Source organism: Bufo bufo, chromosome 11 (assembly GCF_905171765.1).
Source record: "Bufo bufo chromosome 11, aBufBuf1.1, whole genome shotgun sequence".
NCBI classification, from domain to species: Eukaryota; Metazoa; Chordata; class Amphibia; order Anura; family Bufonidae; genus Bufo; species Bufo bufo.
This window is the reverse complement of record NC_053399.1, coordinates 54543393-54615481: the sequence shown is the minus strand read 5'-3', so window position 1 is coordinate 54615481 and position 72089 is coordinate 54543393. Positions and strand designations below refer to the sequence as shown.

At 45.2% G+C, this 72089-nt stretch overlaps 1 long non-coding RNA gene across 1 annotated transcript; it reads left to right on the top strand.

Annotated features, from left to right (window-relative positions):
• The first annotated feature begins 43319 nt into the window (after positions 1-43319).
• On the top strand, positions 43320-51195 carry LOC120982379. The gene is made up of 4 exons (XR_005774885.1): positions 43320-43524; positions 45728-45733; positions 48216-48224; positions 51182-51195. It is a non-coding gene; the product is annotated as an uncharacterized LOC120982379 (long non-coding RNA).
• Positions 51196-72089: the final 20894 nt, after the last annotated feature.

Genomic DNA, 72089 nt, shown 5'->3' with positions numbered 1-72089 from the left:
TTAACTTTTTTAACTTTTTTACTTACCGGTAATTTTTTTTTGTTTAGTTTTTTTTACCTTTATAGAACAAACCTCTCCTTCCCCATGGGACAATGTGCAAAGCGCAAATCGCCCAAAGATGTGGCAAAGTACGTTATGCACTTTATCCCAGGTGAAAGGAGAGGTTTGCAGCAGCTGAGAGTAAAAGGGCCCTAATAGCCCTGTGTGCCTGTCCTGTGAGATGCAATCCCTATGCTAGGTGTACCTGTGTGTGGTACTTCCGGAAACACTCACCAAAGCATAGGGCAGGGTGGTCAGGACAGTCAGGACAGAAATAGCGGGTGTCACGCCTTATTCCACTCCTGCTACAGACACAACATTTTTTTCGGGGTGACGGTTGGGTTGAGGTACCAGGAACGACACTGGGGAAATGTCGCTCGTGTAGACGGCTAACTACACTGGTGGATGGGGCCACGGAACCTCCTGGATATAGGAGGTTCTCGATGATCTCTTCCTGGAATTTGAGGAAGGATCCTGTTCTCCCAGCCTTACTGTAGAGAACAAAACTATTGTAGAGCGCCAATTGAATTAAATATACAGACACCTTCTTATACCAGCGTCTGGTTCTGCGGGAAACTAAATACGGAGACAACATCTGGTCATTGAAGTCCACCCCTCCCATGAGCGCATTATAGTCGTGGACACAGAGGGGCTTTTCAATGACACGGGTTGCTCGCTCAATTTGGATTGTCGTGTCTGCGTGAATGGAGGAGAGCATGTAAACGTCACGCTTGTCTCTCCATTTCACAGCGAGCAGTTCTTCGTTACACAAGGCAGCCCTCTCCCCCCTTGCAAGACGGGTGGTTACAAGCCGTTGGGGGAAGCCCACGCGACTAGTTCGCGCGGTGCCACAGGCGCAAATCCGTTCTAGAAACAAATGCCTAAAGAGGGCCACACTTGTGTAAAAATTGTCCACATAAAGATGGTACCCCTTGCCGAATAAGGGTGACACCAAGTCCCAGACTGTCTTCCCACTGCTCCCCAGGTAATCAGGGCAACCGACCGGCTCCAGGGTCTGATCTTTTCCCTCATAGATCCGAAATTTGTGGGTATAGCCTGTGGCCCTTTCACAGAGCTTATACAATTTGACCCCATACCGGGCACGCTTGCTTGGGATGTATTGTTTGAAGCCAAGGCGCCCGGTAAAATGTATTAGGGACTCGTCTACGCAGATGTTTTGCTCGGGGGTATACAAATCTGCAAATTTCTGGTTGAAATGGTCTATGAGGGGCCGAATTTTGTGGAGCCGGTCAAAAGCTGGGTGGCCTCTGGGACGGGAGGTGGTGTTGTCGCTAAAATGCAGAAAACGCAGGATGGTCTCAAATCGTGCCCTGGACATAGCAGCAGAGAACATGGGCATGTGATGAATCGGGTTCGTGGACCAATATGACCGCAATTCATGCTTTTTTGTCAGGCCCATGTTGAGGAGAAGGCCCAAAAAAATTTTAAGTTCGGAAACTTGGACTGGTTTCCACCGGAAAGGCTGGGCATAAAAGCTTCCCGGGTTGGCGGATATAAATTGTGTGGCATACTGGTTGGTCTCTGCCACGACTAAGTCCAAGAGCTCCGCAGTCAAGAACAGCTCAAAAAATCCCAGGGCCGAACCGATTTGAGCCGTCTCAACCCGAACTCCAGACTGGGCGGTGAAAGGGGGAACTACAGGTGCGGCTGAAGTTGGTGACTGCCAATCAGGGTTTGCCAGCACCTCAGGGATTCTAGGGGCTCTACGGGCCTGTCTGTGCGGTGGCTGCGACGGGGTAACTAGTGCACGTGCCACCGTACCAGCTTCAACTGCCCTTCTGGTGCTCGCTTCTTCACCATGTTGTACGGCAGTGCTGGTACTAGGTCCAGGAAGGGCTGCGCTGCTGGTGTATGCCTCACCACGTGATCCGGCAGCGACAGCCCAACTCTGCTGCTCTTGAAGCGGATCCTGCATAACCTGTGGTCTAGCGACACGGGGCCGGGTACGCCTGGTGCTGCCAGAGACCTCAACCTCCTCGTCCGAACTTTGGGTCAGAGAGCAGGTTCATATTCTGACCCGCTAGATTCGTCAGATGAGGGTTCCCACTCCTCATCCGACTGGGTCAGAATCCTGTAGGCCTCTTCAGAAGAATACCCCCTGTTTGACATTTTGGACTACTAAATTTAGGGGTATTCCCTGAGACTACCCAAGAAAAAAAGCAAGCCTGTCTTACAAAGGGGAGGCTAGCGAAGTACTGGAGGCCGCTGCGGTTGATAAAAAATATCAAAACTGATTTTTTTATCGCCGCAGTGCGTGTAAAATGAATGTGCAGTGATCAAAAAAAAAATATATTTTTTGTCACTGCGGTGGGGCGGGCGTGGGTGAACGCACGTGTGGGCGACCGATCAGGCCTGATCGGGCAAACACTGCGTTTTGGGTGGAGGGCAAGCTAAGGTGACACTAATACAATTATAGATCTGACCGTGATCAGTTTTGATCACTTACAGATACTATAAAAGTACAAATGCTGATAAGCGATACGCTAAACAGCGAATAAGTGACTGCGGTGCGGTGGGCTGGGCGCTAACTCACGCTAAACTACCTAACCAAGGGGCCTAAACTATCCCTAAAACCTAACAGCCAATACTAGTGAAAAAAAAAAAGTGACAGTTTACACTGATCACTTTTTTTCCTTTCACTGGTGATTGACAGGGGCGATCAAAGGGGTGATCAAAGGGTTCATTGGGGTGCAGGTGGGTGATCTGGGGCTAAGGTGTAGTGTTTGGTGTACTTACAGTTCAGTCTGCTTCTCTGCTGGATCCAACCGACGAAAAGGACCAGCAGAGAAGCAGAGAAGCCATATAACAGATCATATTTACTAATATGATCTGTTATATGACTTGTGATTGGATTTTTTGAAAATCGCCAGCCTGCCAGCCAATGATCGTTGCTGGCAGGCTGGTGACGAAATTGTCCTTTAACTTTTGCCGGCCCGCGATGCGCATGCGCGGGCCGGCTTGGAGCGAAATCTCGCGTCTCGCGAGATGACGCGTATATGCGTGATTGTGCGCAGCGCTGCCACCTCCGGAACGCGAATCTGCGTTAGGCGGTCCGGAGGTGGTTAATATTTAAGAACACTTTATTTCCATATAAATACATTTAAAGAACAAGCATGTGATAATATCATTGGATAATATCATAACATCGTGATATGTAATACAGTGCTGTAATGTTAAATTACTTACAGTGATCAGGAGATCTAACTCGACGTTTGTAAAATTACTTCCGACCATTTTTTCCAGTCTACTTCTTAATCGAATGTTGGAAAACTAAAGACTAAGCCACGCCTATATATGCGCATGCAAACACAAATATTTTAATGACGACTTCTTGCGATAAAAAACCAATGCACGAATATAACATAGTCATGAATTAACGACTATTTGTCAAAATATTTGTGAAATATCTCGAATTCGAATATGGCACCTGCCGCTCATCACTAGTCTGTACTTTGAATACTAATAAAAATTTATATATCAATCATGAATTGCGTTTGATCATGTTAATTATTACACAATAAAACCATATATTCTTGTTGGTTCTATGTGTTGTCACGTATATGGGTTAAATATCATTATATGGGGAAGTATTTTTGGTGCTTTATAAATGAAAAGTCATTGGTTCGGTACACATATTATTAAACGGTATTATCAAAATTGGAGGAGCAATTAAATGCTAAGTTATGTAGAGGCCGGTACATCTACATAATTTGGCGCACCGTGTGCCAGCGAAAGTGGTATTAAGACAGGCGTCTAAAATAAATAACCCCATATGTTTTGCAGTAAAGCACATTCACTAACACGAGTACAGTAATGCAGTTTTTGAAGTAAAATGCTTTGCTGTAACTGAACAGTATTTTGAAATAATGCAGCACGTTCACTAATATGGGTATAATAATGCAGTTTTGGTAGTAAAACATGTTCACTAATATGAGTATAGTAATGCAGTTTTTGTAGTAAAATGCTTTTGCCATAACCGAATGGTATATTGAAGTAATATAACCTGTTCAGTAAAATGGGTATAATACAGTTTTGACAGTAAAATGTATTCAATAACACTATTTGTAGTAATGCAAGTAGTTTTTGCATTAAAAAGTTTACTAACACAGGTATAGTAATGCAGCTTTTGCAGTAAAATGGGTTTACTATAAGAGGTATAGTAGTTATAGTAAATTGCTTTTATTTTGTAGTAAAATGCACAAAATACAGTAAAATGTAATACAATGTTGTTGCTGTAACTGAAAAGCATCTTGAAGTAATAAAACACATTCACCAACAAAGGTATATTGATGCATGTCAGTGCACTGAAAATGCCTAATTACAAATGGTGAATTGAGGTTTTTAGAAAAAAAGAGACAACTATTCAGCATTTGCAGCACAGTGTATGCTATTTAGGGTGTTGGCAATAAGCTTATTAACTGTAGAAAAAGTGTAAAGTTCGGGTTCGAGTTTGGTGTTCAGCTATTTAATGGCACTTTTTGAAAGGCAGCCAATCAACAAGCGTTTAACTACTGTGCCCTTAGAAGCCATTACAGCCATGCCTACTAATGGCACGGCTGTGATTGACAAGTGCAGCATGTGACCCAGCCTTTATATAAGCTGGATCACGTAGCGCTGCACGTCACTCTGCTGTTACTAGTGTAGGGAGAGGATGCTGCTGCTGTGAGGGAGAGAATAGGAAAGAATCTGATATCAGAACTTTTTTGTGGGTGCAGTCCAACATTTTTGTACTCTGCCCTGAGCCTAGTGACACAGAAAAATAAGTTTTATCCGTCTGTTAGTTAGGTGGGCGTCGGCGGCCATTTTGTGCACCAGCACTGCATATGTGCCAGGGACATTAATTTTATCCTGTTCAGTGGGCAACATATACCCATTTTTTAAGTGCACCTGCACTGCATATGTGCCAGGGGAAGGGAAAATAATATAGGTAATCCGTCTGTGAGTTCAGGGACCCAGGGGGTGACATTTTCACATTTTTGTCTGTAAAGTACCCCTAAAGTACCCCATATGCAATTCAGTAAATTCATCTGTTAGATTCTGGGGGGACAAATTATAATTTTTTTTTTTGCTAAAAAGTAAAAACTGCGTTTGTGATAGTAAAATAAAATCAGTTAAATCCATCTGTTTCATTGCGGGTGAAAAAAATCATATTTTTTTCCCCATAAAGTACCTTTGCGGCCTGTGCTCCAAATCTGATAGTGAAATATAATCAGTAAAAACAACTGGGACGTTGTGGGTGAAAAAAAACTGGATCTGTGGATGGCACTGTTATGGGGGATCTGTGGATGGCACTGTTATGGGGGGGAATCTGTGGATGCCATCTGTGGCAAGGTCCACCTAACTACGGATACGTGGACCAGTAAGCACGGTCAGGGACATTATATCTCCCTAACAGCAGACTGGGTAAATGCAGTGGCGGCTGGGCCTGAGGCGGATAGCAGTTTGGCGCATGTCCTTCCACCACCGAGGATTGCAGGGCGTTTCTCTTTGCCTCCTGTTGCTTTCTCCTCCTACTCCACTTCCTCATCCTCTACCGCCTCCTCATCCGGTCAGCGTAACACCTTCACCACCAACTTTAGCACAGCCAGGGGTAAACGACAGCAGGCAGTTTTGAAACTTATCTGTTTGGGGGACAAACCCCACACCGCGCAGGAGCTGTGGACGGGCATGGAACAACAGACCAATAAGTGGTTGGTGCCAGTGAGCCTCAAAACCAGCCTGGTGGTGTGCGATAATGGGCGAAATCTCGTAGCATCTCTGCGCCTAGCCAGTTTGACGCACATCCCTTGCCTGTGCTGAATTTGGTAGTGCAGAGATTCATGAAAAATTACCCCAATAAGTCAGAGCTGCTGCAGAAAGTGCGGGCCGTCTGTGTGCGCTTTCGCCATTCTCACCCTGCTGCTGCTCGCCTGTCAGCGCTGCAGCGTAACTTCGGCCCTCCCGCTCACCGCCTCATATGCGATGTGCCCACGGAACTCCACCTTGCACATGCTGGCCAGACTGTGCGAGCAGCAGCAGGCGATAGTGGAGCAGCTGCAGCACGCACGGGTGAGTCGCTCTGCGGAACAGCACCACTTAACCACCAATGACTGGGCCTCCATGTGAGACCTGTGTGCCTTCTTGCGCTGTTTCGAGTACTCCACCAACATGGCCATTGCTGATGATGCCGTTCTCAGCGTTACTATCCCACTTCTATGTCTCCTTGAAAAAACGCATTGGGCGATGATGGAAGAGGATGTGGAACAGGAGGAGGGAAGAAGAGGGAATCATTTACAAGGGTTTCAGGCCAGTCATTCACAAGTGGTTCCGAGGTTGGGTTCCTGAACCAACATACGCCAGGTACACAATTGTCCACAGTTCTGCAGAATGACGAGGTGGAGGAGGAGGATGAACCGTGTTCACAGCAGGGTGGCACCCAAACCAGCTCATGGGCATCACTAGTGCGTGGCTGGGGGGATACAGAGGACACAGACGATACACCTCCCACAGAGGACAGCTTGTCCTTGCCTCTGGGCAGTCAGGCACACATGAGCGATTACATGCTGCAGTTTCTCCGCAACGACCGCCGAGTTGGCCACATTCTAACTTGTAGTTATTATTGGGTGGGCACGCTGCTGGATCCCCATTACAAGGACAACGTACTGTCCTTAATTCCGTCACTGGAGCGTGATCGGAAGATGCGCGAGTACAAGCGCGCCCTGGTAGACGCGCTGCTGATGGCATTCCCACCTGACAGCGGGGGCACAGTGGAAACACAAGGCGAAGGCAGAGGAGGAGGAGGAAGAGGTCGCCAACACAGCTGGGGCACCGCCAGCCCATCAGAAGGCAGGGTTAGCATGGCCGAAATGTGGAAAAGCTTTGTCAGCACGCCACAACAACCAGCACCCCCAGCTGATATGGAACGTCTTAGCAGGAGGCAGCATTTCAGCAACATGATGGAGCAGTATGTGTGCACACACCTTCATGTATTGACTGATGGGTCTGCCCCCTTCAACTTCTGGGTCTCCAAATTGGGCACATGACCTGAGCTTGCCCTTTACGCCTTGGAGGTGCTGGCCTGCCCTGCAGCCAGTGTATTGTCTGAATGTTTGTTTAGCAAGTCAGGAGGGGGTTAACACAGACAAGCGCAGCCGCCTTTCCACAGCCATTGTGGACAAGCTCATGTTCATTAAAATGAGCCAGGCAGGTATCCCACAGGACTTGTCCGTACCTTGTGCAGAATAGACATGTATACCAGTCTCATCCAGCCATTTTTGTACTCCAGCGCACTCTCTTTGTTTTATTTTTTTATATTTCCCAATGTTTTAGGGTCTACCCAAATTTAAACAAAAAATAAAGTAAAATACAAAACCAAAAACCAGTGTTGGCTACCTCCTCCTCCACCGCCGCTTCCACCTACACGCCACATCCACCGCCTCCTCAACCTCCTTCTCCATATGGACCTCCTCCTCCTAGATCAACATTATTATAATTTTTTTTACGTATTTTATGTTATTTTAAGTCATATTCCTATCCACATTGGTTTGCAGAGCACTTGCCACATTTTGCTGCCTTTTGCAGCCCTCTAGCCCTTTCCATTACTTTTTTAGAGCCATTTTAGTGCTCCAAAGTTCGGGCCTTCAATGGGGTTCGGTGTCAAGTTCGGGTCCCGAACTCAAACTTTTTTGCGAAGTTCGTCCGAACCCGGTGAACCCGAACATCCAGGTGTCCACTCAACTCTACTGTCAGGCTGTCCATATACAGAAAAATGAGTTCATTGCAGGTTAGAACTTGCCAGCAATCTGTATGAACTATGAAACAACACAACTCAGAGTTGCCAGTCTCTCACTCTCTATGCTATGCTTTCCCTCATAAAATCCTAGAATATACTGACTTATATCTCCCTATAGTGTCCCTAGTTCAGCTAGATTACTGGCTTGTGTCTGTAATAGCTTTTTGTCAGACATAGCCAAGACATATGCTTTCAGCCCAAGGGTTGAAAACAGAATGGCATTCTATGTTGTTCTCAGCAAGAGGACCTGCCTGAATCCTGCCCCTGATTGGCTGATCAGGCTCTCTGAGCCAGTCAAGGCAAGCCATCCCCCACCCTCACCCCTCAAAATGCCATGTGATCCTCCACCTTCATGTTTCTTGTCATTTTCGCTGCCAATTTTCACAGTAAAATGACTCAGCTGCAATTTTTGCTCTGTTAGTCCAAAATTAATTGCCAAAACTGCAGATTTGTTTAGCAGAAGAATTTATGTGACATTTATAACAAATCCAATTAGTTTGGAATCTCAATAGCAGTCCTTGCAAGACAGCAAAGTGTCCAAATATGCAAACAGCTGTAAAAGAATTTACCCTGCTAATGAATCTGGTACCCCTTGGTGCAGAGTCATCTGTGTAATTTGGAAATTTTAACAGACTTGTTCTATGGAGGTCATGTTAGGTGATCTTTCATTGACCCTACCTTCTGTTTCATCCTTCATAGCAGATATCCCCATCATCAGCTGATTGAAATGACAAGAAATAGCCTAGCAGGTTTCCTGACTGCTCACAGTTCTATCATATCCTAATTCCTTCACAGGATTGATTTAGGGCTAAACTTTATATAGTGCACAAGCCAGTCTAAAGCCTCAAGCTTTACTTTGATAAATCCAACTTCAAGTAGTCGTTTTTATAACGTTTCAATATAATGTAAAAGTCAGTTCAGTGGATGAGTGGATGGGATCTTTACGAATACTTAGGCTAGGGGTACACAGTGACATTAAGTCACGTGACAAAAAGGGAACAACTACACTTTTTGTAATGACAGTCAATGGTGTCGCACTGCAATTGCGACATGATAGTCGTACAAAAATTCAACTTGTAGCCCTAGCCTTAAGACAAGGGGACCCCCTATGACAGGTGGCTGCACAATTCATAATCCCAATTTGAAATTAAATACAAAAAACATTGAATGAGAGAGTTATCTGATCTTAACTCATCTGAATTTGTGTGACATTTCATTACAATATTATATAGGTCTTTCAAAACAAAAAACCTATGTTTATGAAGTGGTTCTAGTACTAGTCTGGAATCTGTCATTAATCAGATAAAAAAAACTGTGGGCGTGTCCAGGGGAACTGCACACAAGAGAGAGCACAAAATAGGGTAGTATGTTCTGTATTCAGTGAGAATCAGACAAAAAGTGAAGGCTTACCTTATAGGGTGTGCTATGAATAGGCACAACCCTATTGTAGGCATGTAGAGGATTTGTTATCCAGAGGCCAGATTTGCTGCCATAGGAATAGATCCTTGATGAAGAGAGTGCCCAATTGCAGCGTCCCACTCAGGACACGTGGGAACTGCAAAATTACTGTGAAACGGCATTATCCTACTGCATGTCATTTTGTATTGCAACACCTGTTGTATCCCTGTTCATAGGCTGGTCTGGTGTAATTTATACATCCCACCACTAGATGGAGATAGTACTTAAGTCATATAAATACTTAGGGCAGGTCTAGTGGGATGGTTCTAGAGTCATTAGGAGGTAAGTAAAGAGCAGAGCCAGTTGTAAAACTGAGGCTACACACCACGGAATAGTGGGTGAAGCCAGATACAGAAATGAGGTAGAGCCAAGGTATGAGGCGCAGGAGAGCGTTTTCCTCCTGAGACCTTCTTAGAGCCTAGATCCTATAACCAGAGGATAGCGTTTTCGTCCCTGGAAGAAGATAACCAAGCTAAAGAGAGACATCGGTGATAACAGCCACTACTAGAGGCTTAATGGGCACCTTTGCACATGGTGGAGGACAATCTAGCTACAGGCAGCCTCACCATACATTGAAGAATACAGACTAGCTACCTGTTCAAGGGCTTGGAAGATACAGAAACTAAAGGACTAAGCATACCAAATAAGCATTACAGGCAACCTCACCAAATTACTCTGGTTTACTAGGGACCTGAAGCAAAGTCACCTACCAGAAATACTTATACAGAACCACAAGCTAAGTCAAACCCAGCCAAACCTATTAACAGTGGATCAACAGAATTCCTCTAAATTGCAAAAGACTGTATTCTGTCTGGATGTATATGCCGCAACCGGAACCAACATCAGTAAAAGTTGTGAGTTGCATCCTACCACTGTCTACTTCATTATTCAACTTCACTACAATTGGTTGTACCACCATTAACGGTACTGGCGTCACGACAAATAACACCAAGGGACCCCACTGCCACAAGCACCCTAAACACCATTGCCATCAAGGGCACCTCGACCTCCATCTAGGCTGATGCTTCCCTACCACAGAGCGTGCCCCGGAGGATTTCGTGCTGTCTTCCTTAACACTGTGCTGCCGGCCCAGGGAGGCTTTCTGCTAACCGTGAGTAAACCAATGAACTGTGTTATTGTTTGGCCCCTCATCAGCCCACCGTGCACCTCACTTGCTGCCCTTGCGGTTCTGGCTGGCTGCATATCCCCTCAAGGAAACAAAATGGAAAAACAATAAATCCTATTTTAGGCGCAAGGAATCCGATGCCAATGGAACTTGGAATTAATAGATCTTCTTTATTGCAGGTATAATCGATGTAACAGGTAAATGACAAAACTTTTCATTGGTACTAGAGCCCCCTTCATCAGGTATATTCATCAGATTGAGGACAGAACAAATAAATGGTGAATTCTAATCATTATAATTAAGGAGAACAACTTAAAAAATGTTTTTATTCCTAGGGAACCCATAATAAGGACTGGTAAAGCATAAAAAAAAATATTTTCAGGTGCTGTAACATGGCACAGATACAGTATGTTTACTGCAAAGCATCTTTGAAGCCTGGTTGAGAAACACTAATACAGAGTTGGGAGACACTGGTACAGAGGTACAGTACTGTGCACAAAATGACATGCTCAGTGTCTGGAAGACTGAAGTGAAGCACCTCATATACAGTATAGAGAAGAGCAAATCCTTTTTTAAACGGATCAGATTTAATACGAATTTCACAAAAATGTGTCCAGCAAACTAATCCAAAGTTTTTGTGATTTATCTTAAATTACGTACAAATGGTGCCCAGTGCCATTTTACTGTGAATATTGGTGGGAAAATCCATGAGGGAAGTAGAAGGTGGAGGATCACATGACACTGGGAGGAAGCAGGGGGCCTGCCCTGATAGGCTCAGAGGCTAAAAGACAGTTTGATCAGCTAACCAGTAGACGAGCAGGTCCTTATGCAGATAATAAGCCAGATGCCATTCTGCACTCTGCTGCGAATATAATAGGATGTGTTGTGGCATTGTCTGCCAAAAAACAATTACGGAGACAAATGTAGTGTGATAGGGTCACTATAAGGATAGTATTGGACAGGGATCAGCAAAGGACTGGAGTTTCAGAGGGGAAGGAAGCAAAGTCCATGTGCTCCTTCTTCTTGGGCCTCAAGTTCAAGATCCAAGATGGCGGCGTGTGCACCACGCGAGGACCAGCGTCTCCTCAGATTTTGCAAGTTAGCAGTGTTATTCCTGCTCATTTGGGGTTTGTTCGTTCAGAGCAGCTTCGCTTTTACATCCTACACCTGACAAGAGCTTTTGGATATAGGATTACACAACTCTGACTGTTTTTTCAGCAACTTTCGACTCATCCCTGAATTAAGAAGAACACCCGACGCTTCGTAGGCTACTCGGCCGACCGGAAGTGCTCGAAGACGGTGCAGGGACTGCAAACAAAGGTGGGGGAAGCGTGGCGGGCTAACAGCTAAGCTAAGGCTAACACCGTATCGGCTTTCTTTACCAAGCATTATCCTTGCTAATGTGCGGTCCCTGGTGAACAAAATGGATGAGTTACGACTATGGATCACTGACAACAGGATACTTATGGATTGTAATGTTAGGATACTCGCGGAAATATGGCTACACAGAGGAATATCTGACAGTGCTGTCGAGCTGGTCGGATGCCATACTCTCCGGCGGACAGAATAGCTGATAATTCCGATAAGACAAGAGGCGGAGGACTGTGCATTTATGTTAACAAGGCTTGGTGTACGAACTCTGTCATTGTTGGAAAACATTGCTCATCTGACCTAGAGTATCTCTTGGTTAAGTGTAGACCGTTCTATCTGCCAAGGGAGTTCACCTCCACTATAACAGCTGCATATATCCCACCGGATGCTAATACCAAGCTTGCTATGTGCGAACTTCATGCAGTCATTAGCAAACAACAATCTGCACACCCTGAGGCTGCATTTATTGTAGCGGGTGACTTTAATCACTCTAACCTAAAGTCAGTGCTACCTAAATTTCCTTGAACCATGTCTATACAAACATTGTTGGAGCCTACAAGGCAACACCCCTCCCCCACATGGGACAGTCTAATCAACTTTCTTTGTTTCTCACCCCCAAGTACTTGCCGCTTATCATCCGTGTGAAACGATCAGTGAAGACAATCAAAGTGTGGCCAGCGGGGGTAGATTCTGTACTCCAGGACAGGTTTAAAGAAACGGACTGGAGCATGTTTGCCTTTCAGGCCACCTGTGGTTCTCACACTAACATCGACACTTACACGTACTCAGTACTGGACTACATCAACACCACAATTGACAATCTTACCACAGAAAAGCAGATAACAATGTACCCAAATCAGAAACCATGGATGAACAAGGAAGTGCGGCTTCTACTAAAGGCACGTAACATTGCCTTCGGATCAGGTGACGCTCAGGCCTACAGTACGTCCAGGGCAGACCTGAAGAAGGGCATCAAAAAGGCCAAGCACAGCTACAAGCTGAAGGTGAAGGAACATTTCAACTCTGACCCACGACGCATGTGGCTGGGCATTCAGGCCATCTCTGACTATAAGCTCAGCAATTCCACACAGACAGCCATGACTGTGTCCTCCTTCAATGAGCTAAATGATTTTTATGCTTGTTTTGACAAGGACAGTAAGGAAAAGTTTGCCAAAACCCTACCCTCTGATGACTGCCATACCTTTAATCTCACCATCACAGATGTCCATAATGCACTGAGCAGTATTAACGCTCACACGGCTGCTGGCCCTGACGGCATTCCTGGACATGTGCTTTGAGCATGTGCTGAGCAGCTTGTAGGTCTTTACTGACATCTTCATCCAGGCAGTAGTACCAGCGTGCTTCAAGACCACCTCCATTGTGTCAGTGCCGAAAGACTCATCACCAATGTGCCTGAATGACTATCATCCTGTAGCACTCATGCCTATAGTTATGAAGTGCTTTGAGCGACTGGTCCTGGCACACCTCAAGTTATGCTTGCTCCCCACACTAGATCCTCACCAATTTGCCTATCGAAGTAATAGAAGTACAGAGGATGCTGTATCTACAGCGCTTCACTGTGTACTCTCACACCTGGATAACAAGAATACTTATGCAAGAATGCTGCTTGTTGATTTCAGCTCAGCATTCAATGCAGTCATTTCCTCCGAAATAATCACTAAACTTGTGGATCTTGGGCTCAGCAACCCTGGATCATGGACTTCTTGACCAACAGACCCCAGCATGTTAGGTCAGGAAATAACTGTTCCACCACCATCACACTCAACACTAGCACTCCACAGGGTTGCGTGCTGAGCCCGTTCCTCTACTCCCTTTTCACCTATGACTGCAGGCCTAGGTATGGATCCAATTCCATTATTAAGTTTGCAGATGACACCACAGTGATTGGTCTCATCACTGACAACGATGAGTCTGACTATAGGGAAGAGGTAAAGCACCTAGCTGTGTGGTACGCTGACAATAACCTGCTCCTGAACACCAGCAAAACAAAAGAGCTCATTCTGTACTTTAGGAAGGAGAAGAGAGACACCCATGACCCCATCCACATAAACGGTACGGCTGTTGAACAGGTTTCCAGCTTTAAGTTCCTGGGGACCTACATCTCTGAGAATCTGTCCTGGTCAACCAACATCTCCAGCCTGGTGAAAAAGGCACATCAGCACCTATTTTTTGGAGGACACTGAAGAAAAACCACCTGTCTGCTAACATACTGGGTAACTTCTATCGCTGTGCGATAGAGAGCATCCTGACCAACTGTGTTACAGTCTGGTATGGGAATTGCTCTGTTGCTGACTGCAAGGCACTGCAGCGGGTGGTGAAAACTGCACAACGCATTATAGAGACTCCACTTCTTGCTATTGAGGATATTCACAAGAAGAGATGTCTACATCGGGCACGCATCATTCTTAGAGACTCCTCTCATCTTGCCAATAAACTCTTCCAGCTCCTTCCTTCCAGAAGGTGCTACAGGACCCTTCAGACTAAAACCAACAGGTTTAGGAACAGTTTCTTCTCCACAGCTGTTACCCTACTGAACTCAGTCCCCCGCTGATCTTTTTCATCCACACTCACTTAACCCTCTACACTCCTCCTCCCCTCCATTCTTCCCAATGACCATGATCATGACTGTCATTAATTCTCAACATTCATGGTATGTTCACATTGGTTACTGCTATAGTTGGGACACTGTCATAGCATAAGTCTCTTTTACAGTACGTACTTACACTTAAAGTACGTACACTTACACTGTTCACTATTCTGTTCATAGCGCTACTCTTCCACTTCTGGAGCTATATTCATAGCATTCTGCAGATCTGTTTACTATACATCTGTAAATTTGTATATAATAGCACATCTGTATACTTGTTCATAGTACATCTGTATATTTGCCGTCTGTATAGCAATATAGAAACAGTTCAACTGTATATATTGTAAGGGATCGTCTCTTATCCGGGGGTTATTCTCACAGACCTCGCTACGGACACCAGATTGAAGTCCAAACAATGCTTTATTTTCAAGCACATCAGCATAAAACTGCAACTAAACATAAATCCTCAGCCATCTAGCCACTGACTAAACAGTCTTTCCCTCTCTATCGGGATCTGGGTCTACCACCCAGCTCTCCAAAACACATCACCAGTGCTTACCCCACACACAGGGTTAGAAGGTCCTGGCTCTCACAGGCCTCGAAACAGCTTGCTCCTTTTCCCAGACTGGGAGCCACACCCAAGTCCAGCAACAGCATTAAGTGGTAGGCAATTGAGAGTGCCGGATTTGTGTGAGGAGGAGGCGGGGCGTGCACTATTTAAACCTGGCCCTTCTGCCCCCACTTGTCGGTTTGAACACTTTCAAATCGACTTGTGGGTTGGTGCCAGAGAAGTGCGTGCGTGCGTCACTGGAGGATCGGGTGATCGGTTGCGTCGGGCTCGTCACTACGGGACTAGGTAGGCAGGGTGGTCGCACACCCGTCTTACGATGTATTAACATGTGGGGCTGCCGAGCGTGCTTATAAAGTCCTGCCACGACTGCAGGCATCAGTCTGTCACGACTACAGACCCGCTCTAAAGCCCTGCCACGACTGCAGGCAAAAATCCGTTACGACTACAGACTCATTATCAAGGCCGGCCACTACGGCACGCAGTAACCTCACGACGGCATACCCGTCAGCTATACTACCACGGAAGTAGGAGGGATTCCGGTACCGCTACTACGATGCAGGGACCCCTCGGGGCTGCAGGTGCGAGGCGGTCACAACCACAGACTCGACCGCACTCCCGTTGACCACAGGCACGGGGGGGGGATAGCTGCGGGAGGTGGCGCCACGGCCACATACGCAGCCCAGACACTGCCTGGGTATGCAACTTCACGGTCACAGGCTAGGCCGGCCAGGCCTCAGTCTTCCAGCGGGTCCCAGTCACGCCACGAAAAAAAATAATAAAAAAAAATATACAGTCGGGCAGTTAACAGCGGAGTCGCGTATCCCGGCTACGGTCACAAATACTACGATACTCGGACCTGCTCATTGACTACGGACTTCAGAATCCCTGCCCGACCAGGCGGCAGACCTGGCAGCGCTTCTGGTCATGACCGTGGGCGCCGTCGGCCCTTGGCCACAGACACTAGGTCCCCCCCCCCCCCGGGGGCAGAGCCGGTCTAGCATTGATGTGGTTACTTGAGTTTGAATTTCTTTTAGTAGGGAGATGTCTCAGGAGTTTCTTCCGGAGGGTTCCTTATCTTCTCGGGACAGCGGGGAGCAGCAGTCCGTGAGATCGGCGGAGTTGCCGATAAGGTTGTGGACCGTCCCTAGGCTGACGGCAGAATTATCAAGAAGGGGGATACTGTTCCCGGCCGCCGCGAGGAAGGCGGAACTTCACCACCTTCTGACTTCACAACCCGCGGCTCCTAGCCGAGATGAGGGGTCCCTCAGTGCCATTCTGACTTCCCTAACGGAGCTGCATGCTGCGGTCAACACCATGGGTACAGCGGTGTCAGATATGCAGGCTAGGCTGGAGACTGTCGAGGGCCAGCCTGCAGCGTTCAACACAGTGTTGCAGACAGGGTCTGTCGCCAGCTCATCAGCATCCGCAGCGCCGGGTGGGTCCAGCCTTTCCGCAACCATAGCTCCTTCCCATTTTGTTCCTCCCAATATCCGGCAGGATATTCTGGAAGGGAAAGACATTAATTTAGCGTCCCTGCTCGTGCCGGCACACGAAGCCCCGGACAATAAGACCATTTCCTGCGGAGAGGTCTCTGTTGTGCTCAAGTCTAGGGACGCAAGGCTCAACAGGAAACTCATTGTTGCCGAATTTGTGTTGGCATTCAGCCTTTACCGAGACGTGGTGTGCTCTGCTAGCCCCCTTAGGAGGGAGGAGCTTGACCTATATTTATTCAAGGTCGTCGATCTAGGGTATAAATATGGAGGCACCGCCTTCTATGAGTACCACCGCTCCTTCTCGGCAAAGGCTGCGGCCACACTCGCTCAGTGCAAACATGTCGTAGACTGGTCTCGGATGGATACCGAGTTATTTTGCCGCCACTTTGCGGGCCTCAAAGCCCCGGCTTGCGCTGGTTGCGGTTCCTACGCCCACACGGCCGGATGGTGCTCGGAGAGCGGCAGCACAGCCGCGCCTCCCGTGTCAGGCGTTCTCCCCATCCAGCCGGCGGGCAGGGCTTCCGCGTCCAATGACAAGTTGGGGGCGCCAGGTGAAATACCTCGGTAAGTCACCTTTATGCAATAATTTCAATTATGCCATATGCCACTACAATCAATGCAGGTTGTTGCACTTATGTACCCAGTGTTTCAGGGCTCACCCCCGCGTCGCTTGCACGCAAAAAGGGGGGAATCACGCATGACTAAGCGTGGTTAATGTGGATCTCCTCGCCTGTTTCTTAGCCGGTCATCCAGATTCAGCTTGGGTACTATACGTGCTCAACGGTCTGCGGTACGGCTTCCACACAGGCTTGCTGGCTCTTCCGCAAGCCCCGCACGAGTGCGTGAACTTGGCGTCGGCTATCCGAGATCCCGAGACAGTCACCCAATTAATCCAAATCGAGCTGGATAAGGCTTATGTGATTGGCCCAGTGCGGCAGCCTCCGTTTGATTGCTGGAGGGTTAACCCGGTCGGGGTGGTGACAGGCAAATTTTCCAATAAAAAAAGATTGGTGTACGATTTGTCGGCCCCACATTCCTTATCAGTCCCCAGTCTGAATTCTCTGATCCCCTCGGAAGAATTCTCCATTTGGTACACCTCTATTGATGAGGCGATTGAGGTCATACTCAAGTTCGGGAGAGGGGCCTGGTTCTCCAAGGCGGATATCACAGACGCCTTTAAACTGCTCCCCATCCAACCGGAACTCTGGCAGTGGCATTGGATAAAGTGGCAAGGGCTGTACTACTTTGCCAGCAAACTGACCTTCGGGTCCAAGTCAAGTCCATGGCTCTTTGATCAGTTGGCTAGCGCGTTGCATTGGGTCTTATCAGACGTCTTCAGGGTCAGCCATGTCACGCATTACCTGGACGACTTCCTTCTGGTCGAGCCCTCGACACGGCAGCCTCAGGACCTACAGCGCTTGCAGACAGTATTTTCAGACCTAAATGTGCCAATAGCTTCTCACAAAGTAGAAGGCCCCGACACCACCATCACCTTTTTAGGGATACGTTTAGACACAGTACGCATGCAGGCGAGTCTCCCACCTGATAAATTAGATAGGATTAGGCAGGCCGTGCATAGGTGGGCTCAAGTGAGAGTAGCTTCCAGAGCGGACCTGCAATCCCTGTTAGGCATGCTCAATTTTGCCATGCGCATCATTCCCCAAGGCAGGTCCTTCATCTCTAGGCTTTTGGCGCTGCTCCCACAGGCCCGCGCACAGAACGAGATGGTACGGTTAGGTCCAGAGGCCATGGCCGACCTGATGATGTGGGACAGGTTTTTGACACACTGTAATGGCGTGTCACTATTCATTCCGGTAGTCTCGAACCAGTCTCCAGTGGTCCACACTGATGCCTCATCGTCAGTCGGCTTTGCCGCGCTGCACGGCAACCACTGGTTCGCTGGTCCTTGGCCGCCGGAGGTCGCATCCATTCCAGGTTTCTCTTCATGTTCCGCCTTGTTTGAGGTATATCCCTTAGTGGGGGCAGCAGTGGCATGGGGCGAGCAGTGGAGGAACTGCACGGTACTATTTCTCACGGACAATACGGCAGTTGTGGACATCGTCATGAAGGGCAGGTCTAGTTCCAAACTGGTCATGTCATTCGTGAGGAGGTTCGTCTGGTTGTCTCTGACGCATAATTTTCGTTTCGTATGCAGGCATATCAGTGGAGAAGGCAATGTCGCTGCAGACGCCTTATCTCGCCTTAATTTTCCACTTTTCTTTCAGGTTTGTCCAGGGGCAGATCTCTCGCCGACACCAATTCCACACCAGGCCCAGCTGCGCTTGGATTAGTCTCGCATCTCACCGTAGCTAAGACACTGATGGCTAAGTCCTTGTCCCACAATACCCTGAGGGTATATAAGACAGCGTGGCGCCTGTTCCAGAAATACGAAAATACCTACCCGGCCGCAGGCCTGGGGCCTATCACTCACCTACTGGGTTTTGTTGGGTTTTGCCACTCTCAATTACACTTATCCTATAGTACGGTCAAATTATATCTGGCAGGTATTCAGCACCACCGGTACAGCCTATATCCGGAATTACCATCACTTTTCTCTGCCCACCCTATCAAAGTGGCCTTGAAGGGTTTGCGCAAGACGTCTGTCGCAAAACGACAGGTGCGTCAGCCCTTTACTGGCCGCTTGTTCAGGTTGGTGATAGACAAACTACAGGGCGAACCATTTGGCCCACAAGTTAGCGCGCTGATAGTAACAGCATTGCATCTGGCCTTCTATGGGTTCCTCAGGCCAGGTGAGCTCATGGGCGCCAACACGCTGGCCGGGTGCTTGCAGAAGGCTCAGCTCGTCCGGCGCGGGTCCATCTATGTGCTCACCTTGGCCTCATCCAAGACGGCACGGCCCGGGGAGTCGGTGGAGGTCAGATACTTCCCCATGGCCAACAGGTGGTGTCCGGTACGTGCCTTCGATGCTTGGCTCCTCAGCATTGAATTCGAGCCGTCATCCTCTCCCTTACTCGCACTAGGCAATACCCGGCTAACCATCACGGTCTTTCTTAAATACGTTCGGGTGCTGCTGGCAGGGTCAGGGGTCGATCCCCTCTCAATCACAGGACATTCCTTACGCATTGGTGCGGCAGCCGCGGCGTCCCTGCATAAGGTGCCGGCACATATTATTAAACGGTTGGGTCGCTGGAGTTCCGCATGTTACATGCGGTATATCCCGGATCCGCATAACGAAATGTTACTGGCTTTTCAAGTGTTGGTGTTGTAATTTCTGTTATTAAAGCTTTTCAACACTCCTATGCATGGTTCTTTTGGCCCCTTTAGGCTACCCTTCTATAAGCAGTTCCGGCACAACCCTGCTGCTTCTAGTAGGCGGGGGAGGGTAGGCTTAGGTAGGGTATACTCTCAGCATGAGCCGATCCGAGCACAAGTGGTAGGCAATTGAGAGTGCCGGATTTGTGTGAGGAGGAGGCGGGGCGTGCACTATTTAAACCTGGCCCTCCTGCCCCCACTTGTCGGTTTGAACACTTTCAACCCACCCAGGAGCCCTCCCTTCTTTCAGGGCTCATCATTGGGGTAGCCCCCTTTAGGCTACCCTTCTATAAGCAGTTTTGGCACAACCCTGCTGCTTCTAGTCGGCGGGGGAGGGTAGGCTTAGGTAGGGTATACTCTCAGCATGAGCCGATCCGAGCACAAATAGCATCCCTGGACATGGGCATATTCCAAAATCCTGGACTGGAGCATGGGGAACAGGCACCCACCCAGCACATTGCCTGTTCCCAGTAAAAGCCTGCCCCAGACTAGCTGGAGCCAGCTAAGCTAACTATCTTGGTGTCCACCAACTAACTTAGTGGTCTCCTATATCTAGGACCTTTACACCACCAAGGCCCCTTGGTGACATGCTCCTGGTGCAAACAACACAGCTTTTTCATGCTTCCCCTGGACTTTACTGCACCCATCACTATTCACATTGCCACATATCCCCCCTCTGTTCAACCCTGTGGGGGTGAACACATGTACCAAACGGATGCTTGTGATAGGGTATCTGCATTAACCTGCCATCTTGCAGCTCAACATTCCCCCTGGAAAATGTGGCCAGCATCACAGGCTTCCTTTTATTCTGCCAGACCCAGGCCAGAAGAGCTCGGTTTGTCATAAACACTGCCTTCCTACCTAGTAGAAACTGTCTAAAGGCCTTCTGTGCCCAACTAATGGCCAGACTCTTTTTTTCTACTGTTTTCTGACAATAACATGTTCTCGCACTCTTTGATTCTTGCTCTCATGCTAAGGCCTTTTCTTGTACTGCTGCAGCTCTTGACTGGACTGTTTGCATAGTTGCTCCCATTCATGGTCGTGTTCAGACCCTTTCTCCTTGGCTTTGCGGCGCTCCTTCAGCAGAGCACGCTTGCCCCCGCTCGCTTCTTTTTCAGCAGTGGTTTCTTCAGATTTGGCCTCAGTTTCAGGGTCTTTTGCTTCTTCAGTGGCTCTCCCCACTTCGGCAGACCCCTCTTCAGCCTTATCCTTGGTCTCTGGAACATCCGAGGATTTCTCCCACTTCAAGACCTCGGCCTTAGCTTCTTCGGCCTCTGTTTCTTTGGAGTCCCCATTCACTTTATTAGCCTTCTCATCCTCCACGGACATGGCATCATATCCTTGCCTTCTTAACTCCTCCTCCTCTTTCTCATCAAGGTTGGAGGTCCTGGGGATATCGGGATCTTCAGAAGACTCGTCGTCTTCTGGCATTTTCTCCAGAGGCTCACTTAGGACACTGTTCTTCTTACGGGAAGAATTCAGGAGAGCCAACTCACAGTAGTAGACAGGATCCGCATACTGGTCGTCTAACTCCTCGTATTTCTTCCCCAGCAGGCTGCTGGCTACTTAGACTGCTTTTCAGGCGGAGCGGATGTCTTTCAGGACCAGGTCCTGACTACCCACTGCCGTGAGTCTCTTGGCCTCTGCATCCACATCAGCCCCATCCAAGGGTTCAGCAGAAAAATCTTCCGTCTTCTCTGCATCGGTCAGCACTGCAGCGCCACCATCTCCAGATCCCTTCTTCTCCCTCATTTCTTTCGGGGTATCCTCCCTTGACCCCTCTGCAGCCTTTTTCGGTGACTCTGTGAAGACAGCTAGTCTTTTCTTTATCAGATCTAGGGACTGTATAGAGAGGAATGAATCATCTTCCTGCTTGCAGCTGTACCGACATGTCAGGTCATTTACCACGACCTGGGTATGCGTCTCAGACATTAGACTGAAGTCTCCCCACTTAACTCTCATCATGTCAGATACAACTGTCTTCTGGTCGCTACTAGTAACCACCTCAACTTCACAAGACTTTGACCTGGTAGCTTCCCTCTCGGAGTTGCTAATGGTCACAGCGCACACGTCCCCTATGCCGCTCGTGTCATTGTTAATGCTGACCTCTAGGGGCACTGACGAGCCCATCTCCACATTGGACACCTCCTCAGCAACCATAAAATCCCGTGGAGACTGCATATCCACCTCTGGTACGTGTGGTACACCCTCTAGGACTGCCACATTGTATCCTTGCACATTTTTTACAGTGGGTTCCCTCAGCTGTGAGCTCTCAACATCAATCAGCATTTTTATACCGTATACATTTTTACCAAGAGGGGGAGCTTCCCCAACCGCAGCCTGCAAAGGAAGAGGGTTGGCATCCTCATCAGACCTTGTCCATAAACCCACATTACCATTATACATTTCAACAAATTCTGCACAATCACTTGGCACCTTGTCTGCACCATTGTTTCCAATGGTCATCTCACTTACACTACCGAGTTCAATATGTATCTCCGTCACGCTCTCATTTAAACGGACAGTTTCAGGTTTTGCAGGAGTTACGTCCCTTTCTGCATAAATGTCCTGCACATACACTCACCTAAAGAATTATTAGGAACACCATACTAATACAGTGTTGAACCCCCTTTTGCCTTCAGAACTGCCTTAATTCTACGTGGCATTGATTCAACAAGGTGCTGATAGCATTCTTTAGAAATGTTGGCCCATATTGATAGGATAGCATCTTGCAGTTGATGGAGATTTGAGGGATGCACATCCAGGGCACGAAGCTCCCGTTCCACCACATCCCAAAGATGCTCTATTGGGTTGAGATCTGGTGACTGTGGGGGCCATTTTAGTACAGTGAACTCATTGTCATGTTCAAGAAACCAATTTGAAATGATTCGAGCTTTGTGACATGGTGCATTATCCTGCTGGAAGTAGCCATCAGAGGATGGATACATGTTCTCATTCTGTTTACGCCAAATTCGGACTCTACCATTTGAATGTCTCAACAGAAATCGAGACTCATCAGACCAGGCAACATTTTTCCAGTCTTCAACAGTCCAATTTTGGTGAGCTTGTGAAAATTGTAGCCTCTTTTTCCTATTTGTAGTGGAGATGAGTGGTACCCGGTGGGGTCTTCTGCTGTTGTAGCCCATCCGCCTCAAGGTTGTGCGTGTTGTGGCTTCACAAATGCTTTGCTGCATACCTCGGTTGTAACGAGTGGTTATTTCAGTCAACATTGCTCTTCAGCTTAAATCAGTCGGCCCATTCTCCTCTGACCTCTAGCATCCACAAGGCATTTTTGCCCACAGGACCGCCGCATACTGGATGTTTTTCCCTTTTCACACCATTCTTTGTAAACCCTAGAAATGGTTGTGCGTGAAAATCCCAGTAACTGAGCAGATTGTGAAATACTCAGACCGGCCCGTCTGGCACCAACAACCATGCCATGCTCAAAATTGCTTAAATCACCTTTCTTTCCCATTCTGACATTCAGTTTGGAGTTCAGGAGATTGTCTTGACCAGGACCACCCCCCTAAATGCATTGAAGCAACTGCCATGTGATTGGTTGACTAGATAATTGCATTAATGAGAAATAGAACAGGTGTTCCTAATAATTCTTTAGGTGAGTGTAGTTCCCAGCCACCCGGTTGGAAGGTATCAGGATCACCTGGCTCTCTGCGTCCAACAATGCCTGGACTGCCCTTCTCCATAAGGTCAGAGACAGGATAAGGAAAAAAGAGAGGGTTAGTCACTGGGCCTTCAAAACGATGGTCCAGGGTTAACTGCGCAGGGCGCCAAAGGTAGGACAGAATGAGTATCTTTTAATTTCCGTGTACGGTGAAAGTGGTGGGGCAGATAAGGGCAGGCAGCCAAATGGTCTCAACCCACCTAAAGGACTCTCGGTGGGTGATTTAAAGATTGGGAGTGGGGTAGCGTGGAGACGCTAAAAAAGGACCACGGGAGCGGCGCCAAAATCCCTAATATCTAAATTTGTGGGGGTATATAACCCATAAAAGATAGCACTTATTATGTCGCTAATTGAGATAAAAGTATTATGTCGCTAATTGAGATAAAAACATATGGTTAAGACAATTATAAATTGACAAGTATAAAATTAAAATATAAAATCAAAATTTAAGTGACTCACTTCACCCAGGAGGGTAATGTGGGATAAAGCTCAAGACACCCACACTACACCTCCTGCGCCTGGATCGCCAGTAGAGTCTTAGAAATGGACAAAGATCACTCTCGAGTCCTTGTTCTTTCTTTTATTCTTTTTATTCCAAGAGCCAGGGTTGGGGGAAGGAGCAGCTCAACGCGTTTCGGGGCCTCTTAATGGGTCCCCTTCATCAGGAGCATAGACATTCAATATACAGTAAGATGGGGTTTAAATAGCATGTGGAATAGCCAAAAAGACCGCCAAAAACGGCATCAAATTGTGTCACTTCCGGTTTCTGCATGCGTTCCACTGTGGAACGCATCGGAAGTGACGACCTCTACATCTCAAAAGAATTGGTTTGATAGGTAAAATCGATCTAAAGTACAGATACATTCAATATACAATATACAATAAGATGGGGTTTAAATAGTATGTGAAAAAGCCAAAAAGACCGTCAGGAACGGCATCAAATTGTGTCACTTCCGGTTTCTGCATGCGTTCCACTGTGGAACGCATCGGAAGTGACGACCTCTACATCTCAAAAGCATTGGTTCGATAGGTAAAATCAATCTAAAATACAGTGGGGCCATTTAAAAAACATATGGGGTTAGTAGGGGTAACCTACACCCTCCTTTGAATGTGAAAGATAGTGTGTGTCCCCCTTTCTTCACTGCGCCACAGTGGAACGCAAACCGGACTTCCGGTATATTCCACCGTGGAGCGCACCGGAAACGGAAGTCCCGGGTGCTACTATGGGTCTGTGCAAAGTCTTATGTAATGTTCATGGTGGAACGCATACCCGACTTCCGGTGTGTCCCATCGTGGAACGCACCAGAACCGGAACCGCGCCTCCAGACGGGGGTGTGTATGTTATATCGTCAAGGGGTTTGAAAACAAAACAAAAAGAAAAAAAAGGGAAAGAAAAACAAAGGGGGGGGGGGGGGGGGGGGGTCCTTACGAATAGATTCATACTGAGTCTCGGGATATTAATACATATAGGTTTTTGCACAATGGTGTCAATTAGTGTGGGTGGAGTCATTTTATCCATTGTCATGTGATTGGGGTTTGGGGGAAGGGTTCTAATAAGGGGCGATATTTTAGATAATACAAGGGGGACTGCAGCAGGTATCAATAGTAATCCAACAAGTGATAGTGGAAAGATCATGATTAATTGACAGGGGTGATATTGATGATAAATATATACATTGATCAATGGATCATATCTAGAAACAACTCATATATATATATAACTTGTAAAAAATATGTATCATAAAAAATATATAACTATATAAGAAAATAATATATATATATATATAAAAATAATATATAGATAAAAATAAAATAAAAAATAAAATTAAAAATAAAATTAAAATAAAAAAATATATATATATATAAAAGAAATTTTTTATTTTTATTTTTTATAAAAAATATCTGTATAGATAGATACATAGATATCATGTTTTAAATGCGTATACGGATAGGGACGTATGGATGATGCTGTGATTGTATCATAGGTGAAAAATACAGGGTTGGGATAGTGGTACTCTTTTAATAGTTAGAATATTCTAGACATTCATTCAAACCGAAAGGGGATAGGGTGTTTAGTGTAAATATCCAGAACATTTCCTTCCGGCATAACTGTTGGTATGATGAGGTGATGGTTTCTAGGGGTGTGACTGTGAGACCGATTATGGATCCCTCATGCCTTTCGGAGAAATGTCGTGATACGCTGTGTGTTAGGACTTTACGTTTAATGTTGGACCTGTGCTCACACATTCTTTCTCTGAGGGTTTGTGTGGTCCTACCGACGTATTTTAAACCGCAGGGACATTTTAGGAGATAGATGACGTTTCTGGTTCCGCAGTTTAAATCTTGTTTTATAGTCCAGGGACCCGAGGGACCCCCTGTTTCGATGGTCTTAGTGCCGTGTGCAATCATTGCGCAGCATTTGCACTTTTTAATGCCACATTTAAAACATCCTTTTTTCATGGGTAGTGGAACGATTGTATTCGTAGGGGCTTTGAGTTTGGGACAGGATGGGGCGATGATATTTTTGATGGTTTGTGCCCTTCTAAAAGTTATGGACGGCAATTGGGGTAGTATATTTTTGAGGATGGGATCTTTCAGCAGGATATTCCAGTGCTTCATTACTACTTTTCTGATGTTTTGATGGTCTCTGCTGTATCTGGTGATAAGGTTGTATTGGTATCCTTTCTCGTCCGTAGTTTTTGGGAGTGGTGGTTTCAACGCTTCTTTTTGATCTATTTTTAGGATCCTCTGGGTCGACGCCTTGATTAGACTTTTGGGGTAGCCTTTTTCCAGAAAACGATCTTTAAGAATTCCTAGTTGTGTTTTGAGGGTCTTTTCGTTGGAACAGTTTCTCCGTACTCTTTTCATTTGCCCGTAAGGTATATTTTTCTTCCATTTGGTGTGGTGGCAGCTGGAGTATTCTAAGTAGCTGTTGGCGTCTACTTTTTTAAAATGAGTGCTGGTGGTAATCTTGTTGTTGATGATTTCGATCTGAAAATCTAAAAATGTTGAGCTCTTGGAGTCGGATTCATATGTAAATTGAAGGCCCCAGTCGTTCTGATTTAACATCGATATGAATGGAGTTATTAATAAGGGGTTGGGTCAGCACAACCTGCTGCAGGTGCAGATCACTATGGCGAAATACATATACAAACGGAAAATGCAAATGTGATCGCACACTACATCCAGCACTCTGCCCTCCATGCTGGACGAGACATTGGTTTATATTTTGGCCAAAGCATAGTAAGCCACTCACCGCGTCAAGGCTGTCTCATGAGTGGTCCCTAACTCTTGTTCCTACCTGTTCATGGGCCATGACAGCCACATAAAATCCAGGGAATGCAGGTCAGCATGCAAGCCAAGTACACTTTGCTTGTAACCCCGTCCGGTGCCATTACAGCTTTCATCGGATCCAGGGATGCAAGTACCAACATGCATGCTGAACCCACCATATACTTCTCCTGGAGCCAAATGGCTAATGGTAGGTTCTATACAAGCAGACTCAGTTTTATACTGACTTTAAAACCAGCCTCAAGGACAGATTAACTGGTCAGGTGTGCAATGACTCCAAGGAGATCGCCACGCCTCCAATATATACTACAAAGAAAAAAATAAGGGGTCTTTTTTTTTGGCGAAATACATATACAAACGGAAAATGCAAATGTGATCGCACACTACATCCAGCACTCTGCCCTCCATGCTGGACGAGACATTGGTTTATATTTTGGCCAAAGCATAGTAAGCCACTCACCGCGTCAAGGCTGTGTCATGGTCTTACCTGCTTGCTGCTCTCCTTCGTTTGACATGTGCTGGCGGCCATCTTGGGTCCTGGGTTTCTTGTAGCCTTCCACCCTGCGGCTCCTCCTTCCCCTGGGAGGAGCTGGATGCCTAGCTCATATATATAGGAGGTCTGTGGCTTCAGTTCCTTGCTTGGTCCTCTTGTGTTCACATGCTTCTAAGACTGCTGCCGCTTCTGGTTCCTGATCCTGGCTTCGTCTGACTACCCTGCTGGTTCCTGATCCTGGCTTCGTCTGACTACCCTGCTGGTTCCTGATCCTGGCTTCGTCTGACTACCCTGCTGGTTCCTGATCCTGGCTTCGTCTGACTACCCTTCTGGTTCCTGACCTCTGGCTTCGCAAAGACTCTGCTCGGTTTCACCATCCGTTTGGACTTTTGCTTTACAGCTTTATTTTCAATAAAGCCTTCTTATTTTCACTTATCTCTTGTTGTACGTCTGGTTCATGGTTCCGTGACATTAGGACCAAGCCATGAATTCTGACGGTACAGGGCCATCCTCACTACCCACGCTGGTTGCCAGACTTGATCAGCAGGATCACCTGTTGGGTCGGTTCGCTGTGGCGTTGCAAACCCTGCTTGAACGCACGGCTCATTTCGCTCCCGTTGCCGATGGGTCGGTTGTCGCTCCTGGGCTCGCTCCTACTGCCGCTCCGGTTGTTGCGCCAGAGTCTACCCCGACACCTGTTGTTGCGCCTGCGGTGTTTCGGGGTATGACCGGTTCTGCCCCTCTTCCACAGCGCTTTGGGGGAGAGCCAACTCAGTGCCGAGGTTTCCTTAACCAGGTGGGCATTTATTTCGAGTTGCTGCCACATGCCTTTCCTACTGAGAGATCAAAGGTGGGCTTCTTGATCTCGCTGCTCTCGGACAAGGCCTTGGCCTGGGCCAGCCCTTAATGGGAGAACAACAATCCGGTGGTTGCCGAGTTTTCCGGTTTTGTTGCTTCTCTTCGGAAGGTATTCGATGTGCCGGCTCGTGCTGCCTCTGCTGCGAAGCTCCTTATGTCCATCAGACAGGGTTCACGATCCGTAGCTGAATACGCCATTGAGTTTCGTACCCTGGCAGCAGAGGTGGGCTGGAATAATGAGGCTCTGGTCGCTGCTTTCTCTCATGGTCTCTCGGATGCCTTGAAGGATGAGGTTGCAGCTAAGGACCTACCAGTTGAGCTCGAGTCTCTTATTTCTTTCCTGATTTTGATTGACACCAGACTCAGGGAGAGACCTTCCTTTAAGGAGAACCTGCGGAGGTCTTCTAACAGATTGGTGCCTACGTTTGCTGTCCCACCCGTGCCTCCCTCTCCTCCCACGCCTCCTGGGGATGACTTGTCTGGGGGTGAACCCATGCAGCTGGGGTTTGCTCGCCTGTCCGAGGGGGAGAGGGCACTCCGGAGACGCGAGGGCCGATGCATGTACTGTGGTCTCGGTGGGCATTTTCGGTTGGCATGTCCGAACCGTCCGGGAAACGCTCGTACCCTGAGATCCTGTCGGGGGCAGATCTTGGGTGGAGTCTCCTCGTCCCCGGTTTCCCGTGTTGACAAACCACTGATCACTGTTGTCCTCTCCTGGGTCGGGGGCTCGGTGACGACCCAGGCGTTGGTGGACTCTGGTGCTGGTGGTTTGTTCATTGATAGTGTGTTCGCTGCCGCCAATTCCATTCCTCTGCAGGCTCGAGGTTCCCCACTGGCTCTTGAGGCGATAGACGGCAGACCCCTTCTGCCGCCACACGTGACTCATGAGACCCTTCCAGTGGGGATAGCCATTGGTGCCGTTCACAGAGAGTCGGTCTGCCTCCAGGTTATTTCGTCTCCACACTACTCGGTGGTCTTGGGGTACCCCTGGCTCCAGAAGCATAATCCGACTTTCGATTGGAGATCGGTCAAGATCCTCTCGTGGTCACCGCAGTGTGGGGCTAGTTGCATCCATGGGTCTGTCAAGTTGCTGTGTACTTCCTCGGACTCTCTGTTGCCTCCTGAATACGAGGAGTACCGGGATGTATTCGATAAGGTGCGCGCGGTTGCCCTACCTCCGCACCGCCCATACGATTGTGCCATAGAGTTACAATCTGGTGCCGTTCCTCCTCGTGGCAAAGTCTATCCACTGTCGGTAGCGGAGAATGAGGCCATGGAGGAGTACGTGAGGGAGGCGCTTTCACGCGGACACATTCGCAAATCTTCGTCCCCGGCAGGGGCTGGATTTTTCTTTGTGAAAAAGAAGGGCGGTGAGTTGAGGCCTTGCATCGATTACAGGGGTCTCAATCGCATCACGATCAAGAACGCTTACCCGATACCCTTGATTTCCGAGCTGTTCGATCGCCTTAAAGGGGCCACGGTCTTTACCAAACTCGACCTGAGGGCGGCATATAACTTGGTAAGGATCAAGGCGGGCGATGAGTGGAAGACCGCGTTTAACACCAGGACCGGTCATTACGAATCCTTGGTTATGCCCTTTGGGTTGTGCAATGCGCCCGCAGTCTTTCAGGAATTCATCAACGATGTTTTCCGTGACCTGTTGCAGCAGTGTGTGGTAGTCTATTTGGATGACATCTTGGTATATTCTGAATCCATGGAGGCCCACATTCTGGATGTCAGACGAGTGTTGCAACGGTTACGAGAGAACAAGCTGTTCGGTAAGCTTGAGAAATGCGAATTTCACCGATCCCAGGTAACCTTCTTAGGTTACATCATTTCCGCTGAGGGGTTCTCCATGGATCCTGAGAAGGTTTCGGCTGTCTTACAGTGGCCCCAGCCCAGTGGTCTTCGTTCCCTGCAGCGCTTTTTGGGCTTCGCCAATTATTATCGGAAGTTCATCAGGGACTTTTCCATGCTGGCCAAGCCTCTCACGGATCTGACCAGGAAGGGCAGTAATTCCCAGGTCTGGCCGCTCGAGGCCATCCGAGCTTTTGAGGCCCTAAAGTCCGCCTTTGTGTCGGCTCCGATTCTGTCGCATCCCAACCCTGGGTTGCCCTTTGTCCTCGAGGTGGACGCGTCTGAGACGGGAGTAGGCGCCCTTCTGTCTCAGCGTAGAACACCAGAGGGTCCTCTGCTTCCTTGTGGGTTTTACTCCCGGAAACTGTCTTCCGCGGAGTGCAACTATCAGATTGGTGACAGGGAGTTATTGGCCATCGTGCAGGCCCTTAAAGAATGGAGGCACTTGCTCGAGGGTTCGGTGGTTCCGGTTCTCATCCTGACGGACCACAAGAATCTGACCTACCTTTCTGAGGCCAAGAGATTGACACCACGTCAGGCCAGATGGGCTCTGTTCTTGTCACGTTTTAATTACGTGGTCTCCTACCTACCCGGTTCCAAGAACATCAGGGCGGATGCCTTATCACGGCAGTACTCCGAGCTGTCCAGGGAGGAGTCGATTCCGACTTCGGTCATACCTCCGAATCAGATCCTGGCCGCCATTCGCACCAGCCTGACCTCTCCCCTGGGTGAGCAGATTTTGGCGGCTCAATCTGGTGCTCCCTCTGGGAGACCCAACGGCAGATGTTTTGTGCCTGAGGAGTTGCGCACTCGGTTGTTGCGAACCTACCATAACTCCAAGACCGCGGGGCATCCTGGAAAGAATCAGCTGTCCTGGGCTGTTTCACGTCTGTTCTGGTGGCCTTCCCTACGTTCCGACATCGCCGCATATGTAGCGGCATGCTCCGTTTGTGCCCAGAGTAAGTCCCCTCGGCACCTTCCGTTGGGCCTTCTGCAACCCATAGCCACCGGGGAGCGCCCATGGTCACACCTGGGGATGGATTTTATTGTGGACCTCCCTGCATCCCGAGGCCATACGGTCATTCTCATGATTGTGGATCGGTTTTCCAAAATGTGCCACTGTGTTCCTCTCAAGAAGTTACCCTCTGCACAAGAGTTGGCCACGATTTTTGCCAGGGAGGTCTTCCGGTTGCACGGTTTGCCTAAGGAGATTGTGTCGGATCGGGGGAGTCAGTTTGTGTCCAGGTTCTGGCGCGCCTTTTGCTCCCAGTTGGGGATTCATCTCTCCTTCTCCTCGGCCTACCACCCTCAGTCCAATGGGGCCGCAGAACGATCCAATCAGGCCTTGGAGCAATTCCTTCGTTGCTATGTCTCCGATCACCAAGACAATTGGGTTGACCTCCTGCCTTGGGCTGAGTTTGCCAGGAACACGGCGGTGAACTCTTCCTCTGGGACGTCTCCCTTCATGGCCAATTATGGGTTCCAACCTGCCGTGTTACCGGAGGTATTCTCTCCCCAGGATATTCCGGCTGTGGAGGATCACCTTTCCGTCCTACGTGCTTCTTGGGTACAGATCCAGAAGTCCCTTGAGGTCTCTGCGCAGCGCCAGAGATTCCAGGCTGATCGCAGACGAGCGCCTGCTCCTTCCTACCAGGTCGGAGACCGTGTATGGTTGTCCACCCGCAACCTCAACCTTCGAGTGCCCACTCCCAAGCTGGCGCCTCGCTTTGTTGGTCCCTTCCGAGTGCTTCGCAGGGTAAACCCGGTAGCCTATGCCCTTGCGCTTCCTCCTGGCATGCGGATCTCCAACGTGTTTCATGTCTCCCTGTTGAAGCCACTGGTGTGTAATCGTTTCACTTCCTCGGTTCCTCGGCCTCGTCCGGTCCAAGTGGGCAATCGTGAGGAATATGAGGTGAGCAATATCCTGGACTCACGCCTGGTCCGCGGTCGGTTGCAGTTTTTGGTCCATTGGCGTGGTTATGGTCCAGAGGAGCGTTCCTGGGTTCCCTCCGCAGATGTCCATGCTCCTGCCTTGCTCCGAGCCTTCCACGCACGCTTCCCTCAGAAACCGTTTTGTGCTCCGCGGAGGAGGGGCCCTTGAGGGGGAGGTACTGTCATGGTCTTACCTGCTTGCTGCTCTCCTTCGTTTGACATGTGCTGGCGGCCATCTTGGGTCCTGGGTTTCTTGTAGCCTTCCACCCTGCGGCTCCTCCTTCCCCTGGAGGAGCTGGATGCCTAGCTCATATATATAGGAGGTCTGTGGCTTCAGTTCCTTGCTTGGTCCTCTTGTGTTCACATGCTTCTAAGACTGCTGCCGCTTCTGGTTCCTGATCCTGGCTTCGTCTGACTACCCTGCTGGTTCCTGATCCTGGCTTCGTCTGACTACCCTGCTGGTTCCTGATCCTGGCTTCGTCTGACTACCCTGCTGGTTCCTGATCCTGGCTTCGTCTGACTACCCTTCTGGTTCCTGACCTCTGGCTTCGCAAAGACTCTGCTCGGTTTCACCATCCGTTTGGACTTTTGCTTTACAGCTTTATTTTCAATAAAGCCTTCTTATTTTCACTTATCTCTTGTTGTACGTCTGGTTCATGGTTCCGTGACAGGCTGTCTCATGAGTGGTCCCTAACTCTTGTTCCTACCTGTTCATGGGCCATGACAGCCACATAAAATCCAGGGAATGCAGGTCAGCATGCAAGCCAAGTACACTTTGCTTGTAACCCCGTCCGGTGCCATTACAGCTTTCATCGGATCCAGGGATGCAAGTACCAACATGCATGCTGAACCCACCATATACTTCTCCTGGAGCCAAATGGCTAATGGTAGGTTCTATACAAGCAGACTCAGTTTTATACTGACTTTAAAACCAGCCTCAAGGACAGATTAACTGGTCAGGTGTGCAATGACTCCAAGGAGATCGCCACGCCTCCAATATATACTACAAAGAAAAAAATAAGGGGTATTCCCTGGATTTTATGTGGCTGTCATGGCCCATGAACAGGTAGGAACAAGAGTTAGGGACCACTCATGAGACAGCCTTGACGCGGTGAGTGGCTTACTATGCTTTGGCCAAAATATAAACCAATGTCTCGTCCAGCATGGAGGGCAGAGTGCTGGATGTAGTGTGCGATCACATTTGCATTTTCCGTATGAATGGAGTTATGTCCTCAGCGTTGCCCCCCCAGATGAAGATAATGTCATCGATATATCGGCGGTAAAAAAGCACATCCTTATGGGATTGGAGACCTAGAGACTCTTCAAAAAGGCCTACGAACAAGTTTGCGTAAGAGGGTGCGAATTTCGTACCCATAGCGGTACCCCTTGTTTGTATGTAAAAGGTATCGTTAAAGGTGAAAAAATTGTGTTCTAGAATGAATTGTATTGCGTTTAGAATGAATTCCTTCTGAGGGGAGGACATTTCTTGGTCCCGTTCCAGATAATGTTTGACTGCACGTAATCCTAAATCATGCCGGATGTTACTGTAGAGGGATGCCACGTCAAGTGTGACCCAAAAGTAGTGATCCTTCCAAACTATATTGCTGAGGGTGTTAATCAGGTCTGCGGAATCTCTTAGGTGGGAAGGGAGTTTCTGTACATATTTCTGTAGGAACGTGTCGACATACGCTGAGAGGTTAGATGTAAGTGAGTTTATGCCGGAAATGATTGGTCTACCGGGTGGGTTGGTGAGGGTTTTGTGGATTTTGGGTAGGAAGTAGAAGCGAGCAGTGGTGGGGTGATTGGGCGTGAGGAATGTTTTTTCTTTTTTGTTAAGGGTGTTTTGGTTATAACCAGAATCTATAAGTTCTATCAATGTTTTTTTGAAGATGGCCGTTGGGTCATCTATAAGGACTTTATAGTATGTTTGGTCGGACAGGATTCTAGTGGATTCCTGTATATAGTAGGCGAGGTCCATGATTACGACCCCGCCTCCTTTGTCTGCATTTTTTATTACGATGTTTTTGTTTTTCTTAAGATCTGTCAAAGCTCTTTTTTCTCGATTATTGAGATTATTTGGAGTGTCAGAGATTCGGGCTTCTTTCAGAGTTTTTAAGTCGTCTAAAACTATATTAAGAAAGCTCTCTAGATGGGGGCCTCTGCTTTGTAGTGGATAAAAGGAAGATTTGTTCTTTAGACCTGATGGGATGGGGGTATTTGTTTGATCTTCATTTTGGGCAGATGGTACTATTTCTTGAGTGGTGGGCAGGGACCGGACACTGGAAATGATGTTATTAATATTGTTCGTGTCGACTCCTGGTAGTGGGTTTTCTTTTTCTCCTGAGATAATTTCTTTTATGGCAAAATGTCTTTTGAGTGTTAATTTTCGTATCCATTGGTTTATGTCGACAAATAATTCGAAGGGATCGGATGTGATGGTGGGACAAAAAGAAAGTCCTTTACTGAGCACACTAAATTCATCTGTTTTGAGTTTGTATTTTGATAAGTTGAATATTCCTTTGGTGTCTTGTGGTGTGTCATTTTTCGCGTTTTCTTCTAGTGTGATGGGGACTGAGGTATCGGGTCTGCGGTTGTGTTCGTTGGTGTAATGAGTGGTTTGAGTTTTCTCTTTTTTGGAGTGTTTGGTTCTTCCCCCTCTACATCCCCTGAATCGTTTTTTACCCTTTTTCGGGATGGAGGAACGGGACTGAAAAAATGAGTAATCTTGAGGTTTTGGGGATTGAGGGTGGGCGTGAAGGGGATCGGGCCTGTTGGAGTGAAGAAGGGGCTCAGGACTTGTAAGCTGGAGATTATCTGTCTGGCCGGAGGGGTGAGGTTGTTTGTTGTAGGTGAGATTCTCCCTAAAAAAGGGCTTTCGGAGAGATTGGAGGGTAGTGCTAAAAAAAGTTCAGATTGTGTGGTAGATACTGAGTGTGTTGAAATGTTGGATCCTGTAAGGATGGGGGATGTATGGGATTTATTCGGGGAGGAAGGGGATTGGTTCGGAGAGGAGATGGATTGTGTTAAACTGGGGCTAGAGCACACTAATTTTGTTTGTTGCTTCGGTGGAGTGGGGCTTTTGTTGTGCGGGACAGTGGGATGAGGGGGACTCCTAACTGCTGTGGAGACTAATGTGGTGTCTCCCCTATTGGGTGGGCCAATGTGTTTCGGCCCACAGGGGGGATCTTGTGTCTGTATGGTACCCCAGTGTGTCTTTGGGGGGATTGCTATTCTGGCTGTTGTTTCTTGGGCTCGGACGAGTTTGGGGTAGGGCGTACGTTTTTTTTGGGATCTTAATATCCCCTGTGTGTTGCTGTTGTAAAAAACTCTGTTCTGCGACCTGGATTGTGTTGAAGTGGGTCTGTGTTGGAGGTCCAGATGGGTAGGTCTAGTATACGAAAATTTGGAATTGGTGTGTGCGTTATTAGAAGGGAGGGGAAAAGAGTGTTTTCTTTCCCAGGACCTGGTCTTATTAAGGTCATAGTCTCTGATGTCCCTTAAAAGTTTGTTACATTTTCTAAGTGCCTCGTTATATTCAAAGCGTCTGAGAGGATCCCACAGGGGATTTCTCTCATCGGCCTCGTATTTCGATTTTTTAAGAAACCATGTATTAAGTTTTTGCCCCAGGTGCATACATGTGGCTTTTCTTTTAGCGATTAAAAGCCTCATGAATTGTTGTGAACACTTATCACTTGTACTAAGCCAATTTCTAACAAATTCGGGGTCGTTCGTAAATGATGGTTTTACGGATAGTCTCAGGCCACGGGGGATAATCCTCAAGTATTCATAAATAAAAAGAAAGTACCAGTCAATTTCGTTCTTTACAAAGTTCTTGATGGTGTCCAATACGTCAAAGTCCTCTTCATCGGTATTTTCTTTCCAATTGTCAGATGTTGAGTAGGGTAGTTCTCTAATGGACTGCCAAGTTCCACTGATTGTGTTGGGAGGAGGTAGTCTAAGTTCCGTGGTGGTGGGTAATCTTCTGATTTCCTTCAGGATTCTCGTCATAATACCGTGTATATCCCTATTTAGGTATGCCGAACCTATGTCAGCCACTGCTCCTCTGGTCGGTCGTTGGTCACCCATCGGCCGAACAAATGTAGGTCAGAGACAGGATAAGGAAAAAAGAGAGGGTTAGTCACTGGGCCTTCAAAACGATGGTCCAGGGTTAACTGCGCAGGGCGCCAAAGGTAGGACAGAATGAGTATCTTTTAATTTCCGTGTACGGTGAAAGTGGTGGGGCAGATAAGGGCAGGCAGCCAAATGGTCTCAACCCACCTAAAGGACTCTCGGTGGGTGATTTAAAGATTGGGAGTGGGGTAGCGTGGAGACGCTAAAAAAGGACCACGGGAGCGGCGCCAAAATCCCTAATATCTAAATTTGTGGGGGTATATAACCCATAAAAGATAGCACTTATTATGTCGCTAATTGAGATAAAAGTATTATGTCGCTAATTGAGATAAAAACATATGGTTAAGACAATTATAAATTGACAAGTATAAAATTGAAATATAAAATCAAAATTTAAGTGACTCACTTCACCCAGGAGGGTAATGTGGGATAAAGCTCAAGACACCCACACTACACCTCCTGCGCCTGGATCGCCAGTAGAGTCTTAGAAATGGACAAAGATCACTCTCGAGTCCTTGTTCTTTCTTTTATTCTTTTTATTCCAAGAGCCAGGGTTGGGGGAAGGAGCAGCTCAACGCGTTTCGGGGCCTCTTAATGGGTCCCCTTCATCAGGAGCATAGACATTCAATATACAGTAAGATGGGGTTTAAATAGCATGTGGAATAACCAAAAAGACCGCCAAAAACGGCATCAAATTGTGTCACTTCCGGTTTCTGCATGCGTTCCACTGTGGAACGCATCGGAAGTGACGACCTCTACATCTCAAAAGAATTGGTTTGATAGGTAAAATCGATCTAAAGTACAGATACATTCAATATACAATATACAATAAGATGGGGTTTAAATAGTATGTGAAAAAGCCAAAAAGACCGTCAGGAACGGCATCAAATTGTGTCACTTCCGGTTTCTGCATGCATTCCACCGTGGCGCAGTGAAGAAAGGGGGACACACACTATCTTTCACATTCAAAGGAGGGTGTAGGTTACCCCTACTAACCCCATATGTTTTTTAAATGGCCCCACTGTATTTTAGATTGATTTTACCTATCGAACCAATGCTTTTGAGATGTAGAGGTCGTCACTTCCGATGCGTTCCACAGTGGAACGCATGCAGAAACCGGAAGTGACACAATTTGATGCCGTTCCTGACGGTCTTTTTGGCTTTTTCACATACTATTTAAACCCCATCTTATTGTATATTGTATATTGAATGTATCTGTACTTTAGATCGATTTTACCTATCAAACCAATTCTTTTGAGATGTAGAGGTCGTCACTTCCGATGCGTTCCACAGTGGAACGCATGCAGAAACCGGAAGTGACACAATTTGATGCCGTTTTTGGCGGTCTTTTTGGTTATTCCACATGCTATTTAAACCCCATCTTACTGTATATTGAATGTCTATGCTCCTGATGAAGGGGACGCATTAGGAGGCCCCGAAACGCGTTGAGCTGCTCCTTCCCCCAACCCTGGCTCTTGGAATAAAAAGAATAAAAGAAAGAACAAGGACTCGAGAGTGATCTTTGTCCATTTCTAAGACTCTACTGGCGATCCAGGCGCAGGAGGTGTAGTGTGGGTGTCTTGAGCTTTATCCCACATTACCCTCCTGGGTGAAGTGAGTCACTTAAATTTTGATTTTATATTTCAATTTTATACTTGTCAATTTATAATTGTCTTAACCATATGTTTTTATCTCAATTAGTGACATAATACTTTTATCTCAATTAGCGACATAATAAGTGCTATCTTTTATGGGTTATATACCCCACAAATTTAGATATTAGGGATTTTGGCGCCGCTCCCGTGGTCCTTTTTTAGCGTCTCCACGCTACCCCACTCCCAATCTTTAAATCACCCACCGAGAGTCCTTTAGGTGGGTTGAGACCATTTGGCTGCCTGCCCTTATCTGCCCCACCACTTTAACCGTACACGGAAATTAAAAGATACTCATTCTGTCCTACCTTTGGCGCCCTGCGCAGTTAACCCTGGACCATCGTTTTGAAGGCCCAGTGACTAACCCTCTCTTTTTTCCTTATCCTGTCTCTGACCTACATTTGTTCGGCCGATGGGTGACCAACGACCGACCAGAGGAGCAGTGGCTGACATAGGTTCGGCATACCTAAAAAGGGATATACACAGTATTATGACGAGAATCCTGAAGGAAATCAGAAGATTACCCACCACCACGGAACTTAGACTACCTCCTCCCAACACAATCAGTGGAACTTGGCAGTCCATTAGAGAACTACCCTACTCAACATCTGACAATTGGAAAGAAAATACCGATGAAGAGGACTTTGACGTATTGGACACCATCAAGAACTTTGTAAAGAACGAAATTGACTGGTACTTTCTTTTTATTTATGAATACTTGGGGATTATCCCCCGTGGCCTGAGACTATCTGTAAAACCATCATTTACGAACGACCCCGAATTTGTTAGAAATTGGCTTAGTACAAGTGATAAGTGTTCACAACAATTCATGAGGCTTTTAATCGCTAAAAGAAAAGCCACATGTATGCACCTGGGGCAAAAACTTAATACATGGTTTCTTAAAAAATCGAAATACGAGGCCGATGAGAGAAATCCCCTGTGGGATCCTCTCAGACGCTTTGAATATAACGAGGCACTTAGAAAATGTAACAAACTTTTAAGGGACATCAGAGACTATGACCTTAATAAGACCAGGTCCTGGGAAAGAAAACACTCTTTTCCCCTCCCTTCTAATAACGCACACACCAATTCCAAATTTTCGTATACTAGACCTACCCATCTGGACCTCCAACACAGACCCACTTTAACACAATCCAGGTCGCAGAACAGAGTTTTTTACAACAGCAACACACAGGGGATATTAAGATCCCCAAAAAACCGTACGCCCTACCCCAAACCCGTCCGAGCCCAAGAAACAACAGCCAGAATAGCAATCCCCCCAAAGACACACTGGGGTACCATACAGACACAAGATCCCCCCTGTGGGCCGAAACACATTGGCCCACCCAATAGGGGAGACACCACATTAGTCTCCACAGCAGTTAGGAGTCCCCCTCATCCCACTGTCCCGCACAACAAAAGCCCCACTCCACCGAAGCAACAAACAAAATTAGTGTGCTCTAGCCCCAGTTCAACACAATCCATCTCCTCTCCGAACCAATCCCCTTCCTCCCCGAATAAATCCCATACATCCCCCATCCTTACAGGATCCAACATTTCAACACACTCAGTATCTACCACACAATCTGAACTTTTTTTAGCACTACCCTCCAATCTCTCCGAGAGCCCTTTTTTAGGGAGAATCTCACCTACAACAAACAACCTCACCCCTCCGGCCAGACAGATAATCTCCAGCCTACAAGTCCTGAGCCCCTTCTTCACTCCAACAGGCCCGATCCCCTTCACGCCCACCCTCAATCCCCAAAACCTCAAGATTACTCATTTTTTCAGTCCCGTTCCTCCATCCCGAAAAAGGGTAAAAAACGATTCTGGGGATGTAGAGGGGGAAGAACCAAACACTCCAAAAAAGAGAAAACTCAAACCACTCATTACACCAACGAACACAACCGCAGACCCGATACCTCAGTCCCCATCACACTAGAAGAAAACGCGAAAAATGACACACCACAAGACACCAAAGGAATATTCAACTTATCAAAATACAAACTCAAAACAGATGAATTTAGTGTGCTCAGTAAAGGACTTTCTTTTTGTCCCACCATCACATCCGATCCCTTCGAATTATTTGTCGACATAAACCAATGGATACGAAAATTAACACTCAAAAGACATTTTGCCATAAAAGAAATTATCTCAGGAGAAAAAGAAAACCCACTACCAGGAGTCGACACGAACAATATTAATAACATCATTTCCAGTGTCCGGTCCCTGCCCACCACTCAAGAAATAGTACCATCTGCCCAAAATGAAGATCAAGCAAATACCCCCATCCCATCAGGTCTAAAGAACAAATCTTCCTTTTATCCACTACAAAGCAGAGGCCCCCATCTAGAGAGCTTTCTTAATATAGTTTTAGACGACTTAAAAACCCTGAAAGAAGCCCGAATCTCTGACACTCCAAATAATCTCAATAATCGAGAAAAAAGAGCTTTGACAGATCTTAAGAAAAACAAAAACATCGTAATGAAAAATGCAGACAAAAGAGGCGGGGTCGTAATCATGGACCTCGCCTACTATATACAGGAATCCACTAGAATCCTGTCCGACCAAACATACTATAAAGTCCTTATAGATGACCCAACGGCCATCTTCAAAAAAACATTGATAGAACTTATATATTCTGGTTATAACCAAAACACCCTTAACAAAAAAGAAAAAACATTCCTCACGCCCAATCACCCCACCACTGCTCGCTTCTACTTCCTACCCAAAATCCACAAAACCCTCACCAACCCACCCGGTAGACCAATCATTTCCGGCATAAACTCACTTACATCTAACCTCTCAGCGTATGTCGACACGTTCCTACAGAAATATGTACAGAAACTCCCTTCCCACCTAAGAGATTCCGCAGACCTGATTAACACCCTCAGCAATATAGTTTGGAAGGATCACTACTTTTGGGTCACACTTGACGTGGCATCCCTCTACAGTAACATCCGGCATGATTTAGGATTACGTGCAGTCAAACATTATCTGGAACGGGACCAAGAAATGTCCTCCCCTCAGAAGGAATTCATTCTAAACGCAATACAATTCATTCTAGAACACAATTTTTTCACCTTTAACGATACCTTTTACATACAAACAAGGGGTACCGCTATGGGTACGAAATTCGCACCCTCTTACGCAAACTTGTTCGTAGGCCTTTTTGAAGAGTCTCTAGGTCTCCAATCCCATAAGGATGTGCTTTTTTACCGCCGATATATCGATGACATTATCTTCATCTGGGGGGGCAACGCTGAGGACATAACTCCATTCATATCGATGTTAAATCAGAACGACTAGGGCCTTCAATTTACATATGAATCCGACTCCAAGAGCTCAACATTTTTAGATTTACAGATCAAAATCATCAACAACAAGATTACCACCAGCACTCATTTTAAAAAAGTAGACGCCAACAGCTACTTAGAATACTCCAGCTGCCACCACACCAAATGGAAGAAAAATATACCTTACGGGCAAATGAAAAGAGTACGGAGAAACTGTTCCAACGAAAAGACCCTCAAAACACAACTAGGAATTCTTAAAGATCGTTTTCTGGAAAAAGGCTACCCCAAAAGTCTAATCAAGGCGTCGACCCAGAGGATCCTAAAAATAGATCAAAAAGAAGCGTTGAAACCACCACTCCCAAAAACTACGGACGAGAAAGGATACCAATACAACCTTATCACCAGATACAACAGAGACCATCAAAACATCAGAAAAGTAGTAACGAAGCACTGGAATATCCTGCTGAAAGATCCCATCCTCAAAAATATACTACCCCAATTGCCGTCCATAACTTTTAGAAGGGCACAAACCATCAAAAATATCATCGCCCCATCCTGTCCCAAACTCAAAGCCCCTACGAATACAATCGTTCCACTACCCATGAAAAAAGGATGTTTTAAATGTGGCATTAAAAAGTGCAAATGCTGCGCAATGATTGCACACGGCACTAAGACCATCGAAACAGGGGGTCCCTCGGGTCCCTGGACTATAAAACAAGATTTAAACTGCGGAACCAGAAACGTCATATATCTCCTAAAATGTCCCTGCGGTTTAAAATACGTCGGTAGGACCACACAAACCCTCAGAGAAAGAATGTGTGAGCACAGGTCCAACATTAAACGTAAAGTCCTAACACACAGCGTATCACGACATTTCTCCGAAAGGCATGAGGGATCCATAATCGGTCTCACAGTCACACCCCTAGAAACCATCACCTCATCATACCAACAGTTATGCCGGAAGGAAATGTTCTGGATATTTACACTAAACACCCTATCCCCTTTCGGTTTGAATGAATGTCTAGAATATTCTAACTATTAAAAGAGTACCACTATCCCAACCCTGTATTTTTCACCTATGATACAATCACAGCATCATCCATACGTCCCTATCCGTATACGCATTTAAAACATGATATCTATGTATCTATCTATACAGATATTTTTTATAAAAAATAAAAATAAAAAATTTCTTTTATATATATATATATTTTTTTTTTATTATTTTTTTTTTCATTTTATTTTTAATTTTATTTTTATATATATATTATTTTTATATATATATATATTATTTTCTTATATAGTTATATATTTTTTATGATACATATTTTTTACAAGTTATATATATATATGAGTTGTTTCTAGATATGATCCATTGATCAATGTATATATTTATCATCAATATCACCCCTGTCAATTAATCATGATCTTTCCACTATCACTTGTTGGATTACTATTGATACCTGCTGCAGTCCCCCTTGTATTATTTAAAATATCGCCCCTTATTAGAACCCTTCCCCCAAACCCCAATCACATGACAATGGATAAAATGACTCCACCCACACTAATTGACACCATTGTGCAAAAACCTATATGTATTAATATCCCGAGACTCAGTATGAATCTATTCGTAAGGACCCCCCCCCCCCCCCCCCTTTGTTTTTATTTCCCTTTTTTTTCTTTTTGTTTTGTTTTCAAACCCCTTGACGATATAACATACACACCCCCGTCTGGAGGCGCGGTTCCGGTTCTGGTGCGTTCCACGATGGGACACACCGGAAGTCGGGTATGCGTTCCACCACGAACATTACATAAGACTTTGCACAGACCCATAGTAGCACCCGGGACTTCCGTTTCCGGTGCGCTCCACGGTGGAATATACCGGAAGTCCTGTTTGCGTTCCACCGTGGCGCAGTGAAGAAAGGGGGACACACACTATCTTTCACATTCAAAGGAGGGTGTAGGTTACCCCTACTAACCCCATATGTTTTTTAAATGGCCCCACTGTATTTTAGATTGATTTTACCTATCGAACCAATGCTTTTGAGATGTAGAGGTCGTCACTTCCGATGCGTTCCACAGTGGAACGCATGCAGAAACCGGAAGTGACACAATTTGATGCCGTTCCTGACGGTCTTTTTGGCTTTTTCACATACTATTTAAACCCCATCTTATTGTATATTGTATATTGAATGTATCTGTACTTTAGATCGATTTTACCTATCAAACCAATTCTTTTGAGATGTAGAGGTCGTCACTTCCGATGCGTTCCACAGTGGAACGCATGCAGAAACCGGAAGTGACACAATTTGATGCCGTTTTTGGCGGTCTTTTTGGCTATTCCACATGCTATTTAAACCCCATCTTACTGTATATTGAATGTCTATGCTCCTGATGAAGGGGACCCATTAAGAGGCCCCGAAACGCGTTGAGCTGCTCCTTCCCCCAACCCTGGCTCTTGGAATAAAAAGAATAAAAGAAAGAACAAGGACTCGAGAGTGATCTTTGTCCATTTCTAAGACTCTACTGGCGATCCAGGCGCAGGAGGTGTAGTGTGGGTGTCTTGAGCTTTATCCCACATTACCCTCCTGGGTGAAGTGAGTCACTTAAATTTTGATTTTATATTTCAATTTTATACTTGTCAATTTATAATTGTCTTAACCATATGTTTTTATCTCAATTAGCGACATAATACTTTTATCTCAATTAGCGACATAATAAGTGCTATCTTTTATGGGTTATATACCCCCACAAATTTAGATATTAGGGATTTTGGCGCCGCTCCCGTGGTCCTTTTTTAGCGTCTCCACGCTACCCCACTCCCAATCTTCTCCTTAAGGTCACACATTTGTGTAGCAGTCTCTAGTCCTGGTGTTTTTACGCTACATTATTATTGAGGACAACTCCTCTTCGTCACAGCAAGATTATGTCTGAGTCTGACACAATTCCTTGGAGCCAGGGAGCACAGCATTTCTCCTGCTCCACCTTGAAACCCTAGAGAAACCTTTCAGTTGCATCCTCTGCCTTCACTGCCCCCTCTAGTGGGGTGTCTTCTTTTTTCCTAAGAAAAAACAGCAAAACCCCATTTGTTATGGAAGATACTTAAGATAGTCCTCCTGTTGACAACGTGTGTGAAAATAGTTAAGGTTTGAACTGCCATTAGGAGAAGGTTCAGGCAGAGGTGGGGGACCCAATGCATAGGTTTATTGGTGGTGATGGTGGTGATGGTGGTAGTAGTGGCACTTGTAGCCACAGTGATGGGGTAGAGACACTGGTAGCAACAGTGGCACTTGGGACAAATACAGGGTAGGGAATTGGCAGGGGGCCAAGAAGTCCACAATGACATATCACAGTTTGATTAAAGTGTCATGGACGGGGACAATGATGGTAATTGTGTGTTGGGCAGGACCTGGGAGCCTGAGGTTATAAGGAGGAGGAAACATCAGATTAGGAGGGTAGTGGCAATAAGGAAACGTATGTTTAGAACCTCCCAAAAAACTGCCACTGCTTCTATTATAGTCAGCTTGGGAAATGGTGATGCCACTAATACTGTGACCACTGCCACTAGCGCTGTGCAAGTATCCTCTGTCTGTGTAAGTATCTACTGTCTGGCAGTATTTCTTCATAGTGTTGGAAGACATTACTGTGTCCAAGATTTGCAGTATCAAAATAAGCCATGGGCACTGAAATACAAATGTAGGCACCATGGGTTTATTGCAGCACATAATGCGGCATCACCAGTTACTGTAGAAAAATATAAGTTTCTGCCAGCTAGCACAGCAAGAGTGTACTCCTATTCCAGGGCTCCTTTGCAGCTGCCAGACCACATCCAGTACAGTGTCCTTGTCATCATCACTATCAGTTACTGCTTCTCCCACTCAGAATACTCCTCCTGCTACTCGGCTCCATCATCAGACATCGATAACAAAATGTGCAGACAGGAAAGAACTCTAATCACCAAGCAATGCTCTTGTGCATAAGCTTAATTCCCACTTAGTCAAGTTGCTGGTGGTGTGGTTGCTGCCATACTACCTAGTGGATTCTACTGCTTTTCCGGAGCTGAAGTGCTCAGCCTTGCTAGAAAACACTTATCCACCATTATTTCTACAAAAAAAAAAAATCCATGCCTTGTACTGTCACATGACGGAGAATTTGGGCTTCTCACTGCGACTCTCTCTGCACGCCAACCTGGACAACTGTAGTAGATGCTAAGGGCAGGGACAGTACCTGTCTTTCACGACCCACTGAATCAATGTTTTTCTTGGCGACGCAGCACTGCAGCAACAAAGCTAGCTCCTATTTACACCTTCACATTTGTGACTGTTTAGTTTGCACACCAGCCGCATATCCACCTTCTGTAGTTTTCCTCCATGGACATCCTCCAGTCCCCAAAAGAAACAGGGCAGAGCCTTGCTCTCAGTCCCCCTCCCTCCAATCATATGTGTAAAGAAAAGTGTTGCCATGCCATAATTGTGGCCACACAGCTGATCAGTTGCTAAAGTGCATCAAGCAGCAAACATCCCACTGGCTGTCTCCCTGCCAACTCCAACTGGGCAAGGTGGTCAACTACAATGGCAGGAACATTGTAGCTGCGCTGCATTTGGGGTAATTAACACATGCTCCCTGCAAGGCACACATGATAAATTTAGTGGTGCAATGCTCTTTGACAAAGGACAGTGGCCTACAGTGGGTGCTGGCCATTTTTATATGGCAAGGACTTGCAGCAACAGAATGGTCTGCAATGTTCAAACTCACTAGAACTCCACCTTGCATATGTTGGAGTGTCTGTACGAGTAGTTTAAAGTGGTGTGTGATTTAGTCATGCACCAGGCCACCCAGGGAGCATGTGTCATTTTGAGGGCAGGCAGTGGCAGCTCATCAGAGACGCCTGTCGTGTACTCAGGCCCTTCATAGAGGCCGCAAGATTTGCCAGTAGGGAGAACTGCTGCATCAACAATGTCATCCCCTGATATTTAACTTACAGCAGATGTTAACACTAATGCAACAAGGGACAGCGGAAGAAGAACAGCTTCCACATCTAGCTATCCTCCATGTAGCTGTTGGACACCCACACTGATAAAGTCTCGTGGAGGGTGAGGGTGAGGGTGAGGCTGATGACGACAACACTGGCAATGATGACCAAACTTCTCATTGAGGAGCAAACCCTGAAAGTACTAGGTCCTTCGGCACGCTGTCAAGAATGGCAACTGTATGCTTGCTTGCTTATGTAATGAAAGATGCATCCATCACACTAAGGAATCTGATTAGTCATGCTTTTAGACCCTTGTTATCAAAGCAAAAGGGGGAATGTTTTCCTGTTTCCATAAGGGAAACCAAATTATTTTATTGCAAGGGTACACTGTGTATGCAGCTTGCCCCATCTTTCAGCGAGCAGACACCTGCCATCTGCATTTCTGTCCAGGAGGCCCATCTCCGCCCCCCACAAAGTCACCCACCCCCCGCTGTCTACTCCACCACAAGCAGCAAAAGCTGCAGCAGCAGCCAGTTTAGTATCAACATGATAGAGATTTTTTTCCATGTGCCTCACCAGGCTGACCTCATGGACAGGCAGATTGGAACAGTTGCCGGAACTGGCCCAGTGTGCCCTCTCTGTACTGTCTTTTCACCCTCCATTGTCATGTTGCAGAGGGTTTTTGGTGTAGAAGGTGAAATTCTAACACCTAAACGGACAAAGTTGCCCTCTGCCAGTATAGAAAACATCACTTTTGTCTAAATGAATGCGACATGGATCTGTGAAGTTTAAACACCATCTACCCCCAATAAAGGACAATTTTTGGAAGATTTTTATTATGAAATGGGATAATACATGAAACAGTGCAGTGTGTTTTTAAAGACGCTGTTTGTTAATATCGTCAACCACACATTTACCCATAGCTGTATATGCCAGCACCACTCTGACATTATTTGCTACTGCTGTCATTGTGCTAAAGAGCTTAAAATGGAGGAGGGAGAGCAAAACATTTTTACAAAACAGATAATGAAACATATCAGTCACAAAATGAATTTCAAGAAATTCGCTTATCTCCAATACATTACTAACCCAGTTCAGATTCTTCTGTCAGTTCCCATCTGGTGTTTGTCTTTTATTATTTGCATTGGAGAGGAAGTCAAATGTCTCTTCCACTAAACATTGTTTCTATTACGGATGCTGTGTGATGTATTAGAATGTACTGGCTTTTTATTGTTGATTTATCCATGGATATTTATATATTACACTCACTGGCAAAAAAAAAAAAAGTAACACACCAAGAAGGAGTTGTTAGAATTGAACTAAACTTTATATGCAGGGATGGTCAGTTCGCAGTGTTCGCCAGCGAACACATGCGGGCTGCAATCTTTAGTAAGGTAGACTCACCCGTCCGGCGATGCACAGGTAAGCCCTTACCTGTGCCTGTGCTGGGAGCCGGTCTGAAATCAAATGCGGTCACCGGGAGCAGGCAGCCCGCATGTGTTTGCTGGCGAACACTGCAAACTGACCATCACTGTTTATATGTTTGAATGCAATGATGATACAGGTGCATCTCAATAAATTAGAATATCATCAAAAAGTTAATTTATTTCTGTAATTAATTTCAAAAAGTGAAACTCATATATTATATAAAGCATTTAAAGCATAGTAAAAGCATTTTTTTTTAAAGTTGATGATTATAGTTTACAGCTAATGAAAACTCAAAGTCAGTATCTCCAAAAAAATGTATATTGTGAAAAAGTAAAATTTTGTAAACTCATGGTGTCACATAAGGATGAGCGAACCAGTTTAGACTGAACCAAGTTCGGTCCGAACTTTGCTATTTAGTTTTGGACAAATCTACTAAAGCGGTGTGTAGGGTCATTTTAGTGCACATATCACCAGAAAAAGAACTAGTGTGGGAGAAGAAGGGTTCTCACATGACCCTGAGTGGAAGTGGGAGGAGAGCTTGCCCTGATTGGCTCCTAGGCTGACAGACAGCCTGGATGAGACAATCAGTGCTGCTGTAGGCAGAAAGGTGCCCTAGCAGTATGCCATTCTGTGCTGTGAAAGAGAATGGTTAGGTGTTACTGTCTGTCAGGAAAACTATCTTAAGGAGTCAGTGACAGTGAAAAAAAGAAAATCAATCAGGGACAGTCAGAAATCAATCAAGCTTATAGCCAGTGACAGTGAATGGAAAGGCTAGGATTCTGAAGAAGAATTGTGTGTTGTGTGTGTATAAAATATATTAGTGCAGCTATACCCACAGTGTGGCAGCAATCTACCTCTGTGTATTAAGTTGAAATTGAGTGTCAAGCTTCAGTCTGTTTATGTATTTTCAGTTTCCACACGGTTGCAGTTTAATTAATTTCTTTCTTTTTTTTTGGGGGGGTCCAGTTTCCATGCGGTTGCAATTTCATTTTTTTTGGAGTGTGGTCTTTCAATTTAATTAAGCAGAATATATATATGATAACTGCAACAATACCCATAGTGTGGCAGTAATCTAAGTGTGTGAATTAAGTTGAAATTGAGCGTCTAGCCTCAATCTTCCATTTACGTATTTTCAGTTTCCACATGGTTGGAATTTACATTTTTGGGGGGATTGTTAAATGTAATTAAACCAGCATATATATGTGATTACTACAAGACACAAGGTATAGTAGCAATCTACCTGTGTGTATTTACAAAAAATTAAGCATCAAGCCTCAATTGTCACATATTTTTTATGTGCTCACTTTCCACACAGTTGAAGTTCAAACAACATTTTTTGGGGGGCTTAAATTTCTTTAAGGCACAGCATAAATGTACGTGATTACTGCCTAAATACCAACATTTTCTCATAGTTCAGGCAATGCTGCGGCCTGCATCATGCCACTGCCACTAATGCATGAGGATCAGTTTCCTTGCACTCACTTTCCACACGGTTGAAACTTAAAAAAAAAATCTTGGTTGTTAACATGGTTAAAATGTACTTTTTTTTTGTAGGGTTGTTAACAGGTTGAAGTTTTATTTTTATTTTTTTAGGACGGGGTTAAATTTCATGAGGCGGCATATGTACATGATTACTGAATTAATATAGAAATGTTCTCACAGTCCAGGCAGGATGAATGAGATCAATAGACCTCTCCTTGTTGCAGGTGCCACATATTGCCAATCTGTCTGTCTGTCTGTCTATCATCATGTTGTGTACGGCTGCTGCATGCTGCGGCCTGCATCATGCCACTTATGAAACTTCACCAAAGACAATTTCTTTATCATTTACTATTACTGCCATTGCATTTCAGAGCTTGGAGAGGGGAAAGGTGAAAAAAAAATCATAAAAAAAACATACAAAAAAAGATGACAAGTTTCCTAAAAATGTGTAATAGATATATATAGTGGCTCTCCCGTCTCGGCTTATAGATTTAGGTGCACTGCTGACAGACTGCCCCTCAGTCTGTAAATAGATGAGTTATTGTACAAATATATTAACAGGCACTCATTCATCAAGAAATGTGTCAGGGATCAGTATATATAAAAAAAAATAATTTTTTGTATCTACATGTAATTAGACATATTAAAAAGTCAAAACAAATTAGCAAATAAAAAATACATAAAAACATTAAAACATACAAAATTAAAAAAATTATACGCAAGTGGTACTGTGGCTATCTGTCTGGCCCAATAGAAATATGTTTAGATGTAATATATCCTGAGACAGACAGTGATACACGGTACCAGTTGCGTGTATTGCAATGAATGCCACGCAGAGGATCCTCTATTGGTACATATTCAAATCTTCCATCAATATAACAAATCAATTACCTTTTTCATATCAATGATCTTTTTTCATAGAAAATCAGTCACGTAGAAAAAATATGTATTTCATAATTCCATTTTACTTAATTGGTAGCCGTTATTATATAGAAAGTAATGAATCCCAATGGTGATATAGCTGCACCAATCTTATTCCTAGATAAAATGTGCTTGATTAGAAGGATAAGTCAGTGTACATGAGTATAGAGAAAAATCAATCGCATAATTATTTCATTTATAAATCAATCCTCATTGTAACGGATTTCCTGGCAACCCGACTGGGTACCTCCATTGATGAATGCTCAGAGTGCTTCCCGAGGGCTCCAAGCACTCCGCTCGACACCGTAAGCACTGCCGACCACATGAATCGCCGTAGATTGGTTGGGATCTCGTCGTCTTCTACCCACATTGGACCTACGACAAGGTTTCCAGGTGGGTGACCCTCTCTTCTTTCAAAGGGCAATGCAGGAACAGGAACAGCTCTTACAAGAGCTAGGGATTATACTCTGGGGAGTATAATGATTATAGCAATCCCCAGAGTGTAGTTCTCCAATTCCCATAAACATTCCCAGACTTCATGAAGGGTAGAACAGGACACTTTGATGGGGCTACATGCCAGCCAGTTACAGGCAGAAAACACATGCAGCGAACCGCACCGCAGGAGCAGTATGTAAGGGCACGGTGGGCTGATGGGGGTAGTAGTCGTACTCACGGTTTTGCAGCTCCCTGGGTCGGCGTGCAGTGATGAGGAAGACAGCAGGAAATTCTCCGGGGCACTCTCTATTGCAGGAAACACCAGCCAGATGTTGGTTGAGGTGCCCTTGATGGTGATGGTGGTGTTTAGGGTGCTTTGGTGGCTGGGCCCCTGTGTTGTATTTCGTGACGCCAGCACCGCAAGGTGCAAATGTTGGTGGTAGTAGTAATGATGATATAGAATAAGGAGACTAAAGCTTGTAACAAACTCCCAGTACTTCACTGAAACTGATCCACAGGTCATCAATGTATGCAAAAGGTATTTACATCAAGGCAGCTTTTACAGTGATTCAGATTAGTTCCCAGAAGTTGCATAAGGAGTATTTTTCCTATGACAATCAGTCTTTCTCTCTTATTTCTCCAGGTTGGAGGGATGTACTATGTCTGCTGTACTGTATAATCACAATTTTAAGCAGTGTGTTTCAGGACACTGCACACACACATATGATACAATTAATCAACACAATGGGATAACATAATCACTCACAGGCAGACAGCACCCACCTGTGATACAATAAACCAACACAATTTTTCCCTTTGTAGAATAATGAGCCAGGGGGGTTCTCCGTAGTTCTGGGTCCATAATCCATAGGAAGGAGGCTAGCCCTCAGTCCACTCCAGCAGCCCCAGTGACGGTTCAGTCTGTCACACTCATGATCTTCTCTTAATTATTCCACATGTTCGTAATTCATATCATATCATATAATATAATATAGGGCAGCACGGTGGCTCAGTGGTTAGCATTGGTGCCTTGCAGCGCTGGAGTCCTAGGTTCAAATCCGACCAAGGACAACATCTGCATGGAGTTTGTATGTTCTCCCCGTGTTTGCGTGGGTTTTCTCCGGGTACTCCAGTTTCCTCCCACACTCCAAAGACATACTGATAGGGACCTTAGATTGTGAGCCCCACTGGGGACAGTTGGATGCTAATGTCTGTATATCACTGCGCTATATAAGTGCATAAAATAATAATAATATCTGGCTTGTTCAATGCAAATTGCGATTTAATTGATGGTCACTTCTATTATTACTACTGCATTTTGTATATAATGTTTCGGAGCGACAAGCTCCTTCCTCAGTGGTTCCTAGCAATGGAACCACTGAGGAAGGAGCTTGTCGCTCCGAAACGTGCTTGGTACTTTAGCAATCTTGAAATACCACTGACTGAGCTGCTTTGAGATTCCGGTAATTATAAGAGCGACCCCTGAATTTCTCAGAAAGATCTGGGACAAACTGAGTTAAGCGCGCAGCTTCAGTAACTCATCAAACAGTCCGATCAAGGGGGACACCGAACAAGGGCACGCACTGGTTACAGCACAGAGAATCAGGAGGTCCGTTTACAGAGTAATACCACTCAGGAAAAGATCTATTCTGGAGAAATAATGTGGTAACATTTTACTGTCATCGCCAGTTCTGTGAGAAGGTCTGTAAGACGTTCTTCTCTACCTCTTGCATGAGGTTCTTTGTTTTGGTTTCACTTTGTCATCTCCTTTCCTTCTCCCAGCTGTCACCTATTTACACTAATTGTCTCCCTTTATATTCCCTCCCATACTGCCTCACTTTGTGGTTTATACTTCTTCCTGGATGAGTTGCTCACTGCTGGAGGCTGCTTCTCCTGATTCCTCAGATAAGTCCTTTTCCTTTATTTGTGTTTCCTTGCTGGCTTGATTCTAGGTGACACTGACTCCGTCCGTATTAAGTGCAGGCAGCCGGTGGTCGTGTCCCCTCACTATTATAGGGTTTTCAGGTGTCACACAGTATAAGGTACGTGGGCATGCAATCGTCTACCATAAAGACCTTTGCATGGGCATAGCAGTCAGGGAGAGCTCTAGGGGTTTTATAGGGCTCACCCATATGTTCCTTAGTTTGGGATCAAGTCAGTTGGATGTTTATTTATAAGTTCCAGCTTTCTGCAACACCACCCGTGACATTTACTTTATAACAAAGAACATTATATACAAAATGCAGTAGTACTGGGCCAGACAGACACAATACCACTTGCGTGGAATTTTTTATGTTTTCATGTTTTTTATATATTTTTTATTTGCTAATTTGTTTTGACTTTTTGATATGTCTAATTACATGTAGATACAATAAATACATATTTTTTTATATATACTGATCCCTGATACATTTCTTGATGAGTGAGTGCCTGTTAATATATTTGCACAATAAGTTTCCTAAAAATCATGAGTCCTAGGAGACTAAAGTGGGTTATATACCAACTTTCAGGGCAATTGGAGCAACTTAGGTTCGGCCCGAATAAATGCGGGTCAGAACAGAACTTTTTTTTAAATTTGGCGAACCAGACCTGAAATGAATCTTGACTGGTTCGCTCATCTCTAGTGTCACTCTCTAATCAGCTAATCATCACAAAAAACCTGCATAGATTTTCTAAGCCTTTAAACATTTCTTCAGTCTGGTTATGTAGGCTTCACAATCATGGGGATACCACAAAAAGTCATTGCTAAATAAGTTGGCTGTATCCAAGCACACTAATGGAGAGTTGAGTGGAAGGAAAAAGTGTGGTAGAAAAAGGCGCACAACAACAGAGATAATCGCAGCTTTGAAAGGATTGTCAAGAAAAAGCCATTGAAAGATTTAGGGGAGATTTACAAGTAGTAGATTGCGAATGGAGTCAGTGCTTCAAAAGCCACCAGACACAGATGTATCCAGGACATGGGCTACATCTGTTACATTCCTTGTGTCAAGCCACTCATGACATAGAGACATCAGAAGTCGCTAACCAGAAAAAGGACTGGACTGTTGCTTAGTGGTCCAAAGTCCTGTTTTCAGTTAAAGTAAATTTCTCATTTTATTTGGAAATCAAGGTCTCGGAGTCTGGAAAAAAATGGAGAGGCCCGCAGTCCAAGTTGCTTGAGGGCCAGTGTGAAGTTTTTAACGGTCAGTGATGGTTTGGAGAGCTGATGTCATCTGCTGGTATTGGTCCTCTATCAAGCCCAATGTCAATATACAGTCTGTACTAGTAGGCACAGGGAATGATGTCCATCCAGCTCCATTCTCCAGGAATCTTCCCACGTCACCAGACCTGACAACTCTTTATCACTTCTTTCAGGGTCAGCATAGCCGTCTATCAGAAATTTTAGAGAACGTAACGCTTCCCTCTGCTGATAAGCTTTATGGGGATGCACTTTAATTTTCCAGCAGGACTAGGCGTCTGCCCACACTGCCAAAAGTACCAATACCTGGTTTAATAACCACAGTATCACTGTCCTTGATTGGCCAGAAAACTCTCTTGATCTAAACCCCATACAGAATATATGGGGTATTATCAAGAGGAAGATGATCGACTCAAGACACACCAATGCACATGAGCTGAAGGCCACTATCAAAGCAACCTTGGTCTCCTTAACACTTCAGCAGTGCCACAGGCTGAACGCCTCCATGCCATGACGCGTTGATGCAGTAATTCATGCAAAAGGATCTCCAACCAAGTATTGAGTGCATATACTATTACTGTACAAACTTTTCAATAGATCAAAAATTCTGCATTAAAAATTATTTTTAATTGGTCTTATATAATATCCTAATTTTCTGAGATACTGACTTTTGGGTTTTCATTAGCTGTAAACTACATTACATAAAAGTAATAAACACTTGAGATAGATCACTCTGTAGGTAATGAATCTATATAATATAGGAGTCTTGTCACTACCAGTGTCGGTAGACGCAATTATCTGCGTACCTGGCGGCATCCTGTTGCCAGAAAGACAGTCTGATCTCCCATGATAGGTGCTCTGTCATAGGTCACATGATGCCGGGAGTGTCATGTGACCAGGCAGTGCATCACGTCACCAGGAAGTGCGGGGTATTTAAACAGGCAATCTGCTGGTCACAGATTGCCTGTGAATGGTTCTATATACCTCATCAGCGCTATGGATTGTGGATTGTTTTGACCTCCTGACTTCTGTATTTGGCTGCTCCTTTTGACCTTTATTCTTGGATTCTGATTTGGCTTTTCCTGGTTGGACCCTGGTTTGGTTCTTGGACTCGCTTCTGCCTGATGTATTTGGACCTGGTCTTGACTGCTTGTATATGAACTTGGCTTGGTATTGTTTAGTGATCCGTTTTCTAATTTGGCCTCATTGTTCAATCTTGGTTTTGATACTGTATATGTTTAATTCTGTCGCTTTGTTTATTGTTTTTTTTCCATCTGCTTTTCCCTGGTAAGCTGCAGCACGTAAATAATCAGGGACTGTTGATCAGTTGTGGTCCACCGTTTAGGGCAGTCATGCAAGTAGGCAGGGAAAGAGGTGCGGGTGGAATTTGGAATTCACTGTTCACACTGTGACAAGTTTCTCTCTTTGAAATGAATTTCTGAAATAAATTCTTGATGATATTGTAATTTATTGAGATGCACCTGTATATCAAATTGAACATTAAATGGTCCCTGGAAGCAGTTTAGGTAAGGGGAAAGTGTAGATTCAGGGGCATTACATCATCCTGCAATTGCTTGTGTATGTTTAGATTTGGCAGAGATTTTCCAGTCCACCACAGACTTTCTTCAAAACAAAACAGCTGTCATTCTTTGCAATGCAAAGATAAAATCTGCAGCAATTTCCAAATATTGAATTAAACTGTGTAAATATTTTTTTTGTTTTAAAAACAAACCTCATTTACACATACATATGGTATTGTAAAATCCTCCACATCTGAACATGCCTTTAGAGTGTCATAGGTGTTGGGAGGTAATGATAGCATTTATTCTTGAGAAATAAACCTTTGGCCAAAATAGACATTGAAAATCAGTCAGATTTAGGCTACATGCACACGACCGTTGTGTGTTTTGCGGTTCACAAATCACGGATCCGCAAAACACGGATGGCGTCTGTGTGCATTCCGCAATTTGCGGAACGGCATGGACAGCCTTTAAAATAACTGCCTATTCTTGTCCGCAAAGCGCGGACAAGAATATAAAAAGTTATATTTTTTTTGCGGACCACGGAATGGAGCAACGGATGCGGACAGCACATGGAGTGCTGTCCGCATCTTTTGCAGCCCCATTAAAGTGCAAAAACTGCGGCTTGGATGCGGACCAAAACAATGGCTGTGTGTATGAGGCCTTACCTAAAAAAAATTCCCACTGCACTAGCTGGGTCTATTTTTCAGACCAAACACACCCATAGAAGTTTATGGGTCCCCAAAACCCATGACAGAACATTGGTGTTTACTCTGTACTACAAGGACCATTTTTAGGAAATGCCTGGGAAATCCCTTTTCACTCTAAGTGTAAATATAGAAAATGAATGACACACAGAGGGAAAATAATGGACACACAGAGCAAAAACAAACCTTTCACAGACATCTTTAGTAGTGATGAGCGGCAAAGGCATTATTCAATTTAGTGATATTTTGCAATTTTTTTGCATAATATTCGCAATAAATTCGCAAATTCTAGAATTGTCCAGTCATTTGTTTTGCGATTGCACAAATCGGCACTAATGATGCCCATTTTATTTTTCACGCAATGCGTGCAACTTCACATTTTATTAGGTCAGAGTAGATATTACTGATTGGTGCACTAAGTATTGTTGTGACATCACAGCACTATATCTGTAGCATGTATGTATGGACAGCAGAGAAACAGTAATTCCTATCACACTAACACCCTGCACTGAAACCTATCAGCTACATCACTATCTAACCTACACTGACTATCTCCCACCAACTATCTGTATTATACACTGCTCAAAAAAATAAAGGGAACACAAAAATAACACATCCTAGATCTGAATTAATTAAATATTACATAGTGGAATGTGCTGACAACAAAATCACACAAAAATAAAAAAAATGGAAATCAAATTTTTTAACCCATGGAGGTCCGGATTTGGAGTCACACTCAAAATTAAAGTGGAAAAACACACTACAGGCTGATCCAACTTTGATGTAATGTCCTTAAAACAAGTCAAAATGAGGCTCAGTAGTGTGTGTGGCCTCCACGTGCCTGTATGACCTCCCTACAACGCCTGTGCATGCTCCTGATGAGGTGGCGGATGGTCTCCTGAGGGATCTCCTCCCAGACCTGGACTAAAGCATCTGCCAACTCCTGGACAGTCTGTGGTGCAATGTGACGTTGGTGGATAGAGCGAGACATGATGTCCCAGATGTGCTCAATTGGATTCAGGTCTGGGGAACGGGCGGGCCAGTCCATAGCATCAATGCCTTCGTCTTGCAGGAACTGCTGACACACTCCAGCCACATGAGGTCTAGCATTGTCTTGCATTAGGTGGAACCCAGGGCCAACCGCACCAGCATATGGTCTCACAAGGGGTCTGAGGATCTCATCTCGGTACCTAATGGCAGTCAGGCTACCTCTGGCGAGCACATGGAGGGCTGTGCGGCCCTCCAAAGAAATGCCACCCCACACCATTACTGACCCAATGCCAAACCGGTCATGCTGGAGGATGTTGCAGGCAGCAGAACATTCTCCACGGCGTCTCCAGACTCTGTCACGTCTGTCACATGTGCTCAGTGTGAACCTGCTTTCATCTGTGAAGCGCACAGGGCACCAGTGGCAAATTTACCAATCTTGGTGTTCTCTGGCAAATGCCAAACGTCCTGCACGTTGTTGGGCTGTAAGCACAACCCCCACCTGTGGACGTCGGGCCCTCATATCACCATCATGGAGTCTGTTTATGACCGTTTGAGCAGACACATGCACATTTGTGGCCTGCTGGAGGTCATTTTGCAGGGCTCTGGCAGTGCTCCTCCTGTTCCTCCTTGCACAAAGGCGGAGGTAGCGGTCCTGCTGCTGGGTTGTTGCCCTCCTATGGCCTCCTCCACGTCTCCTGATGTACTGGCCTGTCTCCTGGTAGCGCCTCCATGCTCTGGACACTACGCTGACAGACACAGCAAACCTTCTTGCCACAGCTCGCATTGATGTGCCATCCTGGATAAGCTGCACTACCTGAGCCACTTTTGTGGGTTGTAGACTCCGTCTCATGCTACCACTAGAGTGAAAGCACCGCCAGCATTCAAAAGTGACCAAAACATCAGCCAGGAAGCATAGGAACTGAGAAGTGGTCTGTGGTCACCACCTGCAGAACCACTCCTTTATTGGGGGTGTCTTGCTAATTGCCTATAATTTCCACCTGTTATCTATCCCATTTGCACAACAGCATGTGAAATTGATTGTCACTCAGTGTTGCTTCCTAAGTGGACAGTTTGATTTCACAGAAGTGTGATTGACTTGGAGTTACATTGTGTTGTTTAAGTGTTCCCTTTTTATTTTTTTGAGCAGTGTATATATATTGTGGCAATGTGAACATTGAGGTGTTGTTTCCCAAGGGCCCAGTCCGGGACTTAGGGCATGCTTATGTCCAGGGATCCTATTTAATCCTGCTACTGGATCTTGGGTGTGTCTCACTCTGGAGTGTTTGGTGAAGCAGAGTCCTGGTGAGGCTCTGTGTGAGTGGTCTCATCCGGGTGGGCTGAGGGGCCACTAGTCTAGGCGATAGCCTGAACTTTGGGGAACGTGGTGACGCCTGTAAAACAAGGATCACAAGGCCAGAGTCGGGAGGACTACTGGGCCACAATCCCCCAAAAGGTATTGAAGTGTCACAGCCTGGAGGTTGCTGGACTGAATGGCTGAGGAAAGCCGCATTTGTGTTCCATGTGTGAACAGGGCTCTCTAGGTGAGTCAGGGATACACTTATGTGTTTAGTTAGAGCCTATCCGGGCAAGGGTTTGTTATTTTGTGTGGATGTCACACGTGATAAGTTGAAGCTGCGACTTCATAACCTGTTTTGCTGAAAAAGCCGGCATAAAACATGAGTTTGGACATTCTACCCTTGTCTGGTGAAGTAATCTGTGATGGCGACCCCCTAAAAGTAAACGATCCCTTACAATATATATAAGCTAACTATCTAATATAATGACACAGCAAAGCACAGAGCACAGAAATGACACTGCTCTCTCTCTCTCAGAACTGCAAAAAACAATAGAAAATGGCTGCTGGGGAGGTTCTTATATAGTAAAGGGGTAGGCAACTTTCCTATTGGTTGCTAGGGATGTTGCTAAGCTCAGACAAAGATATCAAAGCCTTCTCATTAGCCCACAAGCAAGAAGCAGTAGTACTGATGAAAAAAAAAACTTGAATATTCGCGATTACGAATATGTAGCACTATATTCTAGATTTTCGTGAATTCTTGAAGTGCCGATATTCACGATAAAAATTCGCGATTTAGAATATTTGTGATCAACACTAATCTTTAGGATTAAAACATTGACAACAAATAGACAGAGACATGTGAATATGCTAACTTTTCTTTCTTTTCTTTTTAGTAAAGGAGTTCAGATAGCATAAAAGGGGTATTTTGTTTCTCTATTGTGAAAGGAATAAGGACCTGACTGACATACGGTATAACCAGAGGTTAACCAAAGGCAAGAAGAAATGAGAAATCATAAAGGAGTTGTCCCACGACAGTAACTTATCTCCTATCCCCCCATTTGAATGAAGCAGCACACATGCATGTGTGTCCTTCACTCTATTCAACTCTATGGGACAGCTAGAGATGCTTGTACTTGACTATCTCTGGCAGCCCTATACAGTTAAATGAAGCTGCATGCTGTGTTCAAAATTCAAGTTTCTCCACATCAATCTGCACTCAATCCCCCTTAATTAGAAAGAGAAAACAGAATTCTAGAAATGTATCAAAAGTTATTAAAAAGGGGAAAAAAAAATTCATAAGGATATACAGTCAGGTCAATAAATTTTGGGACATCGACACAATTCTAACATTTTTGGCTCTATACACCACCACAATGGATTTGAAATTAAATGAACAAGATGTGCTTTAACTGCAGACTGTCAGCTTTAATTTGAGGGTATTTACATCCAAATCAGGTGAACGGTGTAGGAATTACAACAGTTTGCATATGTGCCTCCCACTTGTTAAGGAACCAAAAGTAATGGGACAATTGGCTTCTCAGCTGTTCCATGGCCAGGTGTGTGTTATTCCCTCATTATCCCAATTACAATGAGCAGATAAAAGGTCCAGAGTTCATTTCAAATGTGCTATTTGCATTTGTAATTTGATGCGGTTAACTCTCAAGATGAAATCCAAAGAGCTGTCACTATCTGTGAAGCAAGCCACCATTAGGCTGAAAAAACAAAACAAACCCATCAGAGAGATAGCAAAAACATTAGGCGTGGCCAAAACAACAGTTTGGAACATTCTTAAAAAGGAGGAACGCACCGCTAAGCTCAGGAACACCAAAAGACCCGTAAGACAACGGAAAACAACTGTGGTGGATGACCGAAGAATTCTTTCCCTGGTGAAGAAAATACCCTTTACAACAGTTGGCCAGATCAAAAACACTCTTCAGGATGTAGGTGTATGTGTGTCAAAGTCAACAATCAAGAGAAGACTTCTCTAGAGTGAATACAGAGGGTTCACCACAAGATGTAAACCATTAGTGAGCCTCAAAAACAGGAAGGCCAGATAAAAGTTTGACAAACGACATCTAAAAAAGCTTTCACAGTTCTCGAACAACATCCTATGGACAGATGAGACCAAGATCAACTTGTACCAGAGTGATGGGAAGAGAAGAGTATGGAGAAGGAAAGGAACTGCTCATGATCCTAAGCATACCACCTCATCAGTGAAGCATGGTGGTGGTAGTGTCATGGCGTGGGCATGTATGACTGCCAATGGAACTGGTTCTCTTGTATTTATTGATGATGTGACTGCTGACAAAAGCAGCAGAATGAGGCAATATTATCTGCTCATATTCAGTCAAATGCTTCAGAACTCATTGGACGGCGCTTCACAGTGCAGATGGACATACTACAGATTTTGCATACTGCAAAAGCAACCAAAGAGTTTTTAAGGGAAAGAAGTGGAATGTTATGCAATGGCCAAGTCAATCGCCTGACCTGAATCCGATTGAGCATGCATTTCACTTGCTGAAGACAAAACTGAAGGGAAAATGCCCCAAGAACAAGCAGGAACTGAAGATAGTTGCAGTAGAGGCCTGGCAGAGCATTACCAGGGATGAAACCCAGCGTCTGGTGATGTCTATGCGTTCCAGACTTCAGGCTGTAATTGACTGCAAAGGATTTGCAACCAAGTATTAAAAAGTGAAAGTTTGATATATGATTATTATTCTGTCCCATTACTTTTGGTCCCTTAACAAGTGGGAGGCACATATTCAAACTGTTGTAATTCCTACACCGTTCACTTGATTTGAATGTAAATACCCACAAATTAAAGCTGACAGTCTGCAGTTAAAGCACATCTTGTTCGTTTCATTTCAAATCCATTGTGGTGGTGTATAAAGCCAAAAATGTTAGAATTGTGTCGATGTCCCAATATTTATGGACCTAACTGTAAGCATTTAGACTTTTTGCTAGGACACTTGAAATTTAGCTCTGGGGGCTTCCCATTTCTCTTAATCATCTTTGAGATGTTTCTACACCTTGATTGGAGTCCACTTGTGATAAATTCAGTTAATTGGACATGAAAAGTTACACTCCTGTCTATATAAGGTCTCATAGGTGACAGTCCATATCAGAACAAAAACCAAACCATTAGCAGCAATGAACTACCTATAGAGGTCAGAGACAGGATTGTATGGAGGCACAGATCCAGAGAATGGTACAAAAAAATTCTGCTGCACTTAAAATTCCCAAGAGAACAATGGATTTTTTAAAATGGAAGAAGTTTGGAACAACCAGGCCTCTTCCTAAAACTAGCTGCCCCACCAAACTAAGTAATCGGCGGAGATGGGCCTTGGTAAGAGGTGAAAAAAAAAAACAATGGCGACTCTGGCTGAGCTCCTAAGATCCTGTGTGCTGATGAGAGAAACTTCCAGAAGGTCAACCATCACTGCAGCATTCCACCAATCTGGGCTTTATGGCAAAGTGGCCAGAATGAAGCCTCTCCTCAGTAAAACGCGCATGAAGTTTGCAAAAAGTTACATAAAGGACTCTTAGTCTATGAGAAAAGAAGAAGATTCTCTGGTATGATGAAAACAAGATTAATCTTTTTGTTGTCATGTTTGGGAGAAACCAGGCACTGCCAATTACCATCCCTACTGTGAAGCATGGTGGTCGCAGCATAATACCATGGGGGTATTTTTCAGTGGCTGGAACTAGGAAACTAGTCAGAGTTGAGGGAAAGCTGAATAGAGCAGAGATATTGTTAATGAAAACCTGATCCAATATTCTCTGGATTTTTCAGACTGGGTTGAAGGTTCGCCTTCCAACAAGACAATGACCCTAAGCACATAGCCAAGACAACACCGGAGTGACTTAAGGAAACTCTGAATGTCCTTAGGTGGCAGAGCCCTGACTTAAATCCAATCAAACATCTCTGGAGAGACCTGAAAATGGCTGTGCACCAACAGTCCGCATCCAACCTGACAGAGCTTGAGAGGATCTGCAGAGAAAAATGGCAGACACTACTAAATCCAGGTGTGCAAACCTTGTGGCATCATACCCAAGAAGAACGGAGCCTGTAAAAGCACTGCCAAAGGTGCTTCAACTAAGTGCTGAGTGAAGGGTCTGAATACATATGTCAATGCAAGATTTAGTTTTTCATTTTCAATAAATTAGCAAAGATTTAGATTTTTGAACAGTCTGTTTCACTTTCCCCTTAGAGGGTATTGAGTACAGAATGATGGGGAAAAATTTGAATCTAAAGACTTTCTGAATACACTGTACACGCATGTGTGTCTGCCACTCTATTCAAGTGGGGGAACAAGGGCCCCCATTCTAGTGATCCGTCTCCTGGGGCCCCCCAGCTGATCAGACTCTTATCCTCTATCCTGTGGATAAGTGGTACATTGCTGTCACAAGATCAGTCCTTAGTCTGCAACGTTCCGGAACAAAGGGGGTAGTGAGTGTAGTGGTGGTGGTGAGCCGGTAGGGGTAGTAGTTCATTTACTCACAGTTAAGTTGTCCCCTGGGCCGGTGTGCAGTGGATGGGAAGACAGCACTAAATCCTCCGGGGCACTCTCGGTTGCAGGGAGCACCAGCCAGATGGAAGTTGAGGTGCCCTTGATGGTGGTTAATAGGGTGCTTTGGTGGCTAGGCCCCTGTGTTGTAGTTCGTGATGCCAGACCCGTAAGGTGCAATTAAGAGATGGAGCAGAAGAATGAGGAATGAGGCAGTACTTAAATCAAACAGGATATTTACTTGTCAGATGTAGTAAAGCATCCAATATCATCACTTTGTCTTGCATACAGATGGCAAAAAAATGATAAAGCTGCAAATCCAAATTAGCAGTCTCCTTGAGGTGAAGTGTATAGGTTAGCTCCAGCTCACTTTTGTAGAGGTGATATTCTTACTTGTACTTGGTTCCTGATCTTGCTTTTGTTACTCAGCCTTTCAATAGTAGTTTAGATCCTCTGTAAGTATTCTGACAGATGGCCTTTCTGTCCTTGGTTATGGTGGGCAGCCTGTAGCTTAGAAACTCTCCACCTAATGCAAAGGTGACTAAAACCTGATAAACGGCAGTTATCTTCCTTTGCCAATAATCTATATAGTTCAGTAATCCAGCAACCCAAGGGCGATCTCCCTCATGGCAGGCAAACTCTCTGCTCCATTAATTTAAAAGGTTGCACTCCTCAAAGTGATGATTCACTTTATACCCCAGAAGGTTAATCTACAGTGTAGGATCAGATAGTCCAAATCTTGGACTCAAAGGTTGAGGTAAATTGGTTCCCAGGGCTAGGCCCGGGAAAAGAGAGACAAGCCTGTCTCCTCTCCTTCCTCCCAACTCCCAACTCCTAATCCCCTTCTAACTTCCTGTTGCTGCACTATATAAATAATGTGATAGTGACCTCTAGTGGTGGAAGTATGTAATGCATGTTACCAGCCTGTAATATGGATTTAGCAGCATAGACAAACATAGAAACATAGAATGTGTCTGCAGATAAGAACCATTTGGCCCATCTAGTCTGCCCAATATACTGAATACTATGGATAGCCCCTGGCCCTATCTTATATGAAGGATGGCCTTATGCCTATCCTATGCATGCTTAAACCCCTTCACTGTATTTGCAGCTACCACTTCTGTAGGAAGGCTATTCCATGCATCCACTACTCTCTCAATAAAGTAATACTTCCTGATATTACTTTTAACCACTTGCCACACACATAACGCCGATAGGCGTCAGTGTGGCGGCACTCTCAGGCTCAGCGACGCCTATTGGCGTCATCTCGTGAGACCTGAGATTTCCTGTGAACGCGCACAGGAATTTAAAAATACAAAAAATTAAAAAATACACTTTTTTTTGAGAAAATTGCGGTCTATTTTGATTAATATCAGAAAAAAAAAACGAAAAATGGCAGCAGCGATCAAATACCACCAAAAGAAAGCTGTATTTGTGAGAAGAAAAGGAGGTAAAATTCATTTGGGTGTCACGTTGCATGACAAAGCAAAAAACCGTTAAAGTTGTGAAGGGCCGATTTGTAAAAAAAGGGCCTGGTCACTAGGGTGGTATAAACCTGTGGTCCTTAAGTGGTTAAACCTTTGTCCCTCTAATTTAAAACTATGTCCTCTTGTAGCAGTTTTTCTTCTTTTAAATATTATCTCCTCTTTTACCTTGTTGATTCCCTTTATGTATTTAAAAGTTTCTTCCATATCCCTTCTGTCTCGTCTTTCTTCCAAGCTATACATGTTAAGGTCCTTTAATCTTTCCTGGTAAGTTTTATCCTGCAATCCATGTACCAGTTTAGTAGCTCTTCTCTGAACTCTCTTCAAAGTATCAATATCCTTCTGGAGATATGGTCTCCAGTACTGAGTACAATACTCCAAATGAGGTCTCACTAGTGCTCTGTAGAGCAGCATGACCACCTCCCTCTTTCTACTGGTAATTCCTCTCCCTATACACCCATGCATTCTGCTAGCATTTCCTGCTGCTCTATGACATTGTCTGCCTACCTTTAAGTCTTCTGAAATAATGACCCCTAAATCCCTTTCCTCAGATACTGAGGTTAGGACTGTATCACTGATTTTATATTCTGCTCTTGGGTTTTTACGCCCCAGGTGCATAATCTTGCACTTATCAACATTAAATTGTTGGCTAGGGTGATCTCGAATCAGGACCAAAAAAAAAAGAGATAGCAAGTATTCGTTCACCTGAAGGATTAATTATAGAAGATCAAGATTCTATAAAAGGAATCTTTATAAAGCATTTGCAGATTTATATAAACCAGATAAGAATATTCCAGATGAAATGATGGATGCATATTTGGATTCCATCTCATTACTAGTCCTAACAGGCACTCAAAGAGAATTTCTCGATTAAGAATTCTCCCTGAGGAGTTAGAGGCTGCAATAAAGGCTTGCTTGAGAAACACCTCCAGAGGGATTTCCATATGAATTCTGCCGTAAATATAGGGAGGTTATACCCCGTGTTTATTAAAGGTATTCACGGAATCATTGGATAATGGTACCCTTCCGGAATCAATGACAGAAGCCGTAATATTAATATTAAAAAAAGGCAAGGATCCCTTAGATATGGAGGCATATAGGTCGATTTCTTTATTGAATACTGATGTAAAGCTTCTTTCAAGGGTTCTCGCTACAAGACTTGCTAAGGTTATTACATCAATTATACATTCTGACCAGAATGGTTTCATTCCTAGGGTACGCACTATAATCTGCATCGCTTGTTTGAGAATATACAATAGGGGTCTCTCGCTCCATCCTTTCTCTTGAAGCCTCCAATGCATTTGATAGGGTGGAGTGGAGATTCCTCTGGAAGGTTTTGGAAAAAATGGGATTTGAAGTCAGGTTCATAAACATGGTTAAGCTTTTGTATAAGTCCCCTAATGCTAGTTTGAATATTAATGGGAGTTTGACAAATAGTATTGTATTGAATAGAAGTATCCGTAATGCCCACTTTCCCCATTACTATTAAATATATTAAATATAAATATATATATATACAGTCCTGATCAAAAGTTTAAGACCACTTGAAAAATGGCAAAAAATCATATTTAGCATGGCTGGATCTTAACCACCTCAGCCCCCAGTGCTTAAACACCCTGAAAGACCAGGCCACTTTTTACACTTCTGACCTACACTACTTTCACCGTTTATTGCTCGGTCATGCAACTTACCACCCAAATGAATTTTACCTCCTTTTCTTCTCACTAATAGAGCTTTCATTTGGTGGTATTTCATTGCTGCTGACATTTTTACTTTTTTTGTTATTAATCGAAATTTAACGATTTTTTTGCAAAAAAATGACATTTTTCACTTTCAGTTGTAAAATTTTGCAAAAAAAACGACATCCATATAGAAATTTTGCTCTAAATTTATAGTTCTAAATGTCTTTGATAAAAAAAAAATGTTTGGGTAAAAAAAAAATGGTTTGGGTAAAAGTTATAGCGTTTACAAACTATGGTACAAAAATGTGAATTTCCGCTTTTTGAAGCAGCTCTGACTTTCTGAGCACCTGTCATGTTTCCTGAGGTTCTACAATGCCCAGACAGTACAAACACCCCACAAATGACCCCATTTCTGAAAGTACACACCCTAAGGTATTCGCTGATGGGCATAGTGAGTTCATAGAACTTTTTATTTTTTGTCACAAGTTAGCGGAAAATGATGATTTTTTTTTTTTTTTTTTTTTTCCTTACAAAGTCTCATATTCCACTAACTTGTGACAAAAAATAAAAACTTCTATGAACTCACTATGCCCATCAGCGAATACCTTGGGGTCTCTTCTTTCCAAAATGGGGTCACTTGTGGGGTAGTTATACTGCCCTGGCATTCTAGGGGCCCAAATGTGTGGTAAGGAGTTTGAAATCAAATTCTGTAAAAAATGACCTGTGAAATCCGAAAGGTGCTCTTTGGAATATGGGCCCCTTTGCCCACCTAGGCTGCAAAAAAGTGTCACACATCTGGTATCTCCGTACTCAGGAGAAGGTGGGGAATGTGTTTTGGGGTGTCATTTTATATATACCCATGCTGGGTGAGAGAAATATCTTGGCAAAAGACAACTTTTCCCATTTTTTTTATACAAAGTTGTCATTTGACCAAGATATTTATCTCACCCAGCATGGGTATATGTAAAAAGACACCCCAAAACACATTCCTCAACTTCTCCTGAGTACGGGGATACCAGATGTGTGACACTTTTTTGCAGCCTAGGTGGGCAAAGGGGCCCATATTCCAAAGAGCACCTTTCGGATTTCACTCCTCATTTTTTCCTGAATTTGATTTCAAACTCCTTACCACACATTTGGGCCCCTAGAATACCAGGGCAGTATAACTACCCCACAAGTGACCCCATTTTGGAAAGAAGACACCCCAAGGTATTCCGTGAGGGGCATGGCGAGTTCCTAGAATTTTTTATTTTTTGTCACAAGTTAGTGGAAAATGATGATTTTTTTTTTTTTTTTTTTTCATACAAAGTCTCATATTCCACAAACTTGTGACAAAAAATAAAAACTTCCATGAACTCACTATGCCCATCAGCGAATACCTTGGGGTCTCTTCTTTCCAAAATGGGGTCACTTGTGGGGTAGTTATACTGCCCTGGCATTCTAGGGGCCCAAATGTGTGGTAAGTAGGTAAATGACCTGTGAAATCCGAAAGGTGCTCTTTGGAATGTGGGCCCCTTTGCCCACCTAGGCTGCAAAAAAGTGTCACACATCTGGTATCTCTGTATTCAGGAGAAGTTGAGGAATGTGTTTTGGGGTGTCTTTTTACATATACCCATGCTGGGTGAGATAAATATCTTGGTCAAATGCCAACTTTGTATAAAAAAATGGGAAAAGTTGTCTTTTGCCAAGATATTTCTCTCACCCAGCATGGGTATATGTAAAATGACACCCCAAAACACATTCCCCAACTTCTCCCGATTACGGAGATACCAGATGTGTGACACTTTTTTGCAGCCGAGGTGGGCAAAGGGGCCCATATTCAAAAGAGCACCTTTCGGATTTCACAGGTCATTTTTTACAGAATTTGATTTCAAACTCCTTACCACACATTTGGGCCCCTAGAATGCCAGGGCAGTATAACTACCCCACAAGTGACCCCATTTTGGAAAGAAGAGACCCCAAGGTATTCGCTGATGGGCAAAGTGAGTTCATGGAAGTTTTTATTTTTTGTCACAAGTTAGTGGAATATGAGACTTTGTATGAAAAAAAAAAAAAAAAAAAAAATAAGCATTTTCCACTAACTTGTGACAAAAAATAAAAAATTCTAGGAACTCGCCATGCCCCTCACGGAATACCTTGGGGTGTCTTCTTTCCAAAATGGGGTCACTTGTGGGGTAGTTATACTGCCCTGGCATTTTCCAGGGGCCCTAATGTGTGGTAAGTAGGTAAATGACCTGTGAAATCCTAAAGGTGCTCTTTGGAATATGGGCCCCTTTGCCCACCTAGGCTGCAAAAAAGTGTCACACATGTGGTATCGCCGTATTCAGGAGAAGTTGGGGAATGTGTTTTGGGGTGTCATTTTACATATACCCATGCTGGGTGAGAGAAATATCTTGGCAAAAGACAACTTTTCCCATTTTTTTATACAAAGTTGGCATTTGACCAAGATATTTCTCTCACCCAGCATGGGTATATGTAAAATGACACCCCAAAACACATTCCCCAACTTCTCCTGAGTACGGCGATACCAGATGTGTGACACTTTTTTGCAGCCTAGATGCGCAAAGGTGCCCAAATTCCTTTTAGGAGGGCATTTTTAGACATTTGGATACCAGACTTCTTCTCACGCTTTGGGGCCCCTAGAATGCCAGGGCAGTATAAATACCCCACATGTGACCCCATTTTGGAAAGAAGACACCCCAAGGTATTCAATGAGGGGCATGGCGAGTTCATAGAAATTTTTTTTTTTTGGCACAAGTTAGCGGAAATTGATATTTTTAATTTTTTTCTCACAAAGTCTCCCGTTCCGCTAACTTGGGAGAAAAATTTCAATCTTTTATGGACTCAATATGCCCCTCACGGAATACCTGGGGGTGTCTTCTTTCCGAAATGGGGTCACATGTGGGGTATTTATACTGCCCTGGCATTCTAGGGGCCCTAAAGCGTGAGAAGAAGTCTGGAATATAAATGTCTAAAAAATTTTACGCATTTGGATTCCGTGAGGGGTATGGTGAGTTCATGTGAGATTTTATTTTTTGACACAAGTTAGTGGAATATGAGACTTTGTAAGAAAAAAAATAAAAAATTCTGCTAACTTGGGCCAAAAAAATATCTGAATGGAGCCTTACAGAGGGGTGCTAAATGACAGGGGGGTGATAAATGACAGGGGGGTGATCAATGACAGGGGGGTGATCAATGACAGGGGGGTGATCAATGACAGGGGGGTGATCAATGACAGGGGGGTGATCAGGGAGTCTATATGGGGTGATAACCACAGTCATTGATCACGCCCGTGTAAGGCTTCATTCAGACGTCCGGATGCGTTTTGCGGATCCGATCCATCTATCAGTGCATCCGTAAAAATCATGCGGACATCTGAATGGAGCTTTACAGGGGGGTAATCAATGACAGGGGGGTGATCAATGACAGGGGGGTGATCAGGGAGTCTATATGGGGTGATCACCACAGTCATTGATCACGCCCCTGTAAGGCTTCATTCAGACGACCGGATGCGTTTTGCGGATCCGATCCATGTATCAGTGCATCCGTAAAAATCATGCGGACATCTGAATGGAGCTTTACAGGGGGGTGATCAGGGAGTCTATATGGGGTGATCACCACAGTCATTGATCATGCCCCTGTAAGGCTTCATTCAGACGTCCGGATGCGTTTTGCGGATCCGATCCATCTATCAGTGCATCCGTAAAAATCATGCGGACATCTGAATGGAGCTTTACAGGGGGGTAATCAATGACAGGGGGGTAATCAATGACAGGGGGGTGATCAGGGAGTCTATATGGGGTGATCACCACAGTCATTGATCATGCCCCTGTAAGGCTTCATTCAGACGTCCGGATGCGTTTTGCGGATCCGATCCATCTATCAGTGCATCCGTAAAAATCATGCGGACATCTGAATGGAGCTTTACAGGGGGGTAATCAATGACAGGGGGGTGATCACCACAGTCATTGATCATGCCCCTGTAAGGCTTCATTCAGACGTCCGGATGCGTTTTGCGGATCCGATCCATGTATCAGTGCATCCGTAAAAATCATGCGGACATCTGAATGGAGCTTTACAGGGGGGTAATCAATGACAGGGGGGTAATCAATGACAGGGGGGTGATCAGGGAGTCTATATGGGGTGATCACCACAGTCATTGATCATGCCCCTGTAAGGCTTCATTCAGACGTCCGGATGCGTTTTGCGGATCCGATCCATCTATCAGTGGATCCGTAAAAATCATGCGGACGTCTGAATGGAGCTTTACAGGGGGTTGATCAATGACAGGGGGGTAATCAATGACAGGGGGGTGATCAGGGAGTCTATATGGGGTGATCAGGGGTGATTAGGGGTGATCAGGGGCTAATAAGGGGTTAATAAGTGATGGGGGGGGGGGTGTAGTGTAGTGTAGTGGTGCTTGGTGCTACTTTACTGAGCTACCTGTGTCCTCTGGTGGTCGATCCAAACAAAGGGGACCACCAGAGGACCAGGTAGCAGGTATATTAGACGCTGTTATCAAAACAGCGTCTAATATACCTGTTAGGGGTTAAAAAAAACACATCTCCAGCCTGCCAGCGAACGATCGCCGCTGGCAGGCTGGAGATCAACTCTCTTACCTTCCGTTCCTGTGAGCGCGCGCGCCTGTGTGCGCGCGTTCACAGGAAATCTCGCGTCTCGCGAGATGACGCGTATATGCGTGACTGTGCGCAGCGCTGCCACCTCCGGAACGCGATCCTGCGTTAGGCGGTCCGGAGGTGGTTAACAAGGTTCCAAGTAGAGCTTCAACATGCAACAAGAAGAAATGGGAGTGAGACAAAACATTTTTTGAGCATTCAATTCAATGAAAACAACAAATAAACTGAAACAGGCTGTTTTTCAGCTGATCAAAAGTTTAGGACCACACCTCCAAAAAAAATCTAAACCCCCCCCCCCCAAAACAGAAATCCAACTTCCAAACATGAACTTAGTAATGAGTAGCTCTGCCGTTATTGTTTATCACTTCAAAAATTCCTTTCGGCATGCTTGATGCAAGCATTTCCATGAGGTGAGTAGGAACATTTCTCCAAGTGGTGAAGACGGCCACACGAAGGCCATCTACTGTCTGGAACTGTTGTCCATTTTTGTAAACTTGCCTTGCCATCCATCCCCAAAGGTTCTCAATTGGATTTAGATCAGGGGAACACGCAGGATGGGCCAAAAGAGTGATGTTATTGTCCTGGAAGAAGTTATCATGACCGGCGTGCCGATCACATACGTGACGCAAAGGGAGGGAAATGGGAAGGCCCTGTCCAAGGGAGAGGGAAAGGTGGTGACCCCTAACTCACCTTGAGGCTGGCCCCTGACTGCCCTGACGTCCCTAGACGGGTTCCTCACCCGTACGGCGATCACGTGCCTAAACCCTGGCTTTCCCTAAGATGAGCCCTACGTAATGAATAGGGCGGTGGGAACACTAGTCTGCACCACTAACACTAAAGGAAAACACCAAGGAGAGGACAGACAATACAGACAAAACATATAATCCCAGGTGGGCGACAACAGCAGACAACAAAAGCCCAACAGGGATCCGGAGGGTAACGCTCTGGAACAACAACCAGGAATCACAGCTACACAGCTCCAGTGGGTCAGTATAGAAGTCCAGGCAGGAAGCTCTATATCTGGCAACCAGAGAAGTGGGAGAGGGGAATATAAGGAGGTTGGGAGTGCTGGACAAGAAACAGCTGAGGAGAAGAAGCTATGGATCCCTGAGTGAGCCAAAAAGTATTGCAAGGCAAACCCAGAAAGCTACCATTAAGAAACAGCACTATTTTTATACATAGAGCACGCAGCCACCCGCTGCGACTTCCTGACCCCGGGTATAACAGAGTCAGACGTGGCTCTTGACACCCTCGTGACAGAAGTCCCTTGTCCTGTGGGCATTGTGTAGTGTAGCATTGTCCTCATTGTTACCACACAGACGAGGGCCCTCAGTCACGAGGAATGCTCTCTGCAACATCTGGACATAGCCAGTGGCCGTTTGACGCCCCTGCACTTCCTGAAGCTCCATTGTTCCACTGAAGGAAAAAGCACCCCTCACCATTATGTCGCCCCCTCCACTGTGGCGCATAGAAAACATCTCAGGTGGGATCTGCTTGTCATGCCAGTAACGTTGGAAACCATCAGGATCATGAAGGTTACATTTTTTCCCATCAGAGAATAAAACTTTCTTCCACCTTTGAATGTCCCATGTTTGGTGCTCTCTTGCAAAGTCCAAACGAGCACTTCTGTGGCGTTCAAGGAGACGAGGTCTTTGAAGACGTTTTTTTTGTTTTTGAAGCCCTTCAGTCTCAGATGCCGTCTGATGGTTATGGGGCTGCAGTCAGCACCAGTAAGGGCTTTAATTTGGGTCGAGGATTGTCCAGTGTCTTGACGGACAGCCAATTGGATCCTCCGGCTCAGTGCTGATGAATTTTTTTTGGGTCTTTTACTTGACTTTTTTGTTCCATAACCCTCAGCATCATTTAAGAAATTCCAAATGACTGTCTTACTGCGTCCCACCTCAACAGCAATGGCGCGCTGTGAG